General features: G+C 39.2%; 3 protein-coding genes and 1 pseudogene across 3 annotated transcripts; all 4 read left to right on the forward strand.

Annotated features, from left to right (window-relative positions):
* The first annotated feature begins 4,507 nt into the window (after positions 1-4,507).
* Positions 4,508-5,470, forward strand: LOC128565867 (olfactory receptor 51I2-like). The gene has a single exon (XM_053562603.1). The coding sequence runs from the start codon at positions 4,508-4,510 to the stop codon at positions 5,468-5,470; it is 963 nt and encodes a 320-aa protein (XP_053418578.1).
* A 15,283-nt stretch (positions 5,471-20,753) lies between these two features.
* On the forward strand, positions 20,754-21,716 carry LOC128565865 (olfactory receptor 51I2-like). Its single transcript, XM_053562602.1, has one exon. The coding sequence runs from the start codon at positions 20,754-20,756 to the stop codon at positions 21,714-21,716; it is 963 nt and encodes a 320-aa protein (XP_053418577.1).
* Positions 21,717-35,308: 13,592 nt separating this feature from the next.
* LOC128564509 (olfactory receptor 51I2-like) lies at positions 35,309-36,267 on the forward strand (annotated as a pseudogene).
* Positions 36,268-58,030: 21,763 nt separating this feature from the next.
* LOC128564510 (olfactory receptor 51I2-like) lies at positions 58,031-58,993 on the forward strand. Its single transcript, XM_053559968.1, has one exon. It carries the CDS (start codon positions 58,031-58,033, stop codon positions 58,991-58,993), a length of 963 nt encoding a protein of 320 aa, XP_053415943.1.
* Positions 58,994-69,639: the final 10,646 nt, after the last annotated feature.

A 69,639-nucleotide genomic window follows, 5' to 3' on the forward strand; every position in this document is an offset into this window, starting at 1 on the left:
TAACTATGTGACTGTCCTTCACATTCTCCTGAATAAGAAGAGTCTTTTGGTGAAATCACTTCCCATTTGGGTAAGAGAAATGAAGCATGCTGAATTCCTCCCTTTGATTTTAGGCAACTTGACTCCTCCAGACAGGAAAAGTTACAGATGAACAGAGTGTTAGGGTATTAAAGTGGAAGTGGTTAAAAAGATCATTCACATGTTTCATACTTCATCTGGGGGAGTTATAATTTTTAAATGGCTTTAACTCTTTTGTGCCCTGGAGACAACAACCGAAGACCAACCCTAGTTTGATTTCTACAATTAAGAGATTTAGTAAATGCTTTCTGATTTCATGGGATCAAGGACACAATGGCAATCCAAACTACCTAGTAAAATGGGAAGTTTAGTAAAAGAATGAGAATAAAACCAAACACTTTCTTTCGATACACAGAATCTGATCCTTATCTAACATTCACAATACATGAGAAACAAGGAAAAGATCCTTGTCTAGACATAAAGGCAAACTTGGTTTGATAGTGTAAGGGCTGCACAATGTTTGGGCAGCTTATCTTAAAAGGTACTATATTTTATTCCTTGAGATCTTAGCTCCACCCACAGTTAGAGGACCTGAACATCAATTAAGGGACAACTTCAAGTATTAAAACAGGAGATAGAGGGTTTGTCAATCATTTAAGACAATCCTTGTCAATACAGAATGAAAAAAGAAAAGTTAATTCCTAGAAGGTTTATCCACAGATTCCTAAAAGTTAAATGCAAAGTCTAAAATGTGACCTCTATTCTTTGTTTTCAGATTAATATGAAGGTATAATTTAGGTTACATTGTTTTCATTTCTAAGGTAAAGTTGAGCCTTTCACTCGGGGTGATGTGCTGAACACTCTCGCACTGGGCACCTTAAGTGAGATCCCACCAATTGCCCTCCCTTCTCCCCTATCCCTTCTCCTTCCTCTCCCTTCCCCCTTCCTAGAGCATAACTGTGTTTTCCTTTCCTGTGGGCATGTAGTTGTTTCTATGTTCATTTCATATTAGTATTGAGCACATTGGATAATATTTTTTCCCCCTTCTTCTGATACTTTACTAAGAAATATGTGTTTCAACTATATCCAGGTAAACACAAAAGATGTAAAGTCTGCATCTTTTCTTATGGCTGAATGATACTGCATGGCATATGAATGCCACAGTTTGTTAAACCATTCATGGGTTGATGGGCACTTGGGTAGCTTCTATGTCTCAGCGATTGTGAATTGAGCTGCAATAAACATTCTGGTGCAAAAGTCCTAGTGGTAAAATGATTTTTGTTCTTCTGGGTAGATACATAGTAATTTTGCCCTCTATTCTTGTTTATGCTACCAATCACAAAGAGAATGTTTCTTGGACTGATTCTTATTAAACGTAAGTAATACTCAATAAAAATAACGATTTTTTTTTTACTCTGAAGGAGCCATTTGTCTTTATATAAATCATCATATATAGCTTAAGTTATGAACAGCATTACGTTGGGGATGCTCTATTAAGGGTGAGGGTAGGCGGGAACAAGATTATAAAATAAAGGAGTCTTCATCCAAAAATTTGTCCACTTGCATATTCAGTGAGTAATGCTACAATAAAATTTAAAAAGCAAGCAAACAAGCAACTGTAATGACAACAAATACAGGACAGAGAGTTTGAAACGTTAAAATCAGAAAGGTAAGACTGAATGAGATTTCTAAAGATATATGAATAGGATGAGTAAACAGAAAATCAAGAATGAAATACTAATAGGCAAATGGCTAAGAAAGAAGGTCCGAATGGGCCATAATGTGTAGTTAAAATGTTTTTGGAGAAATAGGAGAAGAATCCCTCTGCAAAGCTCTAAATCATGTCACTATAAAACATCAGATGAGAGCCTCTCTTCCAAGTACTCTGACAAAACTAGCCCATATTTCCCTGATCTCCAGTATCTAGTAAATCCAATCACCAATACAGACAGTCTGAAACTGTTAAAAGATTTAAGTCAAATAGACCTGAATTTAAATTTGTATTTTCAATTTAATCCTGTCCTGGAGAAACTCACTAAACCTCTCTTCTTCCAGTTGTATGTTTTGAACAATAATAATTATTGTCATTAGTGTGATGCTGAGAAATGAGACAATATCTATTTTATGTAGTTACTTCTGGGAGAAAGAGATATTATTTACAAACCAACAAAAAGTGGGATGTCTAATATCTGGATCATGGGAGAAAAATTAGAAAATGAATTTGCTTAGCAACAAACACAAAAATTAGTGACATTTGTAAGACGGACCACACTGAACTTTAAATGAACCTAAATTTATGCCTTTGATTCATGTTTCAGTTGGTGTCTGTGGAAACTCTACCTTTAGGGAAGAACACCAGAGGCCTCAGCCCTGCAGCTGTGGTACTTCCAGACTGGACAGATGACAGTGCTGAGTGATTTCAGGGGAGGCACATTCAAGGACAAGATCAAGACCTCAGGAAAGTTTCGCTAAGGTACTGAACAAAATGTTTTTCTAAACAGTGGGAAATGTTGAGTTCATGGAGTGAATGGAGATTCTGTGTGGTATCAACTGAGAATAACCAAGTTCACAAGTTTGGAAAGGAGGACTTTATTTCTCATAAAGAGTTACATCCTGCAAGCTAGCAGAAGCGTAGCCTCTGGCACAATTCAAGACCAAGCAATTTTGGGGAAGGGAGGATGAGACAGAATGTTATGCTGAACAGGTTGGCCAAGTATACATATTCATCAGGTTACAGGAGTAGCTATGAATATTCACAAAGGAGGAGATGCATGCGTGGTAGGCTAATATGTATGTAAAGTGTCCTAAGTTCATTTGGGATGGAGATTTAACATTTAAATATATACCAAGTATGTGGGTCATTGTGAAAGTTTTTAGATACACAAAAATCAAGAAATGTAAACTTTGTATGGATGAAAACAAAAGAAGCCCTCCTAGCAACACCAATAAGACAAGCACGTTGAAACTTGCAGGGGTGAATCAGAAAGGACACGGTCAACTGTGTTTCTTGAAAGTGAAATAATGAACTATAACAGTCTATCTCAAAACATTCATAGGGACCTACATACAACCTTTACATCAAAAGGTAAGGCAGAGAACACAAAGTCCTCAGGGTCCAGCCTCCATACACCAGTTGGAACTACTCCATGGTTGCTGATCTCTTACCTGGAAGGAATACCAGTCAATCAGCTATCTGGAAACTGCAAAAGGAGGGGCAACATTAGGTGGTGTTGGCCAAAATCAAAGGGAAAGCAAGTGTTGGAATAGGCTGGGTTTTCTTTAACCCTTTGGAAAGTGTGTAACAGTGGATAGGGAATGACAGGCATAAATGTATGTGTCCGCTCTCCCACCCACAAGGGCCAGGAACTCAGTTTTTGATGTTTCTATGGGGTGCCTTTGGCCAAGAGGAGGTCCATTTGGTAGGTTGGGAACTTAGTTTTTTATATCTCAGAGGCCATCTATAGCCTAAATGGCAAGGGAATCCAATGACCCACGCTGATATTCTCTAGGCAAGGTATAAAAGAAACTAAAATATTTGAGTGTTCTCAGTGACCTGCTGAGAATCAATTTTTGCTTCAATTTCCAAATTTTCATTCTCAACCTGAAACTTTATCATTACTGCGACTTGATTAAAAGAGAAAGTTAATGTTTTGCATCTGAACCTTCTCTTTCTTTAATGGACATAATATATGTCTTTTTTCATTTTCGTTAAAATTCTTCCCTTCTCTGTTTAACAACCAAGTTAATTGTCAGATTCTAATGGTGTAAATATCAAAGGACTCAGAGAGTACAGCATAATTCATTTCAATAGACTACCAAGAGAACCAGAACAAAGGCAAGACCATGTGATGATGCTGCTGGTGGTGAGCATTTGGAATCGGCTTTACATTTTAAAGAATATTGACAAACACTTTCATTTAGTGATAACACTAAATGGAGAGTGAAAAATATAGAGTGTGCAGTTGGAAGCAAGGAAATAGTATAAGAATACAATATATTATCTTCTATTCTTGAATATGCTAAGAGAGTTAATGTTTAAGATTCTCCACCACAAAAATGAAAGCTGCATGTAAAGGCAATCCATGTGTAAGCTGGATTTCACCATTTCAAAATGTATATATACCAGAAAACATCATGTTGTATATGATGAATACATATATTTTATGTCAAGATGAAAAATAAATAAATTTAGAAAAACAATTACTAAATTCTGAATCTACCTCAATCAATTCCATTCTGCTAGGTAGGGAATAGTTAAACTGCTGTTTCCAAAATGCTTTTGTTTAGAGAAATATCAATTAATGTATGCACACTTTGCATCGCTTGACAAATTAATTATACAATACAAAGGCTGAGAAAGTGGTTAACAATTAATGGAAAAGCTTACACAGCAAAAATGACTTCCTAATGACAGGTCCCATCAGTGTTCTTCTGTCTGTCAAGACTTCACAACTCACATCTCTCTGGAGATCTCAGCTGCCTTCACAGGATGCTCTCTCCCCAGTCCTATGCGAACATCTCCTTCTTCCAACCACCTGCTTTCCTCATGATTGGCATCCCAGGCCTGGAGGCCGTTCATGGCTGGATCTCCATCCCCTTCTCCTCTATGTACACCATGGCTCTCACAGGGAACTGCCTGATCTTCCTGGCTGTGAGGAGGACCCCCAGTCTGCACCAGCCCATGTATTTCTTCCTGTCCATGCTGGCCCTCACTGATGTGGGCCTCACCTTGACCACACTGCCCACCACCCTGGCTGTGCTCTGGTTTGACCATCGGCTCATCGGCTTCAACACCTGCCTCGTTCAGATGTTCTTCCTGCACTCCTTCTCTGTAGTGGAGTCCTCGGTGCTTCTGGCCATGTCATTTGACCGCTTTGTGGCCATCTCCAATCCCCTGCGCTATGCAGCTGTCCTCACAAATAAAGTCATCCTCAGGATTGGGCTGGCCATCATTGCCCGCGCTACCTTGTGCCTCTTCCCTGTGCCATTTCTGATTAAGCGATTAAACTTCTGCCCCAGCAAGAACTTCCTGTCCCATTCCTTCTGTTTCCACCCTGATGTGATGAGAAGGGCCTGTGATGACATCACCATCAACATACGCTATGGGCTGTTTGTGGTACTGTCCACAGGTGCCATAGACTCCTTGCTCATAATCCTATCATATGCTCTCATCCTGCGCACGGTCCTGGGTCTTGCCTCTCCCAGGGAGAGAGTCCGGGCCCTCAACACCTGTGTTTCCCACATTCTGGCTGTATTTGTCTTCTTTATTCCAGTTATCACCATGTCCATGATCCACCGTTTTGGAAGGCACCTGCCTCACATTGTACATGCCCTTGTCGCCTATGTGTACCTGGTGGTGCCTCCTGTGCTCAACCCCATCATCTACAGTGTCAAATCCAAGCCCATCAGGGAGGCCATGCTAAGGGTGCTGAAAGGGAAGAAGCTAGGCTAATGAAACAGTAAAATACATAAAGCATCTGTGAGAAAAATGTCACCACACAATTTTATGTATATCTTGCCCAGAAAGCACTTACTCAGAACTCTGACCCAGGCACATTATCAAGAGTATGCTGAGCAAATAAACATTCTCAGACTGACAGATGAAGGACTCTCTTGATTCTTCCAGGCACTTGCTAACTCTAGGCATTTTATTCTGTGTTTACTTGTACAAGAATCTGTGTCCACACTACAGATACTAACATGGACTATATATGGTCTTTTGGAGGACAACGGCCTATAAGTATGAGATTACAGTATGATGAAACTGTGATAGGCACACAGAAAGTGCTCTATGGACTCAGGAGAAGGTTTACTTGCCCTGCAAGAGGAAATGAGAAAGGTTTCACATAAGAAAGAGGGCGAAAGGTGAATAGGAGTCTGCCAAACAGATAAGGACACATCTACAAAAGGAAACAGAACCTAAAAATGAGAAGTGTGATATAATTGGATGTACTTATGTAAAGGCAAGTTGTCGGCTTAGGTTCAGCACAATCTGCATATGTCTGTGCTGGTAGGAGAACAAGGGGAAATGATTAAGAAATGACCAGTAGTAGACAGACCACTTGGAGTCTTACAAACCTATTTAATACATTTGGCCTACATCCTTTGCTTAAAAGTCAACCACACCAGAGTAGTATATTACAGAAGGCAGCACAGGCTTAACTGTTTTAAAGATTAGAAAGGTAAAAGTCAAGAGGGACTTTATCTAACAAATGCAATCAGTGTTTAAAAAAAGAAAAGAAAAGAAAAGAAAGAAAGAAAGAAAGAAAAGAAAGGTAAAAGTCAAGTTGTTAGAACTGTCTAGGAAAAAAATGGAGAGTAAAATTAATTCATTGTCACTACAACTGGAAAAAATACTTTTTTTAAATTGCATCTCCACATTTCTAATTGCTGTTTGTTGAAACCATTCAAAAATGATGACACTGGTAGCAGCGAGTAGAGCTGCCACCACCTATTGGTTTTGGACTCCTGTTACCCACTACATATAACCTGAGATTCTTAAAGAATGGGTATTTTTAAGTATGGAGCAGGGACACGTAAGATAATACCAGACCAGCTTGTACCTGATACAATAAAGGACACAAAGACAATAGAGTTGTTAACCCGAAAAAGTCCACAGAGATATACTTGAATGTGCTACCAGTACCCACAGGTACATTGAACATTGGGACAATGGCTGAGTGGAGTGGGTAATGCCTATAATAAGATCAACCTGGGAAGCTGAGGTGGGAGGATATCTGAGACCACGAGTCTTAGACTGTGGTGAGCTATGATCACGCCACTGCACTCCAGCCTGGGCAACACAGCAAAACATTGTCTCAAAAAAAAAAAAGAAAGAAAGAAAGAAAGAAAAGAAAGAAACATTAAAAATTACTAATCATTCTGGCAGTAATGAATCATAACAATATTGACTTTTTAAGAAAAGTTTGCATCCATAGTGAAACAAAGGGTAAAAGAGAAAAAGAAGGAAAATTAATCTTTCACAAAGAATTTTATGTAATAAATACAAAAGTATTGATACTTTTAAATTTTTAAAATGATCTTCTTTGCAGCTATCAATGAAATTTTTAAATTTTACTTTTAATTCATTAACACATACTTAAAAGATGTTGGGAAACAGAAAATTCACATAGTCTCCAAGCATCACTATACAGCTTTCTTACTAAATAAAGAAAAATGAACATAACTTTTACTACATAAGATTGGTGACTACTGCTTTAAGCAAGTGATCAAATTTAGTTTAACCAGTAATAAGATAATCCGACCTTATATGCCTTCTGGTTTGAACAATAAGGACAAAACATCACATATGAAGCATTCCTAACAATAATTTTTAGCCTAAATCTAGCTGTGAGGAGATAATTAGAAAATTCATAATATGAGAAGCAATAAACACACACATGCACACACACAAAGAGGCCTAAAATTATTTTTAAAATTCAATATTATAAAAAGTATATCAGGGCAATCAATCTAAAGTAAAAGAGATTAAAAGAACATAACCAAATTCTAGCATTAACCAGTCAATATTAGGAGAATTATGGAATTTTGAATATTTATTATATATTTAATATGATTTTAGGTTACTATTTTTGCTTCCATGTGAAATCATATTGTGATTATGAGGGATAATCTAATTTTAGAAGGTGCATACTTAATATTGACTGAGAATGCTTGTAATCCCTACAATGTACATTAAGGAAAGACAGTGAAAAATGTGTGAGAAAAATGTATGTCAGTGAAAAATGTCGATATTTAAACCTAATACTATGGTTTCTTAGGATAGAGTACAGGTTGGCTGATATCAAAACAGAGCTAGCTTGTCCTATCCCACAAAGTAGGTCCTCAAACTCTCCAGCTAAACTTCTGAAAGGGACCTTTGTAAGGTTGTAGGAGATAAGCCACAATTACAAAGCCCAGCACTTTGGTAAGGGGCTATCTCTACTACCAGGGAACCCCAATTCAATCTCACCCTACCAGTTCTAATAACCAAATGGTAGAAAATAAACATGGTGCAGACCCAACAGAAGAACTCTGGCAACATGAATAACCAGAGTAGATCAACACTCCCTAGAAATGACAAAGGTGACACAACTGAAGGTGCCATGCATAGACAAATGGCAGCAATGTCAGAAACTGAATTCAGAATATGGATGGCAAATAAGATAAATAGAATGGGAGAAAAGATATAAATTGAATTTCAAAGAATAGTTCTAAAGTTATCTCAAGAAATTAATGAATTCAAAGACCAAGTCACCAAAGATATAGACATAATGAGAAAAGAAATAACAGAGCTCAAGGAAACAAGAAAGTTACTTGTGGAGCTCCAAAATACAGTAGAATCCCTCAGTAATAGAGTTCACTAGGAAGAAAAAAGGATCTCTGAAGATGACAAGCTTTTGAAAGTTCCCAAACACTCAAAGAGGCAGACAAATGGACAGCAAAAACTAATCATTCCCTGAGAGAGTTGTGGGGTTACTCCAAAAGATCAAACATTCATCTTATAAGAATTCCCGAAGGAAAAGAGGATGGTCCTAAAGATACAGATGCTCTACTCCAAGAGATTTTGGAGGAGAATTTCCCAAGCATTGCAAGAGATACAGAACTTCAGACAGCAGACAGTTTCAGAACCCCAACAAGTCTCAATCCAAATAAAGCATCTCCTAGACACATTGTGATTAACTTTCCGAAGTTAAGACAAAGGAGAAAATTCTGCAAGCATCCAGACATAAGAAAAGCTTCACCTACAAAGGGAGGAATATCAGAATGACTGCAGATCTCTCAATTGAAATGTTTCAAGATAGAAAAACATGGTCATCGACCTTCAGTCTTCTAAAACAAAACAACTTCCAGCCCAGGATCCTCTATCCAGCTAAACTGAGTTTCATTTGTGATGAAGAAATCAAATACTTTAATGACATAGACATGTTGAAGAAATTTGCCATAACCAAACCAGCTCTCCAGGATATTCTCAGACACATCCTCCACAATGACCTGTGCAATGCTCTAACTCGAGAATTTTTTGAACAAAATCCAACTTCCACAGTGGTGAAAGGATTTAAAATGTCCATGGGATATCTAAACATCATGACACCCAAAACACAACCAGGCTTATCAATTCTCTCAATTAATGTAAATGGTTTAAATTGTCCTCTAAAGAGGCACAGGCTGGCTGGATACATAAACTCAGATCAGATATCTGCTGTATACAAGAATATGACCTTAGTTTAAAGGATAAAAATAGACTCAGTGTGAGGGGATGGACTTGTACAACACAGGCAAATGGAAACTAGAAAAAAGCAGGGGTTGCAATTTTAGTAGCGGATACAATTGGCTTTACCAATTGTAAACCAACAAAGATAAAGAAAGATAAGAAAGGTCACTACATATTTGCCAAGGGAAACACCCAATATGAAGAGATTTTGAAAATTAGCATTTACCCTACCAGAATGCTTCTCAATTCATAAAGCAGACCCTACTGGATATGAACAACTTGATATCTTCCTGCACTATAATAGTTGGAGATTTTTTTTTGGGGGGGGGGGTTGAAGGGGCCGGGTTGGAACCCACTACCTCCGGTATATGGGGCCAGCGCCCTACATAGTCAGAGATTTTAACACTCCTTTGACAGTTTTGGACAGATCTTCCAAGAAGAAACTAAACAGAAAAATGTTAGACTTAAACCTTACCCTAAAACAAATGGATTTTACAGACCTCTATAAAATATTTCACCCTAATAAAACTGAATATACATTCTTCTCATCAGTCCATGGGTCATACTCCAAAATAGATCATATCCTAGGACACAAGTCTAACCTTAACAAATTTAAAAGTGTAGAAATTATTCCTTGTATCTTCTCAGACCACCAGGGAATAAAAGTTGAATTCAACAGCAATGGGAATCTTCATATTCAAACAAAGTCATGGAAGCTAAATAATCTTAAGCTGAATAATAGCTGAGTCAAAGATGAGATTAAGAAGGAAATCACCAAACTTTTGGAACAAAATGATAATGCACACACAAATTATCAAAACCTGTGGGATACTGCAAAGGCAGTCCTAAGAGGGAAATGTATAGCATTAGAAGCCTTCATCAAGAAAACAGAAAGAGAGGAAGCAAACAACTTAATGGATCATCTCAAGTAACTACAAAAGGAAGAACATTGCAACTCCAAACCCAGCAGAAGAAAAGAAATAAACAAAATTAGGACAGAATTAAATAAAATTGAAAACAAAAGAATCATTCAGAAGATCAACAAAACAAAAACTTGATTTTTTGAAAAGATTAACAAAATTGATAAACCTTTGGCCAACCTAACCAGAAATAGAAAAGTAAAATCTCTAATATCATCTATCAGAAACAACAAAGGATGGGCAGCACCTGTGGCTCAGTCGGTAAGGCGCTGGCCCCATATACTGAGGGTGGCAGGTTGAAACCCGGCCACAGCCAAACTCCAACAAAAAAATAGCCAGGTGTTGTGGAGGGCACCTGTAGTCCCAACTACTCAGGAAGCTGAGGCAAGAGAATAACTTAAGCCCAGGAGTTGGAGGTTGCTGTGAGCTGTGTGATGCCATGGCACTCTACCAAGGGCCATAAAGTGAAACTCTATCTCTACAAAAAAAAGAAAAGGAAAGAAAGAAACAACAAAGGAGAAATAACAACAGACACTTCAGAAATTAAAAAAATCCTCAATGATTACTACAAAAATCTCTATTCCAAGAAATATGAAAATCTGAAGGAAAAGGATACATACCTGGAAGCACGCCACCTTCCTAGACTCAACCAGAAAGAATTAGAAATCCTGACTAGACCTACATCAACCACTGAAATAGCATCAACAATATGAAATCTCCCTGAAAAGAAAAGTCCAGGACCAGATGGCTTCACATCTGAATTCTATCAAACCTTTCAAGAGGAACTAGTACCTATATTTGACACCTTTTCCAGAGCATAGAAAAAGAAGGAATACTTCCCAACACATTCTATGAAACAAATATCACCTTGATCACCAAACCAGGAAAGGATCCAACAAAGAAAGAAAATTATAGGCCAATATCATTAATGAATATCAATGCAAAAATATTCAATAAGATCTTAGTAAACAGAATTCAACAACACATCAAAAAATTATATACTATGATCAAGTTGGTTTTATTCCAGGGTTACAGGGTTAGTTCAACATACACAAATCTATAAATATAATACATCACATCAATAAAATAAAAAACAAAGACCATATGATTCTCTCAATTGGCGCAGAAAAAGCTTTTGATCATATCCAGCATCCTTTCATGATAAGAATTCTTAAGAAAATAGGCATAGAAGGAACATTTCTTAAACTAATAGAGGCCATCTACAGCAAACCCACAGCCAATATCCTAATGAATGGTATAAAATTGAAAAAATTTCCACTCTGATCAGGAACTAGGCAAGAATGCCCACTGTCTCTTCTGCTATTCAACATAGTAATGGAAGTCTCAGTCATCACAATCAGGCAAGAGAAGGCGATCAAGTGTATCCAAATAGGGTCAGAGAAGATCAAACTCTCACTCTTCACTGACGATATGATCCTATACCTGGAAAACCCCAGGAACTCAACTTCAAAACTTTTAGAAGTGATCAAGGAGCATCTCAGGATACTAAATCAATACTTACAAGTCAGTAGCTTGTATATACGCCAACAATAGTCAAGCTGAAAGAACAATCAAGGACTCTATTCCTTTTACAATAGTGCCAAAGAAGATGAAATATCTGGGAATTTACCTAACAAGGGATGTGAAAAATCTCTATAAGGACAACTATGAAACTCTGAGAAAATAAATAGCTGAAGATGTTAACAAATGGAAAAACATACCATGCTCATGGCTGGGAAGAATCAACATTGTTAAAATATCCATACTACCCAAAGCAATCTACAGATTTAATGCAATCCCTATTAAAGCACCATTGTCATACCTCAAAGAACTTTAAAAAATTGTATTTCATTTTATATAGAATTAGAAAAAAACACGAATAGCAAATGCATTACTCAGAAATAAGAACAAATTAGAAGATATCACATTACCAGACTTCAGGCTATACTATGAATCTATAGTGATCAAAACAGCACGTTACTGGCACAAAAACAGAGAGGTAGATTTATGGGACAGAATAGAAAACCAACAGATGAACCCAGCTACTTATCACCATTTGATCTTCTGCAAGTCTATCAAAAATATTCAGTGGGGAAAGGACTCCCTATTGAACAAATGGTGCTGGGTGAACTGGCTGGTGACCTGCTGAGGATGAAACGGAACCCCCACCTTTCACCATTAACAAAAATTGATACTCACTGGATAAAAGATATAAACTTAAGACATGAAACTATAAAAATACTAGAAGAGAGTACAGGGAAAACACTTGAAGAAATTGGCCTGGGAAAATATTTTATGAGGAGGACAGCCCAGGCAATTGAAGCAACACCAAAAATATACTACTGGGATCTGATCAAACTAAAAAGCTTTTGCACAGCCACGAGCACACTAAGTAAAGCAAACAGACAACCTTCGGAATGGGAGAAGATTTTTGCAGATTATGCTTCCAACAAAGGTCTGATAATTACAATCTACAGAGAACTCAAACTAATCAATAAGAAAAGAATAAATAACCCCATTTCTATGTGGGCAAGAGAATTAAACAGAAACTTCTCCAATGAAGACAGGCACATGGCCTACAAACACATGAAAAAGTGCTCATCATCCTTAATCATCAGAGAAATGCAAATCAAAACCACTTTGAGATATCATCTAACTGCAGTAAGATTAACTCACATTACAAAATCCCCAAACTACAGACGTTGGCATGGATGTGGAGCAAAGGGAATGCTTCTATACTGCTGGTGGGAATGCAAGCTAATATAACATTTTTGGAAAGAAGTTTGGAGACCACTCAAGGAACTAAAAGGAGACCTACCATTTGATCCTGCAATTCCTCTACTAGGGATATATCCAGATGATCAAAAATGATTTCACAACAAAGACATTTGCACCAGAATGTTTACTGCAGCCCAATTCATAATACCCAACACATGGACACAGCCCAAGTGCCCATTGACCCATGAATGGATTAACAAATTGTGGTGTATGTACACCATGGAATACTATGCAGCCATAAAAAATGATGGAGCCTTCACATCTTTTATGTTTACCTGGATGAAGCTAGAACACATTCTTCTTAGTAAAGTATCTCAAGAATGGGGGAAAAAGTATCCAATGTACTCAACACTACTGTGAAATAAATATATAACCACCTACACATTCATACAAATGGCAAAACATAACTATATTCCAGAAAGTAGAAAGGAAGAGGAGAGAGAGGGAAGGGGAGGAGGAATACGGGGGGAGGGAGGTTACTTGGGAGGACCTCACCTAATGTGCATGATGCAATGGTACATTTCAAAACTATTAAGAAATGAGTATAATTGTGATGGATGTGTTACTTAGTTCAATGTAAGCATTTCACATTGTACATAGAAGCAGTACCCTGAACTCCATAAATGCATCAATGTACAAAGTCATGATTTAATAAAAAATAATTTTAAAAAAAGAAAGAAAGAAAAATGTGTGTGTATGTGCATGTGCATGTACGTATATGTGTGTGTGGAGACATAGAGAGAGACAGAAAAAGGGAGAAAATCACATGGAAAAAAGGTCATTCATCTACTTGACAAGAAGACAAGTGTTTATCCTGATATTCCTTCAACCTAGATTGGAAATTTATGAAAGCCAAAACATATGAGTAGGGAAATACTAGGAGTATAAATGTTATTATATGTATATATATATATATGTGTGTGCAATCATATATGTAAGTACATATTAAACTATGTATACACATGTACTAGTTCCCTGGGTCCTCATATCTTTCAAGACATACAGGACAGTCTGTCAGAGAATTACTAATCATTGATGCTGTTGTAGTTTCCAATACTGAGCCTGGAGAAGCTGATGCCTTAGTGTTGGGCATGCAGAATTGGAATGCAGAAGAAGAGAAATAATTACATAAATTCTTGACTAGCTATAATTCCAATTAATACTGGAACTGGAGATTGGCCTCCCCCAAACCAAAAGGCAACTCAGGGGGTCTAAATGTGACACCCGAGCAAACTGCTTCCTTTAATTGTAATACTGAGCACACTCCATTGTGATTATAAATAATTGCACATGAAACTCAAATCCTTGAGGCCAGAGATCAGGGACTCCATTTAAATTGTCCCTGTGTGCCTAATGCTTAACTAAAGTTCGCCACTTAATAAATAAAATTTCAATAGCTGTAGGAATGAAGACAGAAAGAATGTGGCAGAAGTCCTATAGGTCCAGTCAGGAATGAGCCTTTCTGCACAAGGTCTACCCCTCTGTCCCAATTGCCTCCCAACAGACAATGGACTCATGGTCTTCCAGCTACTCTCTCCTATCTGGAAGATTCTTGTCCTTCCATGGGGAGATAAAGGTTGTGTCCTCCATATCCCACTCTTAGACCTTCTCTGCTCTATGCCGTTTGCAGCTTGTACGCACATCCATTAGAACACTTGTCACAGACTATCGAGATTAGACTTTGCATTGACCCCCTATTCTAGTTCCTGAAGGACAACACTGAAGCCTGACCAACATTGGATGTCTACCTTACTGAGCAGAGGGATTGTCCCAGGGCAGACTTTAGTATGTCCCTTGAATAAACCTACATGTAAAGCCAAAACTTCTGAAAAAATACCCTATAATCTATTCCTTGATTGATTCAACAACAAACCACTTACTAGTTCACATCACATTCCAAGCAATTCTCACCCCACATTTTCCACAGCCCTGCCAAAGAGACCAACCAGGCAGGCACTCTCCTCACAGGCAAGGGGATTGGCAGAAGCCCAGGGACTGAAGAATCAGAAGCCAGTATGCTCACTTAAGATGCTTCTGCATTTCAGACCATAGGTCTCCTCATGTTTTCAATGTAGTTTCTAGAACAAAGGGAGGCCCTTGGGGATGGAGCAAAGAGCAAGGAAAAATTCCTGGGTTGAATGACCCTGCATCTCCTAGGACAACAAAACAGAGAGATGGGAGGGCTCCCAGGAAACATACCTTCCCATGGTCATCTCTCTCTGCCTTAGGGCATTTCACACTCCATCTGTCTCCTCAGGTTACTTGACTTATAGTTGAAGATAGACAGAATGGTGTCCCCACAGTGCCCTTGAGGACAGTCTCAGTAGGTAGGGCAGCCTGACTCAGATGAGCAACCTCAGTGCCAACAGGGCGCAGAGGGAGAGACTGCACTGACCCTGAAACTCTGGAGGCCAGCACTTGAAGAGGCTAGAAAACATTCTGTGTAACTCCAAATGGCAGAGCTGATGTCACTGAGAAGCACAGTAAAAGAATGATTTCCTCAGGTGTGGCAGAATGGGTGTGCTACACCTTGAGCCCAAAGAGATGATGAGTCTAGCCCTCCCTCTCCCTCCATAGCTCAGTTACTCAAGTATTTCATTTGCCTTGTTACCCTCCTTCCCAATGCACATACCTCATATGTTTCTTATTGCCCAGAAGAAAAGAAAGTAAGCAGAGAATCTCCTCAGTGGCCTTGGCCCTGTGTCTCTGGGGAGAAGCACCTCACCAGGGCATCTGGCTAGGGGTATAAACACAGAGTGTCAGCTCTAATCTTCCTGGACTCCTGCAGGAGCTGGAGAGGCAAAAAGTCTTGCAACGACAAGCAGGGTGAGCAACATGCAGCTTGACACCATCCCCCTATGCCAGTGGTTTTCAACCTCCCTAATACCACAACCCTTTAAAACAGTACCTGTGAGTCGTGGCCAACAGGTTGAGAACCACTGCTCTATGCCATTTAGAAGGGTGGGGTCTGCCACGTCAGTCTAAGATCCCCTCTCAGTCTCCTGCTGCCAGGAGGAGGGGGCAGTGCAATGTGGGATGAACAAATATCAGGAGATGCAAGGGAAGTAAGGAGGCCTGGATTACCAGAGCTGGCAGGAACAGGCCTCTACCTAAGGGTGAGGAAGGAACGCAGCTCCTCTCCTGACCGCAGAGATTCTTCAATTCAGATTGTTACTCAGAAATTCAGATTCTATGATCAGGCAGATTCATCCCATTTGGTTTCTCTAAGTAGGCAACCCTGTGAAAGAGTCCTAGACCTCATCTCAGGTAGCGTCCTAGGGATGATCTGAATGTTTGTGGTTATAACTCAGCTCTAACTATGTGACTGTCCTTCACATTCTCCTGAATAAGAAGAGTCTTTTGGTGAAATCACTTCCCATTTGGGTAAGAGAAATGAAGCATGCTGAATTCCTCCCTTTGATTTTAGGCAACTTGACTCCTCCAGACAGGAAAAGTTACAGATGAACAGAGTGTTAGGGTATTAAAGTGGAAGTGGTTAAAAAGATCATTCACATGTTTCATACTTCATCTGGGGGAGTTATAATTTTTAAATGGCTTTAACTCTTTTGTGCCCTGGAGACAACAACCGAAGACCAACCCTAGTTTGATTTCTACAATTAAGAGATTTAGTAAATGCTTTCTGATTTCATGGGATCAAGGACACAATGGCAATCCAAACTACCTAGTAAAATGGGAAGTTTAGTAAAAGAATGAGAATAAAACCAAACACTTTCTTTCGATACACAGAATCTGATCCTTATCTAACATTCACAATACATGAGAAACAAGGAAAAGATCCTTGTCTAGACATAAAGGCAAACTTGGTTTGATAGTGTAAGGGCTGCACAATGTTTGGGCAGCTTATCTTAAAAGGTACTATATTTTATTCCTTGAGATCTTAGCTCCACCCACAGTTAGAGGACCTGAACATCAATTAAGGGACAACTTCAAGTATTAAAACAGGAGATAGAGGGTTTGTCAATCATTTAAGACAATCCTTGTCAATACAGAATGAAAAAAGAAAAGTTAATTCCTAGAAGGTTTATCCACAGATTCCTAAAAGTTAAATGCAAAGTCTAAAATGTGACCTCTATTCTTTGTTTTCAGATTAATATGAAGGTATAATTTAGGTTACATTGTTTTCATTTCTAAGGTAAAGTTGAGCCTTTCACTCGGGGTGATGTGCTGAACACTCTCGCACTGGGCACCTTAGGTGAGATCCCACCAATTGCCCTCCCTTCTCCCCTATCCCTTCTCCTTCCTCTCCCTTCCCCCTTCCTAGAGCATAACTGTGTTTTCCTTTCCTGTGGGCATGTAGTTGTTTCTATGTTCATTTCATATTAGTATTGAGCACATTGGATAATATTTTTTCCCCCTTCTTCTGATACTTTACTAAGAAATATGTGTTTCAACTATATCCAGGTAAACACAAAAGATGTAAAGTCTGCATCTTTTCTTATGGCTGAATGATACTGCATGGCATATGAATGCCACAGTTTGTTAAACCATTCATGGGTTGATGGGCACTTGGGTAGCTTCTATGTCTCAGCGATTGTGAATTGAGCTGCAATAAACATTCTGGTGCAAAAGTCCTAGTGGTAAAATGATTTTTGTTCTTCTGGGTAGATACATAGTAATTTTGCCCTCTATTCTTGTTTATGCTACCAATCACAAAGAGAATGTTTCTTGGACTGATTCTTATTAAACGTAAGTAATACTCAATAAAAATAACGATTTTTTTTTTACTCTGAAGGAGCCATTTGTCTTTATATAAATCATTATATATAGCTTAAGTTATGAACAGCATTACGTTGGGGATGCTCTATTAAGGGTGAGGGTAGGCGGGAACAAGATTATAAAATAAAGGAGTCTTCATCCAAAAATTTGTCCACTTGCATATTCAGTGAGTAATGCTACAATAAAATTTAAAAAGCAAGCAAACAAGCAACTGTAATGACAACAAATACAGGACAGAGAGTTTGAAACGTTAAAATCAGAAAGGTAAGACTGAATGAGATTTCTAAAGATATATGAATAGGATGAGTAAACAGAAAATCAAGAATGAAATACTAATAGGCAAATGGCTAAGAAAGAAGGTCCGAATGGGCCATAATGTGTAGTTAAAATGTTTTTGGAGAAATAGGAGAAGAATCCCTCTGCAAAGCTCTAAATCATGTCACTATAAAACATCAGATGAGAGCCTCTCTTCCAAGTACTCTGACAAAACTAGCCCATATTTCCCTGATCTCCAGTATCTAGTAAATCCAATCACCAATACAGACAGTCTGAAACTGTTAAAAGATTTAAGTCAAATAGACCTGAATTTAAATTTGTATTTTCAATTTAATCCTGTCCTGGAGAAACTCACTAAACCTCTCTTCTTCCAGTTGTATGTTTTGAACAATAATAATTATTGTCATTAGTGTGATGCTGAGAAATGAGACAATATCTATTTTATGTAGTTACTTCTGGGAGAAAGAGATATTATTTACAAACCAACAAAAAGTGGGATGTCTAATATCTGGATCATGGGAGAAAAATTAGAAAATGAATTTGCTTAGCAACAAACACAAAAATTAGTGACATTTGTAAGACGGACCACACTGAACTTTAAATGAACCTAAATTTATGCCTTTGATTCATGTTTCAGTTGGTGTCTGTGGAAACTCTACCTTTAGGGAAGAACACCAGAGGCCTCAGCCCTGCAGCTGTGGTACTTCCAGACTGGACAGATGACAGTGCTGAGTGATTTCAGGGGAGGCACATTCAAGGACAAGATCAAGACCTCAGGAAAGTTTCGCTAAGGTACTGAACAAAATGTTTTTCTAAACAGTGGGAAATGTTGAGTTCATGGAGTGAATGGAGATTCTGTGTGGTATCAACTGAGAATAACCAAGTTCACAAGTTTGGAAAGGAGGACTTTATTTCTCATAAAGAGTTACATCCTGCAAGCTAGCAGAAGCGTAGCCTCTGGCACAATTCAAGACCAAGCAATTTTGGGGAAGGGAGGATGAGACAGAATGTTATGCTGAACAGGTTGGCCAAGTATACATATTCATCAGGTTACAGGAGTAGCTATGAATATTCACAAAGGAGGAGATGCATGCGTGGTAGGCTAATATGTATGTAAAGTGTCCTAAGTTCATTTGGGATGGAGATTTAACATTTAAATATATACCAAGTATGTGGGTCATTGTGAAAGTTTTTAGATACACAAAAATCAAGAAATGTAAACTTTGTATGGATGAAAACAAAAGAAGCCCTCCTAGCAACACCAATAAGACAAGCACGTTGAAACTTGCAGGGGTGAATCAGAAAGGACACGGTCAACTGTGTTTCTTGAAAGTGAAATAATGAACTATAACAGTCTATCTCAAAACATTCATAGGGACCTACATACAACCTTTACATCAAAAGGTAAGGCAGAGAACACAAAGTCCTCAGGGTCCAGCCTCCATACACCAGTTGGAACTACTCCATGGTTGCTGATCTCTTACCTGGAAGGAATACCAGTCAATCAGCTATCTGGAAACTGCAAAAGGAGGGGCAACATTAGGTGGTGTTGGCCAAAATCAAAGGGAAAGCAAGTGTTGGAATAGGCTGGGTTTTCTTTAACCCTTTGGAAAGTGTGTAACAGTGGATAGGGAATGACAGGCATAAATGTATGTGTCCGCTCTCCCACCCACAAGGGCCAGGAACTCAGTTTTTGATGTTTCTATGGGGTGCCTTTGGCCAAGAGGAGGTCCATTTGGTAGGTTGGGAACTTAGTTTTTTATATCTCAGAGGCCATCTATAGCCTAAATGGCAAGGGAATCCAATGACCCACGCTGATATTCTCTAGGCAAGGTATAAAAGAAACTAAAATATTTGAGTGTTCTCAGTGACCTGCTGAGAATCAATTTTTGCTTCAATTTCCAAATTTTCATTCTCAACCTGAAACTTTATCATTACTGCGACTTGATTAAAAGAGAAAGTTAATGTTTTGCATCTGAACCTTCTCTTTCTTTAATGGACATAATATATGTCTTTTTTCATTTTCGTTAAAATTCTTCCCTTCTCTGTTTAACAACCAAGTTAATTGTCAGATTCTAATGGTGTAAATATCAAAGGACTCAGAGAGTACTGCATAATTCATTTCAATAGACTACCAAGAGAACCAGAACAAAGGCAAGACCATGTGATGATATTGCTGGTGGTGAGCATTTGGAATCGGCTTTACATTTTAAAGAATATTGACAAACACTTTCATTTAGTGATAACACTAAATGGAGAGTGAAAAATATAGAGTGTGCAGTTGGAAGCAAGGAAATAGTATAAGAATACAATATATTATCTTCTATTCTTGAATATGCTAAGAGAGTTAATGTTTAAGATTCTCCACCACAAAAATGAAAGCTGCATGTAAAGGCAATCCATGTGTAAGCTGGATTTCACCATTTCAAAATGTATATATACCAGAAAACATCATGTTGTATATGATGAATACATATATTTTATGTCAAGATGAAAAATAAATAAATTTAGAAAAACAATTACTAAATTCTGAATCTACCTCAATCAATTCCATTCTGCTAGGTAGGGAATAGTTAAACTGCTGTTTCCAACATGCTTTTGTTTAGAGAAATATCAATTAATGTATGCACACTTTGCACATCGCTTGACAAATTAATTATACAATACAAAGGCTGAGAAAGTGGTTAACAATTAATGGAAAAGCTTACACAGCAAAAATGACTTCCTAATGACAGGTCCCATCAGTGTTCTTCTGTCTGCCAAGACTTCACAACTCACATCTCTCTGGAGCTCTCAGCTGCCTTCACAGGATGCTCTCTCCCCAGTCCTATGCGAACATCTCCTTCTTCCAACCACCTGCTTTCCTCATGATTGGCATCCCAGGCCTGGAGGCCGTTCATGGCTGGATCTCCATCCCCTTCTCCTCTATGTACACCATGGCTCTCACAGGGAACTGCCTGATCCTCCTGGCTGTGAGGAGGACCCCCAGTCTGCACCAGCCCATGTACGTCTTTCTGTCCATGCTGGCCCTCACTGATGTGGGCCTCACCTTGACTACACTGCCCACCACCCTGGCTGTGCTCTGGTTTGACCATCGGCTCATCGGCTTCAACACCTGCCTTGTTCAGATGTTCTTCCTGCACTCCTTCTCTGTAGTGGAGTCCTCGGTGCTTCTGGCCATGTCATTTGACCGCTTTGTGGCCATCTCCAATCCCCTGCGCTATGCAGCTGTCCTCACAAATAAAGTCATCCTCAGGATTGGGCTGGCCATCATTGCCCGCGCTACCTTGTGCCTCTTCCCTGTGCCATTTCTGATTAAGCGATTAAACTTCTGCCCCAGCAAGAACTTCCTGTCCCATTCCTTCTGTTTCCACGCTGATGTGATGAGAAGGGCCTGTGATGACATCACCATCAACATACGCTATGGGCTGTTTGTGGTACTGTCCACATGTGGCATAGACTCCCTGCTCATAATCCTATCCTATACTCTTATCCTGTGCACGGTCCTGGGTCTTGCCTCTCCCAGGGAGAGAGTCCGGGCCCTCAACACCTGTGTTTCCCACATTCTGGCTGTATTTGTCTTCTTTATTCCAGTTATCACCATGTCCATGATCCACCGTTTTGGAAGGCACCTGCCTCACATTGTACATGCCCTTGTCGCCTATGTGTACCTGGTGGTGCCTCCTGTGCTCAACCCCATTATCTACAGTGTCAAATCCAAGCCCATCAGGGAGGCCATGCTAAGGGTGCTGAAAGGGATGAAGCAAGGCTAATGAAACAGTAAAATACACACAGCATTTGTGAGAAAAATGTGACCACACAATCGCATGTATATCTTGCCCAGAAAGCACTTACTCAGAACTCTGACCCAGGCACATTATCAAGAGTATGCTGAGCAAATAAATATCCTCAGACTGACAGAGGAAGGACTCTCTTGATTTTTCCAGGCACTTGCTAACTCTAGGCATTTTATTCCGTGTTTACTTGTATAAGAATCTGTGTCCACACTACAGATACTAACATGGACCATATATGGTCTTTCGGAAGACAAAAGCCTATCAGTATGAGATTACACTATGATGAAACTGTGATAGGCACACAGAAAGTGCTCTATGGACTCAGGAAAAGGTTTACTTGCCCTGTAAGAGGAAATGAGAAAGGTTTCACATAAGAAAGAGGGCGAAAGGTGAATAGGAGTCTGCCAAACAGAGAAGGGCACACCTACAAAAGGAAACAGAATACTAAAAATGAGAAATGTGATATAATTGGGTGTACTTATGTAAAGGCAAGTTGTCGGCTTAGGTTCAGCACAATCTGCATATGTCTGTGCTGGTAGGAGAACAAGGGGAAATGATTGAGAAATGACCAGTAGTGGACAGACCACTTGGAGTCTTACAGAACTATTTAATACATTTGGCCTACATCCTTTGCTTAAAAGTCAACCACATCAGAATAGTATATTGCATAAGGTGGCACAGGCTTAGCTGTGTTAAAGATTAGAAAGGTAAAAGTCAAGAGGGACTTTACCTAACGAATTCAATCAGTGTAAAAAAAAAAAAAAAAGAAAAAGAAAGAAAGAAAAGAAAGGTAAAAGTCAAGTTGTTAGAACTGTCCAAGGAAAAAAATGGAGAGTAAAATTAGTTCATTGTCACTATGACTGGAAAAAATACCTTTTTTTAAATTATATCTCCACTTTTCAAATCGCTATTTGTTGAAACCATTCAAAAACGATGACACTGGTAGCAGCGAGTAGAGCTGCCACCACCTATTGGTTTTGGACTCCTGTTACCCACTACATATAACCTGAGATTCTTAAAGAATGGGTATTTCTACGTATGGAGCAGGGACACGTAAGATAATACCAGACCAGCTTGTATCTGATACAATAAAGCACAAAAAGACAATAGAGTTGTTAACCAAAAAAGTCCACAGAGATATATTTGAATGTGCTACTAGTACCCACAGGTACATTGAACATTGGGACAATGGCTGAGTGGAGTGGGTAATGCCTATAATAAGATCAACCTGGGAAGCTGAGGTGGGAGGATATCTGAGACCACGAGTCTTAGACTGTGGTGAGCTATGATCACACCACTGCATCCAGCCTAGGCAACACAGCAAAACCTTATCTCAAAAACAAAAAAAAAAAAGAAGAAGAAAGAAAGAAACATTAAAAATTACTAATCATTTTGGCAGTAATGAATCATAACAATATTGAATTTTTAAGAAAAGTTTGCATCCATAGTGAAACAAAGGGTAAAAGAAAAAAAAGAATGAAAATTAATCTTTCACAAAAAATTTATGTAATAAATACAAAAGTATTGATACTTTTAAATTTTTAAAATTATCTTCTTTGCAACTATCAATGAAATTTTTAAATTTTACTTTTAATTCATTAACACATACTTAAAGGATGTTGGGAAACAGAAAATTCACATAGTCTCCAAGTATCACTATACAGCTTTCTTACTAAATAAAGAAAAATGAACATAACTTTTACTACATAAGATTGGTGACTACTGCTTTAAGCAAGTGATCAAATTTAGTTTAACCAGTAATAAGATAATCCAACCTTATATGCCTTCTGGTTTGAACAATAAGGACAAAACATCACATATGAAGCATTCCTAACAATAATTTTTAGCCTAAATCTAGCTGTGAGGAGATAATTAGAAAATTCATAATATGAGAAGCAATAAACACACACATGCACACACACAAAGAGGCCTAAAATTATTTTTAAAATTCAATATTATAAAAAGTATATCAGGGCAGTCAATCTAAAGTAAAAGAGATTAAAAGAACATAACCAAATTCTAGCATTAACCAGTCAATATTAGGAGAATTATGGAATTTTGAATATTTATTATATATTTAATATGTTTTTAGGTTACTATTTTTGCTTCCATGTGAAATCATATTGTGATTATGAGGGATAATCTAATTTTAGAAGGTGCATACTTAATATTGACTGAGAATGCTTGTAATCCCTACAATGTACATTAAGGAAAGACAGTGAAAAATGTGTGAGAAAAATGTATGTCAGTGAAAAATGTCGATATTTAAACCTAATACTATGGTTTCTTAGGGTAGAGTACAGGTTGGCTGATATCAAAACAGAGCTAGCTTGTCCTATCCCACAAAGTAGGTCCTCAAACTCTCCAGCTAAACTTCTGAAAGGGACCTTTGTAAGGTTGTAGGAGATAAGCCACAATTACAAAGCCTAGCACTTTGGTAAGGGGCTATCTCTACTACCAGGGAACCCCAATTCAATCTCACCCTACCAGTTCTAATAACCAAATGGTAGAAAATAAACATGGTGCAGACCCAACAGAAGAACTCTGGCAACATGAATAACCAGAGTAGATCAACACTCCCTAGAAATGACAAAAGTGACACAACTGAAGGTGCCATGCATAGACAAATGGCAGCAATGTCAGAAACTGAATTCAGAATATGGATGGCAAATAAGATAAATAGAATGGGAGAAAAGATATAAATTGAATTTCAAAGAATAGTTCTAAAGTTATCTCAAGAAATTAATGAATTCAAAGACCAAGTCACCAAAGATATAGACATAATGAGAAAAGAAATAACAGAGCTCAAGGAAACAAGAAAGTTACTTGTGGAGCTCCAAAATACAGTAGAATCCCTCAGTAATAGAGTTCACTAGGAAGAAAAAAGGATCTCTGAAGATGACAAGCTTTTGAAAGTTCCCAAACACTCAAAGAGGCAGACAAATGGACAGCAAAAACTAATCATTCCCTGAGAGAGTTGTGGGGTTACACCAAAAGATCAAACATTCATCTTATAAGAATTCCTGAAGGTTTTTTGAAAAAATAAATAAAATAGATAAACCATTGGCCAGACTAATGAGGAACTGAAAAGTAAAATCTCTAGTAACCTCAATCAGAAATGATAAAGGGGAAATAACAACTGATCCCACAGAGACACAAGAAATCATCTCTAAATACTACTAGAAACTCTATACCCAGAAATTTGACAATATGAAGGAAATGGATCAATATTTGGAATCACACCCTCTCCCTAGACTCAGCCAGGAAGAAATAGAGCTCCTGAACAGACCAATTTCAAGCACTGAGATCAAAGAAACAATAAAAAATCTTCCAACCAAAAAATGCCCTGGTCCACATGGCTTCACTCCAGAATTCTATCAAACCTTCGAGGAAGAGCTTATTCCTCTACTGCAGAAATTATTCCAAAAAATTGAGGAAGAAGGAACCTTCCCCAACACATTCTATGAAGCAAACATCACCCTGATACCAAAACCAGGAAAAGACCCAAACAAAAAGGACAATTTCAGACCAATCTCACTCATGAATATAGATGCAAAAATTCTCAACAAAATCCTAGCCAATAGATTACAGCTTATCATCAAAAAAGTCATTCATCCCACCAATTCCCCTATTACAGGGGTATTTGCGAAACTTGGTAAATGTAGAATGTAAATATTTTGGCACAGTAACTGAGATAACGCCGGAAAGGCTATGTTAACCACTGTGATAGAAATGTGTCAAATGGTTTATGAAGTGAGTGTATGATGCCCCATAATCATATCATTGTATACAGTTATGATTTAATAAAAAAAAATATAAAAAAAAAAAAGTCATTCATCATGATCAAGTAGGCTTCATCCCAGGGATGCAAGGCTGGTTTAACATACACAAGTCCATAAACGTTATCCACCATATTAACAGAGGCAAAAATAAAGATCACATGATCCTCTCAATAGATGCAGAAAAAGCATTTGATAAAATCCAGCATCCTTTTCTAATTAGAACACTGAAGAGTATAGGCATAGGTGGCACATTTCTAAAACTAATTAAAGCTATCTATGACAAACCCACAGCCAATATTTTACTGAATGGAGTAAAACTGAAAGCTTTTCCTCTTAGAACTGGAACCAGACAAGGTTGTCCTCTGTCACCTTTACTATTCAACATAGTGCTGGAAGTTCTAGCCAATACAATTAGGCAAGACAAGGAAATAAAGGGAATCCAAATGGGAGCAGAGGAGGTCAAACTCTCCCTCTTTGCTGATGACATGATCTTATACTTAGAGAACCCCAAAGACTCAACCACAAGACTCCTAGAAGTCATCAAAAAATACAGTAATGTTTCAGGATATAAAATCAATGTCCACAAGTCAGTAGCCTTTGTATACACCAATAACAGTCAAGATGAGAAGCTAAGTAAGGACACAACTCCCTTCATCATAGTATCAAAGAAAATGAAATACCTAGGAATATACCTAATGAAGGAGGTGAAGGACCTCTATAAAGAAAACTATGAAATCCTCAGAAAGCAAATAGCAGAGGATATTAACAAATGGAAGAACATACCATGCTCATGGATGGGAAGAATCAACATTCTTAAAATGTCTATACTTCCCGGGGCAGTGCCTGTGGCTCAAGGAGTAGGGCACCGGTCCCATATGCCAGAGGTGGCGGGTTCAAACCCAGCCCTGGCCAAAATATAACAAAAAAAAAAAAAAATGTCTATACTTCCCAAAGCAACCTACCTATTCAATGCCATTCCTATCAAAATACCAACATCATACTTTCAAGATTTGGAAAAAATGATCCTGCGTTTTGTATGGAACCAGAAAAAAACCCGTATAACTAAGGCAGTTCTTAGTAATAAAAATAAAGCTGGGGCATCAGCATACCAGATTGTAGTCTGTACTACAAAGCCATAGTGCTCAAGACAGCATGGTACTGGCACAAAACCAGAGACATACACACTTCGAATTGAATTGAAAACCAAGAAATGAAACTAACATCTTACAACCACCTAATCTTCGATAAACCAAACAAGAACATACCTTGGGGGAAAGACTCCCTATTCAATAAATGGTGTTGGGAGAACTGCATATCCACATGTAAAAGACTGCATACCCACACCTTTCCCCACTTACAAAAATTGATTCAAGATGGATAAAGGACTTAAATTTAAGGCATGAAACAATAAAAATCCTCAAAGAAAACATAGGAAAAACACTAGAAGATATTGGCCTGGGGAAAGACTTCATGAAGAAGACTGCCATGGCAATTGCAACAACAAAAATAAACAAATGGAACTTCATTAAACTGAAAAGCTTCTGTACAGCTAAGGAGACAATAACCAAAGCAAAGAGACAACCTACACAATGAGAAAGGATATTTGCATATTTTCAATCAGACAAAAGCTTGATAACTAGGATCTATAGAGAACTCAAATTAATCCACATGAAAAAAGCCAACAATCCCATACATCAATGGGCAAGAGACATGAATAGAACGTTCTCTAAAGATGACAGACGAATGGCTAACAAACACATGAAAAAATATTCATCATCTCTATATATTAGAGAAATGCAAATCAAAACAACCCTGAGATATCATCTAACCCCAGTGAGAATGGCCTACATCACAAAATCTCAAAACTGCAGATGCTGGCGTGGATGTGGAGAGAAGGGAACACTTTTACACTGCTGGTGGGACTGCAAACTAGTACAACCTTTCTGGAAGGAAGTATGGAGAAACCTCAAAGCACTCAAGCTAGACTTCCCATTTGATCCTGCAATCCCATTAGTGGGCATCTACCCAGAAGGAAAAAAATCCTTTTATCATAAGGACACTTGTACTAGACTGTTTATTGCAGATCAATTTACAATCGCCAAAATGTGGAAACAGCCTAAATGCCCACCAACCCAGGAGTGGATTAACAAGCTGTGGTTTATGTATACCATGGAATACTATTCAGCCATTAAAAAAAAAATGGAGACTTTACATCCTTTGTATTAACCTGGATGGAAGTGGAAGACATTATTCTTAGTAAAGCATCACAAGAATGGAGAAGCATGAATCCTATGTGCTCAATTTTGATATGAGGACAATTAATGACAATTAAGGTTGGGGGGGAAAGCAGAAAGAGGGACGGAGGGAGGGGGGTAGGGCCCTGGTGTGTGTCACACTTTATGGGGGCAAGACATGATTGCAAGAGGGACTTTACCTAACAATTGCAATCAGTGTAACCTGGCTTATTGTACCCTCAATGAATCCCCAACAATAAAAAAAAAAAAAATTCCCGAAGTATCTAGGCACCATGAGTCTGGGGAGATAGGACTCCAGACATCTCTGGCTAGTGGGATATGCCTATCATCGCCCCTGTGAGGATACAGAGAGTCAGTGAGAAACTTCTGGACCCCAAGAGGAGGACTAAAACAGTGGAAAACCAGCACCAGAACTTAAAGACCAAGAGGAAGTGAGAGGAAAATTAGGGCAAGGAAACAGATAAAAGAAATCACTCATGAGGAAGAATCAGCAGAAAACTCCAGGCAACATGAAGAACCAGTCCAGAACAACCCCGCCAAGGGACCATGAGGTAGCTACTGGAGAGGATTCCACCTGTAAAGAAATGTTAGGAATGACAGAAACTTCATATTAATTATGAAGTTAATTATGATATGCCTGGGGGATGTCTTATTGGGCTTGAGTCATGCTTGGGTTCTGAAACTGTCTGTTATCTGAATTTCAGAATCTCTAGGCACGTCTGGAAAATTCTCTTTCATAATTTCATGGAGAAGTTTCTCTGTGCCTAGCAAGGCCACTTCATCATTTTCAAGGACTCCAATAAGTCAGGTATTAGCCTTCTTCGAATTATCCCAGAGTTCCCTGAGAGAATGATCCATTTTTGCTCTCCATTTCTCTTCCCTTGTGTTATGCAGGCTACTCTTACTGGGATGAGGTGATCTAAGTGGAAATGATTTCAATTTAACTCCATTCAATAAGGTATTGGCTGTGGGTTCGCTGAAGATGGCCTCTATTAGTTTAAGAAAATTCCCCTCTATACCAATTTTCTTAAGTGTTCTGATCATGAAAGGATGGTGGATATTATCAAAAGCTTTTTCTGCATCAATTGGAAGAACCATATGGTCCTTATTTTTTAGTTTGTTTATGTGCTGAATTACATTTATAGATTTACGTATATTGAACCGGCCTTGAAACCCTAGGATAAATCCAACTTGGTCGTGGTGGATAATTGTTTAATGTGTTGTTGGATTCCGTTTGTTAGGATCTTATTGAGTATTTTAGCATCAATATTCATTAGTAATATTGGTCTATAATTTTCTTTTCTTGTTGGGTCTTTCCCTGGTTTGCGGATCAAGGTGATGTTTGCTTCGTAGAATGTTTTGTGTAATATTCCTTCTTTTTCTATATTTTGGAAGAGGTTTAGTAGTATAGGTACTACTAGTATAGGTACTACTTCTTCTTTAAAGGTTTGGTAGAATTCTGACGTAAAGCCATCTGGTCCTGGGCTTTTCTCTTTAGGGAGATTTTGTATAGTTGATGCTATTTCAGAACTTGATATAGGCCTGTTCAACATTTCCACTTCATTCTGGCTAAGTTTTGGTAGGTGGTGTACTTCTAGGTATTGGTCGATTTCTTTCAGATATTCATATTTCTGAGAGTAGAGTTTCTTGTGGTATTCATTAAGGATTTTTTGAATTTCTGAGGGGTCTGTTGTTATTTCATCATTACCATCTCTGACTGACGAATTTAGAGATTTTACTCTTTCTTTCCTGGTTAGGATGGCCAAAGGTTTATCTATTTTATTGATCTTTTCAAACAACCAACTTTTGGATTTATTGATCTGTTGTATAATTCTTTTGTTTTCAATTTCATTTAATTCTGCTCTGAGTTTGGTTATTTCTTTTCTTCTGCTGGGTTTAGGGTTGGAGTGTTCTTCCTTCTCCAGTAGCTTGAGATGTCCCATTAAGTTATTAACTTCCTCTCTTTCTGTTTTCTTGAGGAAGGCTTGCAGTGCCATAAATTTCCCTCTTAGGACTGCCTTTGCAGTATCCCAGAGGTTTTGGTAATTTTTGTCTTGATTATTGCTTTGTTCTAAAAATTTGGTGATTTCCTTTTTAATCTCATCTATAAATTATCTATCCTTCAGCATAAGGTTGTTTAGCTTTCATGTTTTTGTATGGCTATGCAGGTTCCTGTTGTTATTTAGTTCAACTATTAATACATGATGGTCTGAGAGGATGAAAGGAATAATTTATATTTTTTTAAATTTGCTGAGGTTGGATTTGTGGCCTAGGATGTGGTCAATTTTGGAGTATGTTCTGTGGGCTGATGAGAAGAATGTGTATTCAGTTTTGTTGGGATGAAATGTTCTATAGATGTCTGTTAAGTCCAGATGTTGAATGGTTAATTTTAAATCTAAAATGTCTTTGCTTAGCTTCTTTTTGGAGGATCTATCCAGCACTGCTAAAGGGGTGTTAAAATCTCCAACTACTATGGAACTGGAGGAAATCAAGTTGCTCATGTCTGTTAGAGTTTCTCTTATAAATTGAGATGCGTTCTGGTTGGGTGCATAAACATTAATAATTGAAATCTCATCATATTAAGTATTACCTTTAACAAATGTGAAGTGTCCATCCTTATCCTTCCTTATTTTGATTGGTTTAAAGCCTATTGCATCTGCAAATAGGATTGCAATGCCTTATATTTTTTTTTTGCTTTCCATTTGCCTGGAGTATAGATGACCTTCCCTTGACCTTGAGTCTGTATTTGTCTTTTAATGTAAAATGCGATTCTTGTATGCAGCAGATGTCTACCTTGAGTTTTTGTATCCAGTCAGCCAACCTGTGCATCTTTAGAGGACAATTGAAACAATTCACATAAATTGAGAATATTGATAAGCCTTTTGAGAGTCTGGTGGACATTTTTAATCCTTTTGCAACTGTGGAAGTTGGAATTTGATCTAAATTTTCTGGGTGGGTTTACCTTTGTGGTGGAGGATTACGGTGGTATTTATGAAGGATAGGTCTGAGACTATCCTGGAGAGCTTGTTTAGTTATGGCAAATTTCTTCAACATGTGAATGTCATTGCAGTGTTTAATTTCTCCATCATAAATGAAACTCAGTTTAGCTGGGTAGAGGATCCTGGGTTGAAAGTTATTTTGTTTTAGGAGATTAAAAGTCAGTAACCATCCTCTTCTAGCTTGAAAGGTTTCAGCAGAGAGATCTGCAGTTATTCTAATATTCTTGCCCTTGTAGGTGATGGTTTTCTTTCATCGGGCTGCTTTCAGGATTTTCTCCTTCATGTTAACTTTAGTGAAATTGATTCTGATGGGTCTGGGGGATGTCTTATTTGGGTTGAGTTGTGCTGGAGTTCTGAAACTGTCTGCTATATGAATTTCAGAATCTCCTGGCATGTCTGGAAAGTTCTCCTTCATAATCTCATGGAGAAGAGACTCTGTGCCTTGTGAAGCCACTTCATCACTTTCAGGGATCCGTACAAGATGAATATTGGTTTTTTTGTAATTGTCAAAGAGCTCTCTGAGAGAGTGATCTGTTTTTGCCCTCCATTTCTCTTCCTCTTTGACAGTTTGGGAGTGTTGGAAAGCTTTGTCTTCAATGTCAGAAATCCTTTCTTCTGCTTGCTCTATTCTGTTACTGAGGGAGTCAACTGGTGTTTCTCAGATCTTTGAGGGCTACAACTTCTCGTCTCAATGTGTCAAAATCTTTGGTTATTTGGTCTTTGAATTCGTTGAATTCTTGAGATATCTTTTGGGTTACTGTTTGGAATTCTAATTCAATCTTATTTGCTATCCAGATTCTGAATTCGATTTCTGACATCTCAGCTATTTGTTAGTGCATGGGATCTTGTGCTGTGTCTGCCTCATAGATCCTTGGGGGAATTGATCTACTCTGATTATTCACATTGCCAGAGTTTTTCTGTTGATTTTGCCTCATGATTGTTTTTCACCATTCCCTCTGGCCATCTTCAGAGTTTAGGAGGTGTCTCTCCATGATTAGACCCCAGTAGGATCACTCTATTGCTGCTGGATCTTTGTAGGAAGTTAGCCTTCGTGGTTCCTCTGGGGCTGCCTCAGCCAAGGAGTTCTGGTTGTGGAAGCAGCTCTGGAGTGTGACACACCTGGATCCAGCAACAGGGCGGGAGGTGGTGCTCATGGTTCTGGGAGTGCCTGGTGCCCAGTGACCCAGGCACAGAGATCCCAAGGCTCCAGCAGTCTCTGGCCAGGAGAAGGGCTCTGCGTAGAGGCAGGGAGGGCTCTGGAGTGCATGCAGCTACCCGAGTCCCTGGCCAGACAAGCAGGCTGGTGTGGAGGCAGGGAGAGTACAGGAGGGAGGACGCAGTATTGTGTGGCTCCCACAGTTCCTGGTCAGGGCATGCGGAGGCATGACCCAGGTTGCGGGACAAAGGTCGCAGCACAGGTCTTAAGGCGGTCCGGGCTGTGCCAAGCCCAGGAGTTTGAGGTTGCTATGAGCTGTGACACCACAGCACTCTACCCAGGGCAATAGCCAGAGGGTCCAGTGTGCCAAAGCAGGTCTCACTCTGCCCCTGAGGGTTAAGGCTATAAGGCAGCTCAGTCCATGCTTTTTGGCTGCTCAGTCACAAGATTACCAGCTCCTGCCTGATCCTTGCTCTGTGACCCTGAAGGCGAAGCTTGCCAGGGCAGCTCTCTCACAATGGCTCCCTGCAGCCCACAACCGAACACTATTAGCTTCATCCGGCTCGGTGGGTCAGTCTGGGGCCCTAGACAATGCCCAAAGTTCTCCGCACTCCTGCGCAAGCTCTCTCCAAGGCAGTTCAATTGACTGCCAAGTCCAAAAACACCAAAACAGTTCACAAGTAAGGCTTTTCTGGTTTGCAGTCTCACTGCTGCTAGTACTTATGGCTGCTGGCGGGATTAGGTCGATTGAACACACGCAACCACTTGCCAGTTTTCCACTGTTTTTGTCCTCCTCTTGGGGTCCAGAACTCCCTTGCTGACTTCCTGTATCCTCAAAGGGATGATTATAGGTAGATCCCACCAACCAGAGATGCCTGGAGTCTTATCTTCCCAGACTCACTGTACCCAGTTGCAGGGAAGCTGTTACTCAGCCGCTATCTTGTTCTACCTCTGGATGATACTTATTATCTCATAGTTGTGCAGATCAGAACTCTGGACATGGCTCAGCCAGGTCCTCTTCCAAGCTCTCAAGATTGTTGACAGAATTAAGATGGTTTTGTGTTTACACCTCATGGCAGCTTCCACATTCCTTGTGGATGTCAGGAGAAGCAGTTCTCTGAAGCTTCAGCTTCTTGTAAAGGACTTATCTCACTGAACTTTAAATGAACCTAAATTTATGCCTTTGATTCATGTTTCAGTTGGTGTCTGTGGAAACTCTACCATTAGGGAAGAACACCAGAGTCCTCAGCCCTGCAACTGTGGTACTTCCAAACTGGGGACATGACAGTGCTGAGTGATTTCAGGGGAAGCACATTCAAGGACAAGTTCAAGACCTCAGGAAAGTTTCTCTAAGGTGCTGAACAAAATGTTTTTCTAATCCGTGGGAAATGTTGAGTTCATGGAGTGAATGGATGATTCTGTGTGTTATCAACTGAGAATAACCAAGTTCACAAGTTTGGAAAGGAGACCTTTATTTCTCATAAAGAGTTACATCCTGTAGGCTAGCAGAAGCATAGCCTCTGGCACAATTCAAGACCAGTCACTTTTGGGGAAGGGAGGATGAGACAGAATTTCATGCTGAACAGGTTGGCCAACTATACATATTCATCAGGTTATAGGAATAGCTATGAATGTTCACAAATAGGAAGATGCACGCGTGGTAGGCTAATATGTGTGTAAAGTGTCCTACATTCATTTGGGATGGAGACATAACATTTAAATGTACTCCATGTATGTGGGTCATTGAGAAAGTTGTTAGATACTCAAAAATTAAGAAATGTAAAATTTGCATGAACAGAAACAAAGGAAGCCCTCCTAGCAACACCAATAAGACGAGCATGTTGAAACTTGCAGGGGTGAATCAGAAAGGACACAGTCAACTGTGTTTCTTGAAAGTGAAATAATGAACTATAACACAGTCTGTCTCAAAACATTCATAGGGACCTACATACAACCTTTACATCAAAAGATAAGGCAGAGGACAAAAAGTCCTCAGGGTCCAGCCTCCATACACCAGGCAGAACAACTCCACGGTTGCTGATCTCTTACCTGGAAGGAATACGGGTCAGTCAGCAGTCTGCAAACTGCAAAAGGAGGAGCAACATTAGGTGGTGTTGGGCAAAATCAAAGGGAGAGAAAGTCTTTGGAATAGGCTGGGTTTTCTTTAACCCTTTGGATAGAGTGTAATTGTGGATAGGGAATGAGGGTTATAAATGCGTGTGTCTGCCCTCCCATCCAATCATGGCCAGGAACTCAGTATTTGATGTTTCTATGGGGTGCCTTTGGCCAAGAGGAGTCCATTTGGTAGGTTGGGAACTTAGGTTTTTATTTCTCAAAGGCCATCTACAGCCTAAATGGCAAGGGAATCCAAGGACCCACGCTGATATTCTCTAGGCAAGGTATGAAAGAAGCTAAAATATTGAGTGTTCTCAATGACTTGCTGAGAATCAATTTTTGCTTCAATTTCCAAATTTTCATTCTCAGTCTGAAACTTTATCATTACTGGGACTTGATTAAAAGAGAAAGTTAATGTTTTGCACCTGAATCTTCTCTTTCTTTAATGGACATAATATATGTCTTTTTTCATTTTAGTTAAAATTTTTCCCTTCCCTATCTACCAACCAAGTTAATCATCAGATTCTAATGATGTAAATATCAAAGGACTCAGCGACCACTGCATGATTCTTTCCAATGAAATACCAATGAGGACCAGAACAAAGGCAAGACCATGTGATGATGATGCTTCTGGTGGTGAGCATTTGGAGTGTGCTTTACATTTTAAAGAATATTGACAAACACTTTCATTTAGTGACAACAGTGCATGGAGAGTGAAAAAATACAGAGTGTACAGTTGGAAGCAAGGAAATTCTTTAAGAACACAATGTGTTATCTTTTATTCTTGAATATGTTAAGAGAGTGAATGTTAAGGGTTCTCCACCACAAAAATGAAAACTGCATGACAAACCATGTGTAAGCTTGATTTAAGCATTTCACAGTGTATATATACCAGAAAACATCATGTTGCATATGATGAATACATATATTTTATGTCAAGTTTAAAAATAAATAAATTTGGAAAAAGAATTACTAAATTCTGAATCCATCTTAGTAATTCCATTCTGCTAGGTAGGGAAAACTTAAACTGCTGTTTCCAACATGCATTTGTGTTGAGAAATATCAATTAATTGATGCAAACTTTGCACACCACTTGACAAGATAATTGTACAATGCAAAGGCTAAGAAAGTGATTATCAATTAATGGAAAAGCTTACACAGCAAAACTGACTTCCTAATGACAGGTGTCCCATCTGTGTTCTTGTGTCTCCCAAGACTGCACAATTCACATCTGTCTGGAGCTCTCAGCTACCTTCACAGGATGCCCTCTCCTCAGTCCTATGCCAAAATCTCCTTAGTCCAGCCACCTGCTTTCCTCATGATTGGCATCCCAGGCCTAGAGGCCGTTCATGGCTGGATCTCCATCCCCTTCTCCTCTATGTACACCATGGCTCTCACAGGGAACTGCCTGATCCTCCTGGCTGTGAGGAGAACCCCCAGCCTGCACCAGCCCATGTACTTCTTTCTGTCCATGCTGGCCTTCACCGATGTGGGCCTCACTTTGTCCACACTGCCCACCACTCTGGCTGCACTCTGGTTTGACCTTCAGCTCATCGGCTTCAACACCTGCCTTGTCCAGATGTTATTCCTGCACTCTTTCTCTGTAGTGGAGTCCTTGGTGCTTCTCGCTATGTCATTTGACTGCTTTGTGGCCATCTCCAATCCCTTGCGCTATGTAGCTGTCTTCACAAATAATGTCATCCTCAGGATTGGGCTGGCCATCATGGCCTGTGTTACCGTGTGCCTCTTCCCTGTGCCATTTCTGGTTAAGCAATTAAACTTCTATTCCAGCAAGAATTTCCCCATTCCTTCTGTTTCCACCCTGATGTGATGAGTAGGGCCTGTGAAGACATCACCATCAACATATGCTATGGGCTCTTTGTGGTACTGTCCACATGTGGCATAGACTCCCTACTCATAATGCTATCCTATACTCTCATCCTGAACATGGTCCTGGGTTTGGCCTGTCCCAAGTAGAGAGTCTGGGCCCTCAACACCTGTGTTTCTCACACTCTTGTTGTATTTGTCTTCCATATTCCAGTTATCACTGTATCTATGATCCACCATTTTGGATGACACCTACCCCACATTGTACATGCCCTTGTCACCTATGTGTACCTGGTGGTGCCTCCTGTGCTCAACCCCATCACCTATAGTATGAAATCCAAGCCCATCAGGGAGGCCATGCTGAGGGTGCTGAAATGGAAGAAGCAATGCTGAGGAACTAGTAAAATACACAAAGCATCTGTGAGAGAAATGTGACCACACAGTTGTATGTATACTTAAGATATGAAACTATAAAAATACTTGAAGAAAGTGCAGGGAAAACTCTTGAAGGAATCGGCCTGGGTGAATATTTTATGAGGAGGACTCCCCAGGCAATTGAAGCAGTATCAAAAATACACTACGGGGACCTGATCAAACTAAAAAGCTTCTGCACAGCCAAGAACATAGTAAGTAAAGCAAGCAGACAGCCCTCGGAATGGGAGAAAATATTTGCAGGTTATACCTCTGATAAAAGTCTAATAACCAGAATCCACAGCGAACTCCAATGTATTAGCAAGAAAAGAACACGTGACCCGATTTCAGGGTGGGCAAGGAAGTTAAAGAGAAACTTCTCCAAAGAATACCAACAGAAAATCTACAAACACATGAAAAAAAGCTCATCATCCTTAATCATCAGAGAAATGCAAATCAAAACTACTCTGAGATATCACCTAACCCCAGTAAGAGTAGCCCACATAACAAAATCCCAAAACCAGAAATGTTGGCGTGGATGTGGAGGAAAAGGCACACTTCTACACTGCTGGTGGGAATGCCCACTAATACGTTCCTTCTGGTTTGCAGTCTCGCTGCTACTGAACTTACAGTTGTGGGCGGGTTTAGACGGATTGAACACACGCGACCACTTGCCGGTTTTCCACTGTTTTTGTCCTCCTCTTGGGGTCCAGAAGTCTCTTGCTGACTCCCTGTATCCTCAAAGGGATGATTATAGGCAGATCCCACCAGCTGGAGATGCCTGGAGTCTTATTTCCCCAGACTCACGGTGCCCAGATGCAAGGAATCTGTTACTTGGTGGCCATCTTGCTCTCTCCTCCCCCATTTGTTTATTTTTTGTTATTGTTGCAATTGTCATGGAAGTCTTCTTCATAAAACCCTTATACCTATGGCATTTTGAAGTAATAAAAACAAAGCTTAGGGGCATCAGCATACCAGACTTTAGGCCATACTACAAAGCCATAGTGGGTAATACTGCATGGTATAGGCACAAAAATAGAGACATAGACATTTGGAATCCAATAGAAAACCAGGAAATGAAACTAACATCTTACAACCACCTAATCTTTGATAAACCAAACAAGAACATACCTTGGGGGAAAGATTCCCTCTTCAATAAATGGTGCTGGGAGAACTGTATATCCATAAGTATAAGTCTTTTCTCCAGTGAGAGTCTATCTTAGTTAATGGTGAAAGGTGTGGGTCCAGTTTCAATCTTCTACAGATTGCCAGCCAGTTCACCCAGCACCACTTGTTAAACAGGTAATCTTTCCCCATTGAATGTTTTTAATTGGCTTGTCAAAGATCAAATAATGGTAAGTAGCTGGATTCATCTCTCGGTTCTCTATTCTGTTCCAGACATCTACTTCTCTATTTTTGTGACAATACCATGCTGTTTTGATCACTATTGCTTTATAGTACAGTCTCAGGTCAGGTAGCATGATTCCTCCTGCTGTGTTTTTGTTGCTGAGTAATGTTTTGGCTATTCGAGTTTTTTTCTGATTCCATATAAAACAAAGAATTATTTTTTCAAGATCTTTAAAGTATGACAATGGAGCTTTAATAGGAATTGCATTAAAATTATATATTGCTTTGGGCAGTATGGACATTTTAACAATGTTGATTCTTCCCAGCCATGAGCATGGTATGTTTTTCCATCTGTTAACATCTTCGGCTATTTCTTTTCTTAGAGTAGCAGCGAGACTGCAAACAGTAAAGGCCTTACTTGTGAACTGTTTTGGTGTTTTTGACTTGACGCTCAGTTGTACTGCAAATAGTTCTCTTTGTAGAGATCTTTCACGTCCTTTGTTAGGTATACTCCCAAGTATTTCATCTTCTTTGGCACTACTGTGAAAGGAATAGAGTCCTTGACTGTTTTTTTGGCTTGGTTATTGTTGGTATATATAAAGGCTACAGATTTATGGGTGTTGATTTTGTAGCCTGAGACATTGCTATATTCCTTGATCACTTCTAAAAGTTTTGTAGTAGAATCCCTAGTGTTTTCCAGATATACGATCATATTATCTGCAAAGATTGAAAGTTTGATCTCTTCTGACCCTATGTGGATACCCTTGACCGCCTTTTCTTCCCTAATTGCAATGGCTAAAACTTCCATTACAATGTTAAAGAGCAGTGGAGACAATGAGTGACCTTGCCTGGTTCCTCATCTAAGTGGAAATGATTTCAATTAAACTCCATTCAATACAATATTGGCTGTGGGTTTGCTGTAGATGGCCTCTATTAGTTTAAGAAATGTCCCTTCTATACCAATTTTCTTAAGTGCTCTGATCATGAAGTGATGCTGGATATTATCAAAAGCTTTTTCTGCATCAATTGAAAGAATCATATGGTCTTTATTTTTAAGTTTGTTTATGTGTTGAATTACATTTATAGATTTACGTATATTGAACCAGCCTTGAGACCCTGGCATAAATCCGACTTGGTCATGGTGTATAATTTTTTTGATGTGTTGTTGGATTCTGTTTGTTAGGGTCTTATTGAGTATTTTAGCATCTATATTCATTGTGATATTGGTCTATAATTTTCTTTTCTATAACTGGGTCTTTCCCTGGTTTGGGGATCAAGGTGATGTTTGCTTCGTAGAATGTTTTGTGTAATATTCCTTCTTTTTCTATATTTTGGAAGAGGTTTAGTAGTATAGGTAATAGTTCTTCTTTAAATGTTTGGTAGAATTCTGACGTAAAGCCATCTGGTCCTGGGATTTTCTTTTTAGGGAGATTTTGTATAGTTGATGCTATTTCAGAACTTGATATAGGCCTGTTCAACATTTCCGCTTCGTTCTGGCTATCTTGGTAGGTGGCGTGCTTCCAGGTATTGGTCGATTTCTTTCAGATTTTCATATTTGTGAGAGTAGAGTTTCTTGTAGTATTCATTAAGGATTTTTTGAATTTCTGAGGGGTCTGTTGTTATTTCATCATTACCATTTCTGATTGATGAAATTAGAGATTTTACTCTTTCTTTCCCAGTTAGGTTGGCCAAAGGTTTATCTATTTTATTGATTTTTTCAAAAAAACAGCTTTTGGATTTATTGATCTGTTGTATAATTCTTTTGTTTTCAATTTCATTTAATTCTGCTCTGATTTTGGTTATTTCTTTTCTTCTGCTGCGTTTGGGGTTGAAGTGTTCTTCTTTCTCCAGTTGCTTGAGATGTTCCATTAACTTATTGACTTCCTCTCTTTCCGTTTTCTTGAGGAAGGCTAACAGTGCTATAAATTTCCCTCTTAGGACTGCCTTTGCAGTATCCCAGGGGTTCTGGTAATTCGTGTCTTGATTGTTGTTTTGTTCCAAAAATATGGTGATTTCCTTCTTAATCTCATCTAGAATGATGTATCCTTAAGCATAAGGTTGTTTAGCTTCCATGTTTTTGTATGGGTATGCAGGTTCCTGTTGTTATTTAGTTGAAATTTTATTCCGTGATGGTCTGAGAAGATGCAAGGAATAATTTCTATTTTTTTAAATTTTCTGAGGTTGGATTTGTGGCCTAGGATGTGGTCGATTTTAGAGTATGTTCCATGGGCTGATGAGAAGAATGTGTATTCAGTTTTTGGGGGATGAAATGTTCTATAGATGTCTGTTAAGTCCAGATGTTGAATGGTTAAGTTTTAATCCAAAATTTCTTTGCTTAGCTTCTTTTTGGAGGATCTATCCAGGATTGCTAAAGGGGTATTAAAATCTCCAACTACTATGGAAGTGGAGGAAATTGAGTTGCTCATGTCTGTTAGAGTTTCTCTTATAAATTGAGGTGCGTTGTGGTTGGGTGCATAAATATTAATAATTGAGATCTCATCATATTGAGTATTACCTTTAACAAATGTGAAGTGTCCATCCTTATCCTTAATTACTTTGGTTGGTTTAAAGTCTATTGTGTCTGCGAACAGGATTGCAACACCTGCTTTTTTCTGCTTTCCATTTGCCTGGAATATAGATGACCACCCCTTCACCTTGAGTCTATATCTGTCTTTTAATGTAACATGCTATTCTTGGATGCAGCAGATATCTGGCTTCAGTTTTTGTATCCAGTCTGCCAACCTATGCCTCGTTAGAGGACAGTTTAAACCATTCACATTAATTGAGAGTATTGATAAGCCTTTTGAGAGACCGGTGGACATTTTTAATCCTTTTGCGACTGTGGAAGTTGGAATTTGATGAAAAATTTTTTGGGTGGGTTTGCTTTTGTGGTGGAGAATTATGCTGGTCTTTATGGAGGATAGGTCTAAGAATGTCCTGGAGAGCTGGTTTAGTTGTGGCAACTTTCTTCAACATGTGAATGTCGTTGAAGTATTTAATTTCTTTGTCATAAATGAAGCTCAGTTTAGCTGGGTACAGGATCCTGAGTTGAAAGTTATTTTGTTTTAGCAGCTTAAAAGTCGATGACCATCCTCTTCTAGATTGAAAGGTTTCAGCAGAGAGATCTGCAGTTATTCTGATATTCTTCCCCTTGTAGGTAATGGTTTTCTTTCATCTGGCTGCTTTCCTAATTTTCTCCTTCATATTAACTTAGTGAAATTAATTATGATGTGTCTGGGGCATGTCTTATTTGGGTTGAGTCGTGCTGGAGTTCTGAAACTGTCTGCTATCTGAATTTCAGAATCTCTTGGCATGTCTGGAAAGTTCTCCTTCATAATCTCATGAAGAAGAGACTCTGTGCCTTGTGAAGCCACTTCATCACTTTTGGGGATCCCTACAAGACAAATATTGGTTTTCTTCAAATTATCTGAGAGCTCTCTGAGAGAGTGATCTTTTTTTGCTCTCCATTTCTCTTCTTCTTTGAGGGTTTGGGAGCATTCGGAAGCTTTGTCTTCAATGTCAGAAATCCTTTCTTCTGCTTGCTCTATTCTGTTACTGAGGGATTCTACTGTGTTTCTCAGATCTTTGAGGGATGCAACTTCTTGTCTCAATGTGTTGAAATCTTTGGTCATTTGGTCTTTGAATCCATTGAATTCTTTAGATAACTTTTGGAATTCTAATTCGATCTTATTTGCTATCCATATCCTGAATTCAATTTCTGACTTCTCAGCTATTTGTTTGTGCATGGAATCTTGTGCTGTTTCTGCCCCATTGATCCTTGGGGGAGTTGATCTACTCTGATTATTCATATTGCTAGATTTTTTCTGTTGATTTCGCCTCATGATTGTTTTTCACCATTGCCTCTGGCTGTCCTCAGAGTTGGGAAGGTGTCCCTCCAAGATTAGACCCCAGCAGGATCACTCTATTGTTGCTGGATCTTTGTAGGTAGTGACCCTGTGTATTTCCTCTGGGGCTGCTCTAGCTAGGGAGTTCTAGTTGTGGAAGCAACTCCAATATGTGACACACCTGGATCCAGCAACTGGGCTGGGGGTGGTGCTCACAGTTCTGGGAATGCCAGGAGCCCCGTGACTTTGGCACAGAGAGCCCAAGGCTCCAGCAGTCTCTGGCCAGGAGAAGAGCTCTGCGCAGAGGCAGGGAGGGCTCCAAAGGGCACGCAGCTACCAGAGTCCCTGTCCAGATGAATGGGCTAGTGTGGAAGCTGGGAGGACACAGGTGGGAAGACGCAGGGTTGCGTAGCTCCCGCCGTTCCTGGTCAGGGAATGCAGAGGCCCAGTGGGTGCGGGTCACCGGTCGGGGGTCACTGCACAGCTCTTATGGAGGTCTGGGCAGCACCAAGCCCAGGAGTTTGAGGTTGCTATGAGCTGTGACATCACAGCACTCTACCCAGGGCAACAGCCCAAGGCTCCAGTGTGCCAAAACCGTCTCACTCTGCCTCTAAGTATTAAGGCTGTAAGGCAGCTCAGTCCCCACCTTTAGGTTGCTCAGTCAGTAGGTTACTTTGACCCGCCCAATCCTTGCTCTGAGACCCTGAGGGCAGAGCTTGCTGGGGCAGTTCTTTCACAATGGCTTCCTGCACCCAGCTCAGTGGCTCAGTCTGGGGCCCCAGACAATGCCCAAAGTTCTCCACACTCCTGCTCGAGCTCTCCCCAAGGCAGTTCAACTGAATGCCAAGTCCAAGAACACCAAAACAGTTTACAGGTAAGGCCTTTCTGGTTTGCAGTCTCACTGCTGCTTGTACTTACGGTTGCTGGCGTCATTAGATTGATCGAACACACGCACCCACTTGCCAGGTTTCCACTGTTTTTGTCCTCCTCCAGAAGTCCCTTGCTGGCTCCCTGTATCCTCAAAGGGATGATTATAGGCAGATCCCACCGTCCAGAGAAGCCTGGAGTCTTGTCTCCCCAGACTCACTGCTCCCAGTTGCAGGGAAGCTGTTACTCGGCCGCCATCTTTAATCTCTCCTCTTGTTTATATTTTTAATTTCAACCTTTTCTGTACAGATTTTTTCTTTTCTTTCTTCATTTTTCTAGTTTAAATATAATTTCCAAGTGCTACCTTTTTCAATAACTAGAACTTCATTTTTGCTAGTATTTCTGCTGCTATTAATTGGTTTTTCACCCAATTTTATCCTGTAAAGTTTTCTGTTTCCTTGTTTTGGTTTGATTTATAGCATTTTTGTCTTTTCTCTCTACTTGGTGGAGGTGGGGTACTGTGTTGGATCAGGTTAGCAAAGACCTGCTGACCTCGAGGGAACCACCCAACCGGGCACCCCCAGAGGTCGGGGTTTTTTCAAGGTTATGTCAAAGTACCCTACTGTACACCTATATTACTCGGTCTCCCTCTTTCTGTGCCTGTCTTTTATGCCTCTCCTCTTTTTATCAATATTCCATTACCCACACCCTCTCCTTTCTCTATTTTCTTTTCGTTCTTTCCTTCTTTCTTTCATCCCTTCTTGCTCTTCAATCTTCTCATCCTTCTGGTCCTGTACCAAAAGGATTCATCAAAACCTTAGTCCACAGCCACGGGAACTTAAAGAGCAAGAGGAAGCAAAAGGAAAATTAGGGCAAGGAAACAGATAAAAGAAATCACTCAAGAGGAAGAATCAACAAAAAACCCCAGGCAACATGAAGAACCAGTCCAGAATGACCCCTCCAAGGGACCATGAGGTAGCTACTGCAGAGGATTCCACCTATAAAGAAATGTTAGGAAAGACAGAAAGGGAATTTAGAATACACATGATGAAAGCAATGAAGGAAATGATGGAAACAATGAAGGAAACTGGAAAATAACCAAAAGGAAATCCAAAAACAGAATCAAATAAGAGATGAACGCTATGAAGAATATAGAAGGATATAGCAGAGCTGAAGGAACTGAAGCAGTCAATTAGGGAACTTAAGGATGCAATGGAAAGTATCAGCAACAGGTTAGACCATGCAGAAGAAAGAATTTCAGAGGTGGAAGACAAAGTTCTTGAGATAACTCAGATAGTAAAAGAGGCAGAAAAGAAGAGAGAGAAAGCAGAACGTTCACTGTCGGAATTATAGGACTTTATGAAGCATTCCAACATACGAATTACAGGAATCCCAGAAGGGGAAGAAGAATGCCCCAGAGGAATGGAAGCCATACTAGAGAATATTATAAAAGAAAATTTTCCGAATATCACCAAGGATTCTGCTTTCAGAGGGATATCGGACCCCAGGTCGCCTCAACTCTAACTGAGCTTCTCCAAGACACATTGTGATGAACCTGTCCAAAGTCAAGACAAAAGAAAAGATTCTGCAAGCTGCCAGGAGTAAGTACCAGTTGACCTACAGGGGCAAATCCATCAGAGTGACTGCAGACTTCTCTAATGAAACTTTCCAAGCAAGAAGACAATAGTCATCTACATTTAATGTACTTAGACAGAACAATTTCCAGCCCACAATTCTGTGCCCTGCTAAGCTAAGCTTTAAAATTGATGGATAAATTAAATCATTTACGGATACACAAACATTGAGGAAATTTGCCACAACAAGACCAGCTCTACAGAAAATACTTCAACCTGTTCTACACACTGACCACCACAATGGATCAGCAGCAAAGTAAGAACTCAGAAATTAAAGGACAGAACCTAACCTCCACACTGATACAAAAGATAAAACTAAGCAATGGACTCTCACAAAATAAGATGACTGGAATACTACCACATTTATCAATTATCTCAATAAATGTTAATGGCTTGAATTCCCCACTGAAGAGACATAGATTGGTTGACTGGATTAAAAAACACAAGCCATCCATTTGCTGTCTGCAAGAAACACACCTAGCTTCAAAAGACAAATTAAAACTCCGAGTCAAGGGTTGGAAGACAATTTTTCAGGCTAATGGAATTCAGAAGAAAAGATGAATTGCAATCTTATTTTCAGATACATGTGGATTTAAAGCAACTAATGTCAAAAAAGGCAAAGATGGTCACCTTATATTGGGCAAGGGAAAAATACAAGAAGACATTTCAATTCTAAATATTTATGCACCCAATTTAAATGCTCCCAGATTCTTGAAACAGACCTTACTCAGTCTGAGCAATATGATATCCAATAATACCATAATAACAGGGGACCTTAACACTCCTATCACAGAGCTGGACAGATCCTCTGAACAGAAATTAAACAAAGATATAAGATATTTAAATGAGACCCTAGAACAACTGTGCTTGATAGATGCATGTAGAACACTCCATCCCAAAGATAAAGAATATACATTCTTCTCATCACCCCATGGAACATTCTCCAAAATCGATTATATCCTGGGACACAAAACAAATATCAACAGAATCAAAAGAATTGCAATTTTACCTTGTATCTTCTCAGACCATAAGGCACTAAAGGTGGAACTCAACTCTAACAAAAACGTTCAACCCCATACAAAGACATGGAAATTAAACAATCTTCTGTTGAATAACAGATTGGTTCAGGAAGAAATAACAGAAGAACTTCTGTTATTAACTTCCTTCAGCATAACAACAATGAAGACACAAGTTACCAAAACCTGTGGGATAGTGCAAAAGCAGTTTTGAGAGGAAAATGTATCGCTTTAGATGCCTATATTTGAAAAACAGAAAGAGAGTGTATGAACAAACTCACAAGCAATCTTATGGAATTGGAAAAAGAAGAACAATCTCAGCCTAAACTCAGTAGAAGAAAAGAAATATCCAAAATCAAATCAGAGATCAATGAAATTGAAAACAAAAGAATCATTTAGAAAATTAATGAAACAAGGAGTTGGTTTTTTGAAAAAATAAATAAAATAGATAAACCATTGGCCATACGAACAAGAAATAGAAAAGTAAAATCTCTAGTAACCTCGATCAGAAATAATAAAGGGGAAATAACAACTGTTCCCACAGAGATACAAGAGATCATCTCTGAATACTACCAGAAACTCTATGCCCAGAAATTTGATGATGTGAAGGAAATGGATCAATATTTAGCATCACATCCTCTTCCTAGACTTAGCCAGGAGGAAATAGAGCTCCTGAACAGACCAATTTCAAGCACTGAGATTAAAGAAACAATAAAAAAGCTACCAACCAATTAATGCCCTGGTCCAGATGGCGTCATACCAGAATTCTATCAAAACTTCAAGGAAGAGCTTATTCCTGTACTGCAGAAACTATTCCAAAAAATTGAGGAAGAAGGAATCTTCCCCAACACATTCTATGAAGCAAACATCACCCTGATACCAAAACCAGGAAAAGATCTAACAAAAAGAGGAATTTCAGACCAATCTCACTCATGAATATAGATGCAAAAATCCTCAACACAATCCTAGCCAATAGATTACAGTTTATCATCAAAACAGTCATTCATCATGATTAACTAGGTTTCATCCTTGGGATGCAAGGCTGGTTTAACATATGCAACTCCATAACCATTATCCACCATATTAACAGAGGCAAAAATAAAGATCATATGATCCTCTCAATAGATGCAGAAAAATCATTAGATAAAATCCAGCATCCTGGGCGGCGCCTGTGGCTCAGTGAGTAGGGCGCCGGCCCCATATACCGAGGGTGGTGAGTTCAAACCCAGCCCCGGCCGAACTGCAACACCAAAAAAATAGCCGGGCGTTGTGGTGGGCGCCTGTAGTCCCAGCTGCTCGGGAGGCTGAGGCAAGAGAATCACATAAGCCCAAGAGCTGGAAGTTGCTGTGAGCCGTGTGACGCCACGGCACTCTACCGAGGGCAGTAAAGTGAGACTCTGTCTCTACAAAAAAAAAAAAAAAATCCAGCATCCTTTTCTAATTAGAACACTGAAGAGTATAGGCATAGGTGGCACATTTTAAAACCGATTGAAGCTATCTATGACAAACCCACAGCTAGTATTTTACTGAATGGAGTAAAACTGAAAGCTTTTTCTCTTAGAACTGGAACCAAACAAGAATGTCCTCTGTCACCTTTACTATTCAACATGGTGCTGGAAGTTCTAGCCAATACAATTAGGCAAGACAAGGAAATAAAGGGAATCCAAATGGGAGCAGAGGAGGTCAAACTCTCCCTCTTTGCTGACGACATGATCTTATACTTAGAGAATCCCAGAGACTCAACCACAAGACTCTTAGAAGTCATCAAAAAATACAATAATGTTTCAGGATAAAAAATCAATGCCCACAAGTCAGTAGCCTTTGTGTACACCAATAACAGTCAAGATGAGAAGCTAATTAATGACTCAGCTTCCTTCACCATAGTTTCAAAGAAAATGAAATACCTAGGAATATACCTAACAAAGGAGGGGAAGGATCTCTACAAAGAAAATTATGAAATCCTCAGAAATGAAATAGCAGAGGATATTAACAAATGGAAGAATACACCATGCTCACGGATGGGAAGAATCATTGTTAAAATGTCTATACTTCCCAAAGCAATCTACCTATTCAATGCCATTCCTATTAAAATACCAACATCGTACTTTCAAGATTTGGAAAAAATGATTCTGCGTTTTGTATGGAACCAGAAAAAAACCCGTATAGCTAAGGCAGTTCTTAGTAATAAAAATAAAGCTGGGGGCATCAGCATACCAGATTTTAGGCTGTACTACAAAGCCATAGTGGTCAAGATAGCATGGTACTGGCACAAAAACAGAGACATAGACACTGGAATCGAATAGAAAACCAAGAAATGAAACTAGTATCTTACAACCACCTAATCTTCGATAAACCAAACAAGAACATACCTTGGGGGAAAGACTCCCTATTCAATAAATGGTGTTGGGACAACTGGATGTCTACATGTAAAAGGCTGAAACTGGACCCACACCTTTCCCCACTCACAAAAATTGATTCAAGATGGATAAAGGACTTAAATTTAAGGCATGAAACAATAAAAATCCTCTAAGAAAGCATAGGGAAAACACTGGAAGATATTGGCCTGGGGAAAGACTTCATGAAGAAGACTGCCATGGCAATTGCAACAACAACAATAATAAACAAATGGGACTTCATTAAACTGAAAAGCTTCTGTACAGCTAAGGAGACAACAACCAAAGCAAATAGACAACCTACACAATGAGAAAGGATATTTGCATATTTTGAATCAGACAAAAGCTTGATAACTAGGATCTGTAGAGAAGTCCAATTAATCCACATGGAAAAAGCTAACAATACCATATATCAATGGACAAGAGACATGAATAGAACCTTCTTTAAAGAAGACAGATGAATGGCTATCAAACATATGAAAAAATGCTCATTGTCCCTAATTATTAGATAAATGAAAATCAAAACCACCCTGAAGGACAATCTAACCCCAGCAAGAATTCCCCACATCAAAAAATCTCAAAACTGCAGATGCTGGTGTGGATGTGGAGAGACAGGAACATTTTTACACCGCTGCTGGGACTGCAAACTAATACAATCTTTTTGGAAGGAAGTATGGAGAACCCTCAAAGACCTCAAGCAAGACCTCCCATTTGATCCTGCAATACCATTACTGGGCATCTATCCAGAAGGAAAAAAGTCCCTTTTTTCATAAGGATACTCGCACTGTTTACCGCAGCTCAATTTACAATAATCAAAATGTGGAAACCGCCTAAATGCCCACCAACCCAGGAATGGATTAACAAGCTGTGGTATATGTACACCATGGAATACTATTCAGCCATTAAAAAAGATAGAGACTTTACATCCTTTGTATTAACCTTCATGCAGGTAGAACACCTTATTTTTTTTTTTTCTTTTTGGTACAGACAGAGTCTCAGTTTGTCGCCCTCAGTAGAGTGCCATAGCGTCACAGATCACAGCAACCTCCAACTCCTGGGCTTAGGTGATTCTCTTGCGTCAGCCTTTCAAGCAGCTGGGACTACAGGCACGCACCACAATGCCTGGCTATTTTTTTGTTGCAGTTTGGCCGGGGCCGGGTTTGAACCCACCACCCTCAGTATATGGGACCAGCGCCCTACCCACTGAGCCACAGGTGCCACCCAGAACACCTTATTCTTAATAAAGCATCACAAGAATGGAAAAGAATGAATCCTATGTATTCAATTTTGATATGAGGACAGTTAATCACTTACTGCATGGTGGGGATGGGGAAAGGGGAGAGTAGACAGAGAGAGAAGAAGAGACAGGGTGGGGGAAAAGAAGAGCAGAGAGAGGGAAGGAGGGAGCGGGTGGGGTCTCAGTGTGTGACACACCTCTTGGGGCAAGACGCAATTGTGGGAATTTACCTAACAAATGCAATCAGTATAACCTGGATTCTTATACCATCCATGAATCCCCAACAATAAAAAAAAAAAAAAGAAAGAAAGAAAATTGGAACACTGGCTATCCTCCCATTGTACCAATTTTCAATGTACTTGTGGGTACTGGTAGCACATTCAAATATATTTCTGTGGACTTTTTCTATACACAACTCTATTGTCTTTGGGTGGGGTGGGTAACACCTATAGTCAGATCAATCTTAGAGGCTGAGGTGAGAGGATAGCTGAGACCACAAGTCTAAGGCTGCAGTGCAGTACCATCAGACCACTGCACTCTAGCCTGGGCAATACAGCAAAATCCTTTCTCAAAAAAAAAAAAAAAAGAAAGAAAGAAAGAAACATTAAAAATTATTAATCATGGGCGGTGCCTGTGGCTCAAGGAGTAGGGCGCTGGTCCCATATGCCAGAGGTGGCGGGTTCAAACCTAGCCCCGGCCAAAAACTAAAAAAAAAAAAAAAAAAAAAATTATTAATCATTTTGACAGCAATGGTTCATAAACAAATTTGACCTTTCAAGAAATGTTTGCATCCATAGTGAAATAAAGGATTAAAAAAAAGAATGAAAATTAATCTTTACCACAGGTGTCTTACAAGGGTATATGTGAAACTTAGTAAATGTGGAATGTAAATGTCTTAGCACAATAACTAAGAAAATGCCAGGAAGGCTATGTTAACCAGTGTGATGAAAATGTGTCAAATGGTCTATGAAACTAGTGTATGGTGCTCCATGATCACATTAATGTACACAGCTATGATTTAATAAAAAAAAATAAGAAAAAAGAAAAGAAAATTAATCTTTAACAAAGAATTTTATTTAATAAATGCAAAAGTATTCATAGATTGAAAAATTATCTTCTTTGCAGCTATCAATGAAATTTAAAAGTAATCAGTAAATACTTTTAGGATGTTAGGAAAAAGAATATTCACATAGTCTCCAAGTGTCACTATACAGCTTTCTTACTAAATAAAGAAAAATGAACATAACTTTACTACATAAGATTGGTGATTACTGCCTTAAGCAAGTGATCAAATTTAGCTTAAACAGTATTAAGATAACTGACCTTATATGCCTTCTGGTTTGAACAATAAGGACACAACATCACATATGAAGCACTCCTAACATCACATATGAAGCACTCCTAACAATAATTTTTAGCCTAAATCTAGCTGTGAGGAGATAATTAGAAAATTCAGAATATGAAAAGCAATAAACAGGGCAGTGCCTGTGGCTCAGTGAGTAGGGCGCCGGCCCCTTATGCCGAGGGTGGCGGGTTCAAACCCTGCTCCGGCCAAACTGCAACAAAAAAAATAGCCAGGCGTTGTGGCGGACACCTGAAGTCCCAGCTGCTCGGGAGGCTGAGGCAAGAGAATCGCATAAGCCCAAGAGTTAGAGGTTGCTGTGAGCCGTGTAACGCCACGGCACTCTACCCGAGGGCGGTACAGTGAGACTCTGTCTCTACAAAAAAAAAAAAAAAAAGCAATAAACACACACATGCACACACACAAAAAGGCCTAGAATCATTAAAAAAATTCAATATTATAAAAAATAGGGCAATTAATCAAAAGTAAAAGAGATTAAAGAGCATAACCAAATTCTAGCATTAACCAGCCAATATTAGGAGAATTATGGAATTTTGAATATCTATTACATATTTAATATGTTGTTTGGTTACTATAACTTGCTTCCATTTGAAATAGTATTGTTATTATGAGGGAGAATCTAAACTTAGAAGGTGCATATTGACTGAGATTGCTTGTAATATCTACAATGTATATTCAGGAAAGTCAGTGAAAAGTCAGTGTGTGGATGTGCATGTGCGTGTGTGTGTGTGTGTGTGAAGACAGAGAAAGGGAGAAAAACACGTGGAAAAAATGTCATACATGTAGTTCATAGGAAGACAAGTGTTTATCATAATATTCTTTCGATCTAGATTTCAAATTTATAAAAGCTAAAAGGTATGAGTAGGGAAATACATATGAACTAGAAATATATGCGTGTATACACATAATGTGTATAAGTTATATACACATGTACTAGGTCCCTGGGTTCTCCTATAATTCAAGACATACAGGACAGTCTGTCAGAGAATTACTAATCACTGATGCTGGGGTAGGTTTCAATACTGAGCCTGGAGAAGGTGATGCCTTACTATTGGGCATGCAGAATTGGAATGCAGAAGAAGAGAAATAATTACCTAACTTCTTAACTAGACTATAATTCCAATTAACACTGGAACTGGGGATTGGCCTCCCCCAAACCAAAACGCAAGTCAGGGGGTCTAAATGTGACACCTGAGCAAACTGTTTCCTTTAATTGTAGTACTGAACACACTATATTGTAATTATAAATAATTGCACATGAAACTCAAATCCTTGGTGCCAGAGATCAAGGACTCCATTTCAGTTGTCCCTGTGTACCTAATGCTTAACTGAAGTTCACCACTTAATAAATAAAGTTTCAATAGCTATAGGAATGAAGACAGAAAGATACCTCTCACCTCATTTACTTAATTATTGTTTTAAGACATTTATACTCTATACTTAATACGTCCAACCAGTATGATGATGTAAGCATTCCAAATTGTATATAAAACAGCACATTGTATCCCAAAAAATGCATTAATGTATACATGATCTACCTCTTAATGATTTATAAAAAAAGAAAAAAAGAAGAAGAAGAAAAAGACAGAAATAATGTGGCAGAGGTCCTATGGGTCCAGTCAGGAATGAGCCTTTCTGCACAGGGTCTGCCACTCTGCGCCAGATGCCTCCCAACACATATGGACCCATGGTCTGCCAGCTACTCTCTCCTATCTGGAAGATCCTTGTCCTTCCAGAGGGAGATAAAAGGCTGTGTCCTCCATGTACTGCTCTTAGACGTTCTCTGCTCTATGTTGTTTGCAGCTTGTACGCACCTCTGTTAGAACATTTGTCACAGGCTATTGAGATTGTACTTTGCATTGAGCTCCTATTGCAGTTTCTGAAGGGCATCACTGAAGCCTGACCAACATTACTGAGCAGAGGGATTGTCCCAGGGCAGCCTTTAGGTATGTCCCTCGAATAAACCTACCTGTAAGCCATAACTTCTGAATAAATACCTAAAATCTATTAATTGATAGATTTAACAACAAACCACTTACTGAATTGACATGACATTCCAAGTAATTCTCTCCCCAGAATTATGTTCCAATATATACTCCTAACACTTGTGGAACATATGGGCATTCCTCAACCCCAAAAGGTACCACCTTGCTCAAGAATGACTTCCCCTGGGCCTCTTACTAGCGGCTGAGTGTGTAAAATTAGTTCATAAATAAGTTCATTCTCTTCTGCCAGGGTCCCTGCAGACACATTTTCCACAGCCCTGTAGAGGAGACCACCCAGGCAGTCACCCTCCTCACAGGCAGGGGGATTGGCAGAAGCCCAGGGACTGAAGAATCAGAAGCCAGTACGTAGATACACAAATGCTCACTTAAAATGCTTCTGCAGTTCAGCCCATCATGTTTTCAATGTACCTTCAGGGAGAAAGGGAGCCCCTGGGGATGGAGCAAAGAGCAAGGAAAAATTCCTGGGTTGAGTCTCCTAGGACAAAAAAAAAAAAAAAAAAAAAAAAACAGAGAGATGGGAGGGCTCCCAGGAAATACCCCTACCCATGGTCATCTCTCTCTGTCTTAGGGTACTTTACACTCCTTCTGTCCCCTCAGTTGACTTGACTCATAGTTGCAGATAGACAGAACAGTGTTCCCACAATGTCCTTGAAGACAGTCTCAGTAGGTGGGGCTGCCTGACTCAGACGAGCAACCTCAGTGCCAACAGGGTGCAGAGGGAGAGAGACCACACTGACCCTGAGACGCGGGAGGCCAGCACTTGAAGAGGCTATAAAATGTTCTGTGTAACTCCAAATGGCAGAGCTGATGTCACTGAGAAGCACAGTAAAAGAATGATTTCCTCAGGTGTGGCAGAATGGGTGTGCTACACCTTGAGCCCAAAGAGATGATGAGTCTAGCCCTCCCTCTCCCTCCATAGCTCAGTTACTCAAGTATTTCATTTGCCTTGTTACCCTCCTTCCCAATGCACATACCCCATATGTTTCTTATTGCCCAGGAGAAAGTAAGCAGAGAATCTCCTCAGTGGCCTTGGCCCAGGGTCTCTGGGGAGAAGCACCTCACCAGGGAATCTGGCTAGGGGTATAAAGACAGAGTGTCAGCTGCAGTCTGCCTGGACTCCTGCAGGAGGTGGAGAGGCAAAAAGTCTTGCAACGACAAGCAGGGTGAGAAACGTGCAGCTTGACACAATCCCACTATGGTATTTAGAAGGGTGGGGTCTGCCCAGTGAGTCTGAGATCCCCTCTCAGTCTGCTGCTGCCAGAAGGAGGGGACAGTGCAATGTGGGATGAACAAATATCAGGAGATGGAAGGGAAGTAAGGAGGCCTGGATTTCCAGAACTGGCAGGGACAGGCCTCTACCTGAGGGTGAGGAAGGAACGCAGCTCCTCTCCTGAGCGCAGAGATTCTTCAATTCAGATTGTTATTCAGAAATCCAGATTCTATGATCAAGCAGATTCATCCCATTTGGTTTCTCTAAGTAGAACAACGCTGTGAAAGAGTCCTAGACCTCATCTCAGGTAGCGTCCTAGGGATGATCCGAATGGGTGTTTTTTTGTTTTTTTTTTTGTAACTCAGCTCTAACTATGTGACTGTCCTTCACATTCTCCTGAAAAAGAAGTGTGTATAGGGAAATCACTTCCCATTTGGGTAAGAGAAATGAAGCATGCTGAATTCTTCCTTTGATTTAGGGAACTTGACTCCCCCAGACAGGAAAAGTTACAGATGAACAGAGTGTTAGGGTATTAAAGTGGAAGTGGTTAAAAAGATCATTCACATGTTTCATACTTCCTCTGGGGGAGTTATAATTTTTAAATGGCTTTAACTCTTTTGTGCCCTGGAGACAACCACCAAAGACCAAACCTAGTTTGATTTCCACAATTAAGAGATTTAGTAAATGCTTTCTGATTTCCTGGGATCAAGGACACAATGGCAATCCAAACTACCTACTAAAATGGGAAGTTTAGTAAAAGAATGAGAATAAAACCAAAAAATTCCCTCCAATACACAGAATCCAATCCTTATCTAACATTCACAAAACCTGAAGAAGAATGGAAAAATCATTATCTAGAGATAAAGGAGAACTTAGTTTGATTTTGTAAAAGCTGCCCCAAATTTTTGGCAGCATGTCTTAAAAGGTACTGTATTTTATTCCTTGAGTTCTTAACTCTGCGCATAGTTATGGAGGACCTGAATATCAATTAAGGGACAACTTCAAGTACTAAATTAAGAGATGGCGGATTTGTCAATCATTTGAGAAGAGTTAAGTCAATAATTAAAGAAAGAGAAGTGTCACATTAATTCCAAGAAAGTTTATCCTTAGATTCCTGAAAGTTAAATGCAGAGTCTAAAACTTTCCCTCTATTCTTGTTTTCAGATTAATATGAGGGTTCAAATGTTTAGGTTATGTTGTTTCCATTTCTAAGGTAAAGTTGAGCCTTTCACCCAGGGTCATGTGCTGAACATTCTCACACTGGGCACATTAGGTGAGATCCCACCAATTGCCCTCCCTCCTCCCTTCTCCCCTCTACCTCTCTCCTCTCTCCCTTGATGGACTACACTTGTGATTTTCTTTCCTGTGGGTGTGTAGTTGTTTATGTGCTCATTTCATGTTGGTATTGAGCACATTGGATAATATTTTTCCCCCTTCTTTTGATACTTTACTAAGAAGAATGTGTTTCAAACATCCAGGTAAACACAAAAGATGTAAAGTCTACATCTTTTCTTATGGCTGAGTGATACTGCATGGAATATGAATGCCACAGGTTGTTAAACCATTCATGGGTTTATGGGCACGTGGGTGGCTTCCATGTCTCAGAAATTGTGAATTGAGCTGCAATAAACATTCTGGTGCAAATGTCTAGTGGTAAAATGATTTTTGTTCTTCTGGGTAGATACCTAGTAATGTTGCCCTCTATTCTTGTTTATGCTACCAATCACAATCTTGGATTGATTCTAATTAAACTTAAGTAATACTGAATAAAAATAATGATTTTTTTTTAGTCTGAAGGAGCCATTTGTTTTTACTTTATGCAAATTATTATATATAGCTTAAGTTATGAACAGCAGTGCTTAGGGGATGCTCTATTAAGGGTGATGGTAAATGGCAACTGGATTATAAAATGAAGGAGTCTTTAACCAAAAATTTGTCCACTTGCATATTCAGTGAGTAATGCTACAATAAAATTTAAAAAGCAAGCAAACAAGCAACTGTAATGACAGCAACAACAAATACAGGACAGAGAGTTTGAAACGTTAAAATCAGAAAGGTAAGACTGAATGAGATTTCTAAAGAAATATGAATAGGATGAGTAAACAGAAAATCAAGAATGGAATAGTAATAGGCAAATGGCTATGGAAGAAGATCTGAATGGGCCAAAATGTGTAGTTAAAAGGTTTTTGGAGAAATAGGAAGAGAATCCCTCTGCAAAGCTCTAAATCATGTCACTATGAAACATCAGAAGAGAGCCTCTCTTCCAAGTAGTCTGACAAAACCAGTCCATATATCTCTGATCTCCAGTGTCTAGTAAATCCAATGGCCAATACAGTCTGAAACTGTTAAAACTTTTAAGCCAAATAGACCTGAATTTAAATTTGTATTCTCACTTTCATTCTGTCCTGGAGAAACTCACTAAACCTCTCTTCTCCAGTTGTATGTTTTGAACATTATAATTATTATCATTAGTGTGTTTGCTGAAAAATGAGACAATAATATCTATTTTATGTAGTTACTTCTTGGAAAAATAGATATTATTTACAAGCCAACAAAAAGTGATATGTCTAATATCTGGATCATGGGAGAAAAATTAGAAAATGCATTTGCTTAGCAACAAACACAAAAATTAGTGACATTAGTAAATAGACCACACTGAACTTTAAATGAACCTAAATTTATGCCTTTGATTCATGTTTCAGATGGTGTCTGTGGAAACTCTACCTTTAGGGAAGAACACCAGAGTCCTCAGCCCTGCAGCTGTGGTGCTTTCAGACTGGGCAGATGACAGTGCTGAGTGATTTTGGGGGAGGCACATTCAAGGACAAGATCAAGACCTCAGGAAAGTTTCGCTAAGGTACTGAACAAAATGTTTTTCTAACCCGTGGGAAATATTGAGTTCATGGAGTGAATGGAGATTCTGTGTGGTATCAACTGAGAATAACCAAGTTCACAAGTTTGGAAAGGAGTCCTTTATTTATCATAAATAGTTACATCCTGCAGGCTAGCAGAAACATAGCCTCTGGCACAATTCAAGACCAGGCACTTTTGAGGAAGGGAGGATGAGACAGAATGTTATGCTGAACAGGCTGGCCAAGTATACATATTCATCAGGTTATAGGAGTAGCTATGAATATTCGCAAAGGAGGAGATGCATGCGTGGTAGGCTAATATGTATGCAATGTGTCCTAAATTCATTTGGGATGGAGATGTAACATTTAAATGTATTCCAAGTATGTGGGTCATTGAGAAAGTTGTTAGATACTCAAAAATTAAGAAATGTAAAATTTGCATGGATGGAAACAAAGGAAGCCCTCCTAGCAACACCAATAAGATGAGCATATTGAAACTTGCAGGGGTGAATCAGAAAGGACACAGTCCCGTAATTCTGTCAGTGAACGTTTGCTTTCTCTCTCTTCTTTTCTGCCTCTTTAACTATCTGAGTTATCTCAAGAACTTTGTTCTCTACCTCTGAAATTCTTACTTCTGCGTGGTCTAACCTGTTGCTGATACTGTCCATTGCATCTTTAAGTTCTCTAATTGACTGCTTCAGTTCCTTCAGCTCCGCTATATCGTTTCTACATTCTTCATATCATTCATCTCTTATTTGATTCTGTTTTTGGATTTCCTTTTGGTTATTTTCCACTTTATTAGCAGTTTCCTTCATTGTTTCCATTATTTCCTTCATTGTTTTCATCATGTGTATTCTAAATCCCCTTTCTGTCATTCTTAGCATTTCTTTATAGGTGAAATCCTCTGCAGTAGCTACTTCATGGTCCCTTGGAGGGGTTGCTCTGGACTGGTTCTTCATGTTGCCTGGAGTTTTCTGCTGATTCTTCCTCATGAGTGATTTCTTTTATGTGTTTCCTTCCCCCAATTTTCCTTTCACTTCCTCTTGCTCTTTAAGTTCCCATGCCTGTGGACCAATGTGCCAAAACTGGTCTCACTCTGCCCCTGAGGGTTAAGGCTGGAAGACAGCTCATTCCCCACCTGTAGGCTGCTCAGTCACGAGATTACTAGCTCCCACCCAATCCTTGCTCTGCCACACTGAGGGTGGAGCTTGCCAGGGCAGTCAGTTCTCTCACAATGGCTCCCTGCGGCCCACAGCCAAACACTATTACCTCCGTTCGGCTCAGTGGCTCAGTCTGGTACCCTAGACAACACCTAAATTTCTCCGCACTCCTGCTCAAGCTCTCCCCAAGGCAGTTCAACTGAGTGCCAAGTCCAAAAACACCAAAACAGCTCACAGGTAAGGCCAGTGGGATTAGACCAATTGAACACAAGCAACCACTTGCCAGTTTTCCACTGTTTTTGTCCTCCTCTTGGGGTCCAGAAGTCTCTCGCTGACTCCCTGTATCCTCAAAGGGATGATTATAGGCAGATGGCACCAGCCAGAGATGCCTGGAATCTTATCTTCCCAGACTCACAGTGCCCAGTTACAGGAAAGCTGTTACTCAGCCACCATCTTGCTCTCACTCCCTCTGAATACATATATTTTATGTCAAGTTTAAAAATAAATAAACTTGTAAAAATAATTACTAAACTCTGAATCCATCTTAGTAATTTCATTCTGCTAGGTAGGGAAAATTTAAACTGCTATTTCCAACATGCATTTGTGTTGAGAAATATCAATTAATTGATGCACACTTTGCACACCACTTGACAAGGTAATTGTACAATGCAAAGGCTAAGAAAGTGAGTAACAATTAATGGAAAAGCTTACACAGCAAAAATGACTTCCTATTCACAGTTGTCCCATCTGTGTTCTTCTGTCTGACAAGACTTCACAACTCACATCTCTCTGGAGCTCTCAGCTGCCTTCACAGGATGCTCTCTCCCCAGTCCTATGCCAATGTCTCCTTCTTCCAGCCACCTGCTTTCATCATGATTGGCATCCCAGGCCTGGAGGCCATTCATGGCTGGATCTCCATCCCCTTTTCTTCTATGTACACCGTGGCTCTCACAGGAAACTGCCTGATCTTCCTGGCTGTGAGGAGGACCCCCAGTCTGCACCAGCCCATGTACTTCTTCCTGTCCATACTGGCCCTCACCGATGTGGGCCTCACCCTGTCCACACTGCCCACCACCCTGGCTGTGCTCTGGTTTGACCATCGGCTCATCAGCTTCCACACCTGCCTTGTTCAGATGTTCTTCCTGCACTCCTTCTCTGTAGTGGAGTCCTCGGTGCTTCTGGCCATGTCATTTGACCGCTTTGTGGCCATCTCCAATCCCCTGCGCTATGCAGCTGTCCTCACAAATAAAGTCATCCTCAGGATTGGGCTGGCCATCATGGCCCGCGCTACCTTGTGCCTCTTCCCTGTGCCATTTCTGATTAAGCGATTAAACTTCTGCCCCAGCAAGAACTTCCTGTCTCATTCCTTCTGTTTCCACCCTGATGTGATGAGAAGGGCCTGTGATGACATCACCATCAACATACGCTATGGGCTCTATGTGGTACTGTCCACAGGTGCCATAGACTCCCTGCTCATAATGCTGTCCTATACTCTCATCCTGCGCACGGTCCTGGGTCTTGCCTCTCCCAGGGAAAGAGTCCGGGCCCTCAACACCTGTGTTTCCCACATTCTGGCTGTATTTATCTTCTTTATTCCAGGTATCACCATGTCTATGATCCACCGTTTTGGAAGGCACCTGCCTCACATTGTACATGCCCTTGTCGCCTATGTGTACCTTGTGGTGCCTCCTGTGCTCAACCCCATCATCTATAGTGTGAAATCCAAGCCCATCAGGGAGGCCATGCTAAGGGTGCTGAAAGGGAAGGGGCAAAACTAATGAAATCCGAAAGGATTTTAGGATCAGAGTACGTTAAAACACACTGTTATGGGCGGCGCCTGTGGCTCAAAGGGGTAGAGTGCCGGTCCCGTATGCCAAAGGTGGCGGGTTCAAACCCAGCCCCAGCTAAAAACTGCACACAAAAAAAAACACTGTTATAGCCTTACAGGAACTTGTTTGAGGCAACAAGCACTGAAAATCCCTAATTCATAAAATTCAATAAAAAAATTTCATTTATGTAATAAAAAAGTGTGAAGCCTATGAGTTTTATTAATATTACAAATTTATGTTCCTCATTTACTTTCAAAGAAGTAGTGATGACAATTAAAGAGTGAGAAATAAATGTAACATGTTCCTCTTTTTCCAGAAGCTCACAGTCTTACACCAGATGCTAGACAGGCAGCATGCAAAGACACAACCAGACTATTAACAAATAAATGCCACAAGGAAGTTCTGTTCAAGAGACTGCCAGGGACTGCAAAGTTGTAGTGGACAGACTTGCCTGGTAAGATTGGAAAAACTTCCACAAAGGAGAAAATATTTTGTATTTGACCTTTAAAAATGTATAGCTTTTCAAGGCAAAGTAAGAATTAAAGATAGGAAAAATCTAAGAAAAAAAGAGTAATATGAAAAGAGGGTTTCACATTTTGAAGAACTGAAAGTGTTTGTGAAAAGGTTTTCATTCCTATACTTTTTTTATGTCTCTACCACTTGTGATGGAAACAGGGACAGAAACCAATGAAGGCCTCCCAGCAACACCAATAAGTCGAACAACTTGAAATTTGCATGGGTGTATCAGAAAGTGTGAAAGTTGCATGGATGTATCAGAAAGGACCCTGTCAACTGTGTTTCTTGGAAGTGAAATAACACACTATAACACAGTCTATCTCAAAACTTTCATAGTAACCTACATACACCGTTTACATCAGAGGACACAAAGCCCTCAGTGTGCAGCCTTCATCATACACTGGGCACAGCCATTCTATAGTTACCAATCTCTTACCAGGAAAGATTGCTAGTCAGTCTGCTGTCTGGAAACTACAAAAGGGACAACATTAGGTGGGAATGGTAGAGGATGAAGCCACAAGGTAGGTGACCACACTCCTCAGGACTATATATACCATGCTAAAGTGCTCGCTTTTATCCAGTTCGAAAACAATAATTTATTATTTTTTACTATGAGTTGTAAGTATGAAATGCAGATTAGATTGTTGGATGTATGAACTAAGCAGAGCTAGAAAGATAAATCAGTTTTTATGCTCTTATATGGTCTCAGGGTTTTCCTATACACCTTTTACACCTACAGCATTCTCATCCTTCCACATGTCTGTGTCATTTCCAACTAGTCTTCTTATTTATCATTTATACCTAAATTCCCAGAAAATCCTGCTTAATTAATTCTCCTTTCCACATTATTCAAGGAATGTACATTTTTCCTGCACATATACAACACTTTTCCATTCAACTAGACTATGAGTCCCAGCTTGCCAACATATACTCAAGTACCTACTGTTGTTGGTGGAATAGTAGGTACTCAGTAATTATTTTGGGTAATTATTTTGAAGATCTAATTATAAATGACTTTGAATAGGTGATCAGGTGATGGCTTACTTATTTAAGTGAAAATTTGAAGACATTTACTTCCAGGGAACTTCCGTCCTTCAGAAGAAAGAATATACATTAAAAAATTAGAAAACTTTGAGAAAAGGTTTTCAGATGAATTTGCATAGCTGAACTGGAGACATGAGAAATATAATACAACTGATTAAATTAAATACTCTCTTTTTTTTTATTAAATCATAGCTGTGTACATTGATATGATCATGGGGCATCATACATTAGCTTCATAAACTGTTTGACACGTTTTCATCATACTGGTTGACATAGCCTTCCTGGCGTTTTTTTAGTTATTGTGCTAAGATATTTACATTCTACATTTACTAAGTTTCACATATATCCTTGTAAAATGCACCGCAGGTGTGATCCCACCTGTCCCCCTCCTTCTACCCACCTCCCCCCTCCCTCCCCTCCCTTTCCCCTTTCCCCTATTCTTAGGTTGTAACTGGGTTATAGTTTTCATGTGAAAGCCCTAAATTAGTTTCATAGTAGGGGTCAGTACATTGGGTACTTTTTTTTTCCATTCTTGAGATACTTTACTAAGAAGAATATTTTCCAGCTCCATCCATGTAAACATAAAAGAGGTAAAGTCTCCACCTTTCTTTAAGGCTGCATAATATTCCATACTCTTTTACCCTAGGGGTTCTCCTGGACCCTTTTGCTGGAAGTGATGTCCTGCAGACCTCAGTGAAATGCTCTGGTTTTAAAACATTCTTGTAAAAGAAAGAAAAAAGTTTTAGGCGGATGCAATATTAAGATTTGTTTATTTCTTTAGGGGGATGCAATATTTGTTTATATCTTTAGGGGGATGCAATATTAAGATTTGTTTATATGCCTGAGTGCATCTTCGGAGAAAGTGAAGCTGGAAGCCCCTATGGCCTTCTCCTCATGTCCTCCACTTCTACTCCCCCTAGAGGTTGGGATCAATTTCATAAGATCTTAGTATGTAATATCAACACCGTGTGAGTGGGTAAAAACACCTGCTTTAAAGTCAGGGAAACAAAACTTGCTCAAATTCTGTTAAAACTAACTCATACCTTGAGCTAACTGATTGGGAACATTTTATCCTTCATATGTTAGCAAATGGTTCTTTTTTTTTTTTCTTTCTGGACAACTATGTACCAGGCACACTGTTATATGCTCAGAATAAAATGGTACCAAAACCTTGTGCAAGGAATGCACATTTATTAAATATGTATACAAATTAATACATATTTGCCAAAGCACTACGCAGTATTCGTTTAGGCTTCTTTTCCCCCAATAGACTGTATCCTCCATGAGGGTAGAGTCTAAGCCGCCTTTGCCTACATTGCATCTTCACTGCAGGGTTCACACTTATTTTGATAGCACTAATATTAATGGCACTAAAAATGTATTTAGTCACTATATTAGTTTGCTGTTGCTACATAACAAATTATGAAAAAACAATTAGCCACTTAAAACCATACTCATTTATTATTTAACATTCTGAAGGTCAGAAGTATCAATGAATTTGGCCAGGTTCTTTGTTGTGGATCTCATAAGACTAAAATAAATGTGTTAGCTGACAAGGAATTCAGAATCCCTGGGAAAGGAACTGCTCCTGAGTTCATTGTCATTATTGGCACAATCCAGTTCCTGGAGACTGTGCCACTGGCATTACCTTTTCTATCCTGTCTACTGGCCTCCCTCAGCTTCCTGGGGTTGCCTATCTTTCTTCTCTCATGGCCTCTCCATCATCAAACCAGCAAAAGTACATCACATTTTTGTCATGCTTTGCTTATCTCTGACTTCTGCTGCCAACTTGAGAAACGTTTCCCCTTAAAAGGGCTCATGTGATTAGACTAAGCCCACCTGGATAGTATCTCCTCATCTTGAGACCAACAGTGACATATGGCATAATATAACCCCAGGAGTGATATCTGACCATATTCAATGGTTCTGGGAACTAGAGCAAGGCTTTTTAGGGATATTTTAGAATTCTGCCTATCACAATGACTAAATAAGTGCATTAACAAATGGACAAACTTTCTATGAAAGTTACAATAAAAGTTATCTGATCTGCTCTAAGGTATTAGGGTGGTTTTTCTCAAGGAATGGTAATTAAGGAGAGGCCTGAATGTTGAAGATAAATTAAGTAGGGAAGAGTAATTAGGGGAAGATGTATTAGGCAGAGAAAAATCACATCTCCAAAGATCTTTAGAAGGAGGAAGCAGGCTGAGATAAAGGAATGAAACAAAAGGTAATAGGACCTGAAGTCAAAGAGCAAAGAGCCTATGTTTCAAGAGTAACCTGAAAATATAAACGAGAATCAGCCAAAAAGATGAAAAATAATTAGTGTTGGGTGGCGCCTGTGGCTCAAGGAGTAGGGCGCTGGTCCCATATGCCAGAGGTGGTGGGTTCAAACCCAGCCCCGGCCAAAAAAAAAAAAAAAAAAAAAAAAAAGAAAAATAATTAGTGTTTTAAGCAGCGGCGGCAGTGGTTTTGACATAATCATATTTTCCTTTGGGAAGATCATTGTATATTGTATTATGGAGCATAGATTGCATTAAAGCTATAATACATGCAAATTTAATGGTTAGAAAGCTATTAAAATAGTTTTGATGAGATTTATTATAAATTTGAACTAGGAGAGTGGTGGTACAGACAAAGAAAAACAGCCAAGTCCAAAGTTATAAAAGAAGTATAAATTATATAACTTGATTATGGATTGACCGTGAAGACTATGAGTAAAAAGGGAATGGACCAAGGATGACTCTGAGCCTTGGGGCTTGCATATTAGGATAAATAGTGGTGCAATTAAGTGATAGATGAGACATGAACAGAAGAATATAATTGGGTAAAGCATATCATGAATTTTATTTTGTACACTTTGACCTTGAACTCCTTTAGAAGCATCTAAATGGCAAATTTGCAGAAGCCAATACATCTGCAAGCATGAAAGTCTGCACTGTCACAATAGTTTACTCCAGAGGTACAATTTAAGTCCCTGATACACAGATGGCAATAGAAGTGTGATTTCATAAGAATTAGAGGCATGCTTCTAGTTCCTTCTACACCATGTTTTCTTACCAGAGGGAGCAGAATGTATGTGCAAAGGAAACTAAGAAATATCCAGAGAGAGAGAGAGGAAAATCATCCTGTGGTGCCACAAAGGGCAAAGTAAGAAAACATATCAAAAAAGAAAGAGTGGTTAATTGTGATAAATGTTGTTGAGAAATCTGGTAAGGATAAAGACTGTAAATCACAGGCACACAGAGGCCCTTGATGATGTATAGTTAAAGTTCTTTGAAAGAATTATATGAGAGATGCAGAAATGAAGATAAATTATAGATAACTTGTCTAAGAAATCTGGCTATTAAAAGGAAGATATAAAAAAGGAATGTGGGTTCCAGATAGATTTACTTGTTGTCATTGCTGTTTTAAATAGGAAACAAATTTGAACATGGTAAATATAGGCGAAAAGCCTATACATAAACCTTTAAATGTTTCCATTTTGTGAAGGCAAGTTTAAAGTCTTTTGTGAGTTAGAAAGGAAAAAATCCTGGATAGAACTCCATATGTGGCTTAGAACCTAATCATGTAAAAGTGATTTAGGGCTGAGCAGAGGCAGGCCAGCAGTCAGTTACCTGTATATCTCAGGATTTTCCAGACTACTCCCTAAAGATGATTAACTACCTCCAGATGGTCAAGCGTTCAAACAGCTTATTTCCCCAAAATCTTGTTTTGTGGTTTTGTTTTTGATTACTTAGCGTAAGAATAACTTCAGTGAAGTAGTTATCAGTTAATCCAGTTAAACCTTAGCCCATAAGGATAGTTTAGATAATATTAGTAAAATGGTTATCAGTTAATCCGGTTTATACATAGGCCAGTAAATACCAGGCAGTAAGAGGCCTGGGGCCAAGGTTTAAGTCATGTGTTTGTTGATTAAGTTATGTGCCTATATAAGCTTGGAAGAAATAAAGAAGTTTGCTACTCACCATCATAGAGCTTGTGGCCACTTTGTTCCATACTATTTCAATTGCAGGTCTATACTCTGCGTCACTGATCGTGTATAAGGGACTCCGTGCAACAGATAAATGCCAAGAGTGATTCATTTCAGAGGGTGAAATGAAATATCTATGAGGGAGGAGTGTCAATAATGTAAGTTTCCTGAGAAAGTGGGAGGGGAGTGATGCAAAACAAATTAGTAAAAACCTGTATGAGACCCAGCTTGATGGCATCTTGAGTAATAAAGACTTTGTAATAATTATACTAGTATAAGGAAAGGTCTTCCCCTTTGATACTTCCAATGTCTGCTCGGGAAGGACAAAGAGCAGTCTTACTTGAGCCCCCCACTTTTCAGGGTTTTTTTTTTTTTTTTAGTTTTTAGTTTATTTATTCAACAACTATTAATTAGTACTGTATTTACAAGGCTAGAAAACATTAAGCATTACAGAATGATTTTTAGAGACTTGACACATCATTAGTTTATATTTTACTTTTTCAACTTCCTGGTGCAAGTATAAGTAGGGGTAGCAACTGGGAGGAAATTGGCTCTACTGAGTTTCCTGAGAAACTGAGCTGCTATGATTCACCATGTGTAAGACTATAGCTTCCCAAATCACATTTAATGTCAATATGGAAGATTGCATAGGGGCCCGAGGGTTATAAGGCAGGTATAGAAGTGGCATGTGTCACTTTCACTAATATTGAAAGTAATGGCCAGAATTTAATTACATAAAAAGTAGCCAATGTCTGCTGTAAACTCTACCACATCCTAGGTACTTTGCTGGGGATTTTTTTTTTCTTTTTTGAGACAGATTCTCACTATAATGCCCTCAGTAGAGTACCTATGCATCACAATTCACAGCAACCTCAAACTCTTGGGCTTAAGCGATTCTCTTGCCTCAGCCTCCCAAGTAGCTGAGACTACAGGTGCCCACCACAATGCCTGGCTATTTTTGGTTGCAGTTGTCATTGTTGGTTAGCTGGCCCAGGCTGGGTTTAAACCTGCCACCTTCAGTGTATGTGGCTGGCACTGTATTCAATGTGCTATGGGTGCTGAGCCCTTTGCTGGTGATTTAACAATGAGCAAAGATAGATTCAACAGTGAAAAGAGATGGTATTCAAACATGATAAGCATTACACAAGGAGAAGAAAGCATGTGTGGGAATAGGTATGAGGAAACTTGATGACTAAAAAATGAAATGACTCTTAAGTGCATATAAAATCATATGTTTCAGTCCAAGCGTAGTGGCTCACATATGTAATCCTAGCACTTTGGGGGCCAAGGCATGCGTATTGCCTGCGCTCAGGAGTTTGAGACCAGCCTGAGCCAGAATAAGACTACATCTCTAAAAATAGCCAGAAACTGTGGCAGCTGCCTGTAGTCCCAGCTACTTGGGAGGCTGAGGCAAGAAAATCACTTGAGCCCAAGAGCTTGAAGTTGCTGTGAGCTGTGATGCCATAGCACTCTACCAAGTGTGACAAAATGAGACTCTGCCCCACCCCAAAAAAAATCATATGTTTCAGAGTTTGTTATTTGCATTTCCTAGTTAAGACTGTTTTCATGTCCTATTGAAGACAACTTCTATTTACTAACAGTAACAGCCCTGCAGAAGCTGAAATGCCTGATTCCTATAGCTCTTAAACCAGATTGCTTTCCTGGTATCAAAGTCCCTATTCCATACCATACATTAACCCAAAGAAAGCATAATCCTGAAGAATGCCCTCAGTTTCCAGCTCTCACTCATGTTCAAAAGGCCATTGTTACCTTCAGCACCTACCATCCCATACTTCTCGTCATAACAAGGAGCTTTCAAACCTTGCTTCCTGTAGGGATTACTTATGGAATTTTTAAAATTGCATAGCTTTAAGGCCTAAAATTGCATAGCTAAGGTGGACCTCATGTACCAGAATCACACATATCAATGGACCTAGAAGTGTTCACTTAGAAAATATTCCTCAAACCATCTGTAAAGCTAGTGAATGATGCCCCATGATCATATCAATGTACACAGCTATGATTTAATAAAAAAAAAAAAAGAAAATATTCCTCAGGTGGGTCTCACATGCAGTCAGCAAGCATTTTTACATGGACCTAAAACATTTAAGAAGAATTAATCCAAAATAGTTTGTTCCATAAAAGAAGTTTTGATAAATTTAAAAGGATTCAAATCATCCAAAATATGTTCTTTCTCATACTCTGGTTTATCTTCAAATCATACATATATCTCTTTCACCTTTTACAAAATGTATCCTCTGATCACAAGAAAATTGAATTAGAAAGCAGTAGCATAAATATCCCTAAAAATCAAAGATATTTGGAAACTAAATCATATACTTCTAAATAAACTGCAAGCCAAAGAAGAAATTTAAAGAAAAATTAAAAACAATTTTATATACTGTTATAATATAACTTATATAATGTATATACTGTTAAGATAATATACAATTCCTGAAGGTTCTCTAAAGTCAGGTCCTCTGTCTTAATCTTCAAATCTGTAGCTTTCCTAACATGGTTCCCTATATCGAAAGATTTTCTCCATAAATGTTTATTGAATAAATGAAAAATAAATGCATTGATCAGGTGATGCTGGCTAGCGACTCAGTGATGTGGTGTTACCTGCTTCAGCATGAGTTCTTCTTGTGACCTTTTCTCCAAAAAGGAATGTTCATTTCTCCAAAAGACTCCCTTGCCTGGCAGCTCCCTGCCTTGACATTGACAACTGCATTCTCTTCTATGCCCCATTTCAGATTTCCTCCAGATTCTCCATATCCACTTCCTTCACCTTAGAGTGAAAAGCCTTGTAACTCCCTGGCTTGCTTATGAGTGGAAGGGGCGAGACCACAACCTGATTCTTCATAAGTTTCACTACCTTCCTATCAAGTCTAAAATTAAAAACTACAAGATTCCAGGGAAGAACTTTGAGTGTACTATGTCTAAGAGATAAGCAATGAGCATCCATTCTGAAACCCTAAATCAGTGGTAAATTATGGCCCTTTTGCAAACTCAGGTCTATCTCAAGAAAGCCAGGCACAGTAAGAGAAGATGATCCTCCATGTATGTGAAAGTCTTATCTCAAATTAAAAATGATATAATATAGTTTATTAGCTTGAGTAGATAATACTCAGCAGTCTCAGTGGCACAATGAGGTCTTGCAGCACAGAAGAAAGAATACATTTTTTGGCCTGACAATTCATAAAGGGCTTTATTTTATGAGAGGTTACTAAAAAAAAAAAAAAATGGCATCAGGAAATTTATATAAGGCAGTAGAATGATATGCTTACAAGTACATGAAAACACTGAGAAACAGCAAGTATTATAGAGCTGAATGGTATCATATATAGAAAAATTAGAGATACTATAATGGAAAAATGGAATGGGAATAGGAACAAAGGGAAGAGGAAACAACTGTTATTCTAAGAAGTTCAAACTGTATATAGGATGCAGTAAAAGACTTCTGATGGATTTTAAGCAAGTAAGAAAAGGAGAAATGTGTTTGGAAAAACACCTCCAGGCTACATGGGATTTAGGACTGGTGAAAAGACAATCAAGGCAAGGATTCCAATGTGAAGGTTGTGGCTGGCAATTGTCCATGCAAGGAGTGACTATCTGGACCTAAGACTTGGTAGTCATGATAGAAGGCACAAGACATGTTAATGAAATATTTCAATACATAACCTAAAAGAATTAGCAAGGGACTTGGACACTGAGATTTAATATTATTCAGACTTCTCTAAGACTCACCTAAGGTCCAAGTAGGGCCAGAGGTAGGAAGATCCAAACAAAGGAAATGGGGAAGGTAAAATTACACTCATGTGAAGGGCATGTGATGAAAACCTTTGTCTAGAACATATCTTAACTTTCCAGTCAAATCCCTTAAAAAGAATCTGCATCTGCTCTTTAACCAGGTTCTTAAATCTAGCTTCTTCTAGAGAAACTACCTCAGTGAGTCTTCATGAAGCAAATCACCAGAGATGTTGTCTAGAAGTTAGGAAACGCCTGCTATACTTTTGCTGCTATTTCTGGTATTCAGCACTTGTTGAGAAACGTAAGGAAGGCGGGGGTGGGGGATGTATTGTGTGTTTGCATTCAAAAAATGGTTAAGTCATTCAGAATCAAAGCATGTCCTAGACATATTCACATTATAGACTTGAAACCCATTCTAAAATCTACAATGACTACATTCTTAGAAAAATTTTAAGCTGAGTCTGTCTGATTTAACTGTTTATTGTTCATCAGCGGGTAATAAATCTGTCTTGAGTAGGATTACAAATATAAAACAAATACACACATTTATCCATATGTCCATGCAAAATCATGCACACAAATACATCTTAAAAATATGGAAGAATATACACCAAAATGTTAACCATATTTATATCAATATTTTAATGTGACAAGTTTGTTAAAGATTTCTATTTTATTTCCATCTCTTTTATACTTTTAGGGTTTCCAAGATTTTTGTGTAAGGTCATCATATATTGCTTTACATAGGAACTACATTAGGTTTTCCTCTCTCTTTCATTCTCTTTCTCTTGATCCAAATGCCAGGGCACTTCTGGGCAAACAGCTGACCCTTCATAAAGTTCAAAGTGACCAAAGCCTGTACCAACCTTACTTTATTCTCCTAGTACTTTTGGCCACTACTCACCTGGGCATAGAAGATTCCATACTGCCCACAGTTCTCATCTTCTGGATTCAGTTCAAAAATTAAAATATGCTACCCTTATGTGTCCTCTCTATAAGGCAGGCCTCTGTGTAGTTATGGCCAGAAAATTCTGGCTGGCCTATATACCATGCTCTCTACTATGCTGCCTGCCTCTCCTACTCACCTACTTCACTTTGGGTCTGACTAGCATCCCCTGTCATAGTGATCTCATTCCTGCCCTGTCCACTCATACTGCACTCCTACAGTGGCTGCACCCACTACTTCCTATTCTGCTTCCCTCTGGAACTGCTGTTCTGGCTTGCAGGGCTCCCATGTGGCCCTCTGATGCCATAGTCATGCTAAGTAGATCTGGCAGGGATGCAGCCTTTATTGCCCTCACCTACGCTCTTGATA

The sequence above is a fragment of the Nycticebus coucang genome, chromosome 14 (genome assembly GCF_027406575.1).
Source record: "Nycticebus coucang isolate mNycCou1 chromosome 14, mNycCou1.pri, whole genome shotgun sequence".
In the NCBI taxonomy this organism is placed as follows: domain Eukaryota; kingdom Metazoa; phylum Chordata; class Mammalia; order Primates; family Lorisidae; genus Nycticebus; species Nycticebus coucang.

Coding starts and splice junctions, on each gene's coding strand:
- LOC128565867 (XM_053562603.1), top strand. CDS start 4,508: ATGCTCTCTCCCCAGTCCTATGCGAACATCTCCTTCTTCCAACCACCT.
- LOC128565865 (XM_053562602.1), top strand. CDS start 20,754: ATGCTCTCTCCCCAGTCCTATGCGAACATCTCCTTCTTCCAACCACCT.
- LOC128564510 (XM_053559968.1), top strand. CDS start 58,031: ATGCTCTCTCCCCAGTCCTATGCCAATGTCTCCTTCTTCCAGCCACCT.